General features: G+C 39.1%; 6 protein-coding genes across 7 annotated transcripts in view; 2 read left to right on the plus strand and 4 right to left on the minus strand.

Annotated features, from left to right (window-relative positions):
- Nucleotides 1-839, plus strand: part of LOC121384304 — a 5,565-nt gene extending 4,726 nt beyond the window's left edge. The window contains exon 5 of the mRNA XM_041514626.1: nucleotides 1-839. This exon is cut by the window's left edge and continues 42 nt beyond it. Coding sequence (XP_041370560.1) covers nucleotides 1-174 — 174 coding nt within the window. The 3' untranslated portion in view covers nucleotides 175-839.
- Nucleotides 840-6,375: 5,536 nt separating this feature from the next.
- LOC121383340 lies at nucleotides 6,376-11,765 on the plus strand. The gene is made up of 2 exons (XM_041513305.1): nucleotides 6,376-6,467; nucleotides 9,443-11,765. The coding sequence occupies exon 2, from the start codon at nucleotides 9,458-9,460 to the stop codon at nucleotides 9,929-9,931; it is 474 nt and encodes a 157-aa protein (XP_041369239.1). The 5' UTR covers nucleotides 6,376-6,467; nucleotides 9,443-9,457; the 3' UTR covers nucleotides 9,932-11,765.
- Nucleotides 11,766-14,634: 2,869 nt separating this feature from the next.
- On the minus strand, nucleotides 14,635-29,287 carry LOC121383388 (serine/threonine-protein phosphatase PP1-beta catalytic subunit-like). Its single transcript, XM_041513389.1, has 8 exons — nucleotides 28,980-29,287; nucleotides 26,804-26,935; nucleotides 24,637-24,867; nucleotides 23,549-23,653; nucleotides 22,750-22,821; nucleotides 21,928-22,079; nucleotides 17,931-18,065; nucleotides 14,635-17,257 (listed from the first exon to the last, which is right to left on the minus strand). The coding sequence occupies exons 1-8, from the start codon at nucleotides 29,029-29,031 to the stop codon at nucleotides 17,171-17,173; spliced, it is 966 nt and encodes a 321-aa protein (XP_041369323.1). The 5' UTR covers nucleotides 29,032-29,287; the 3' UTR covers nucleotides 14,635-17,170.
- Nucleotides 29,288-30,529: 1,242 nt separating this feature from the next.
- On the minus strand, nucleotides 30,530-31,505 carry LOC121383806 (WAS/WASL-interacting protein family member 2-like). Its single transcript, XM_041513904.1, has 2 exons — nucleotides 31,494-31,505; nucleotides 30,530-31,342 (listed from the first exon to the last, which is right to left on the minus strand). Exons 1-2 carry the CDS (start codon nucleotides 31,503-31,505, stop codon nucleotides 30,530-30,532), a joined length of 825 nt encoding a protein of 274 aa, XP_041369838.1.
- An 8,402-nt stretch (nucleotides 31,506-39,907) lies between these two features.
- LOC121383399 lies at nucleotides 39,908-53,356 on the minus strand. 2 transcript variants are annotated; one of them, XM_041513403.1, is made up of 10 exons: nucleotides 53,156-53,356; nucleotides 51,441-51,512; nucleotides 49,303-49,420; nucleotides 48,028-48,128; nucleotides 47,515-47,656; nucleotides 46,990-47,084; nucleotides 45,526-45,631; nucleotides 43,339-43,423; nucleotides 41,426-41,639; nucleotides 39,908-40,557 (listed from the first exon to the last, which is right to left on the minus strand). In XM_041513403.1, exons 1-10 carry the CDS (start codon nucleotides 53,228-53,230, stop codon nucleotides 40,441-40,443), a joined length of 1,125 nt encoding a protein of 374 aa, XP_041369337.1. In that variant the 5' UTR covers nucleotides 53,231-53,356; the 3' UTR covers nucleotides 39,908-40,440. The 2 variants fall into 2 exon arrangements, with proteins under 2 accessions (XP_041369337.1, XP_041369338.1); XM_041513404.1 differs by having other exon boundaries at nucleotides 41,426-41,624; nucleotides 53,156-53,352.
- Nucleotides 53,357-71,508: 18,152 nt separating this feature from the next.
- The window catches only part of LOC121384363, a 12,820-nt gene continuing 12,239 nt past the window's right edge, over nucleotides 71,509-72,089 (minus strand). The window contains exon 7 of the mRNA XM_041514728.1: nucleotides 71,509-72,089. This exon is cut by the window's right edge and continues 56 nt beyond it. Within this exon, the coding sequence (XP_041370662.1) occupies nucleotides 72,021-72,089 (69 nt within the window). The 3' untranslated portion in view covers nucleotides 71,509-72,020.

A 72,089-nucleotide genomic window follows, 5' to 3' on the forward strand; every position in this document is an offset into this window, starting at 1 on the left:
GAGTTGTCTGAGCCATCGCAAAGCAATGCAACTGGTAACAAAGAAGAACACCCAAGGAAGATACTCCGCCCAAAAAGAAAGTCCACTTTAATTCAATTGTCGTATGCTGTAGTAACTAAATATTTCCAGGTTTACACCTTAAAAAAATATATATATGAAGTGTTATTTATCTAGGAAAATATTTAAATCTCGATTCACTCTTTTTCAAATGTTTGTATCCATACTGACAGATTAGGCCTTCGCTGTTTAACATTGTCCTTCACTGTTATGAGTATGTCAGTCAGTATTGTTGAAGCAACTCAATCAACTGTTCTATCTACATACCCTAAAATCCAAAATGTTTCTGCGATAACTTAATGGACTCTAAAATGTTTTAGGAGTAGGATCATCTGTTATAGGAGTAAGATCATCTGTTATAGGAGAAGGATCATCTATTATAGGAGTAAGATCATCTGTTATAGGAGAAGGATCATCTGTTATAGGAGTAAGATCATCTGTTATAGGAGAAGGATCATCTATTATAGGAGAAGGATAATCTTTATAGGAGAAGGATAGTCTACCGGTATTATGGTAATAGAGTCATGTTTTATAGGACTAGGGTTATATAATGTAGAAGTAGGATAATCTTTCATGGGAGTAGGGTAATCTCTTATAGGATTAGGATCATATATCACAGGAGTAGGATAGTGTATTACAGGATTAGGATCACACAGGGATATCAGGGCCGTAGCTAGCAGGGGGCAGGGGGCAAGTGGGGCAGTTGCCCCCTAGAAAAAATTCGGAAAGCACTATAGAAACTTAAAGAAAAGGAGTTTTAGACTATTAACTACTCACTTGCCCCCCCCCCCCCCCCCCACAAATAAAAAATCCTAGCTACGGCCCTGGATATGGTCATCGTTACATTTTTTTTCTTTCTTTAAAGAAATATGTTGGTTAACTATTTATGTAATAAATATTGATGTATTTAAAATAAGTAATGTTCAGTATCTTTTTTTCTTCTGTGTGTGTGTGTGTGTGTGTGGAGGGTGCACTTTTTAATGGATATTTAAAGTATCGTCCACCCATATAACAGTTTGTAAGAAAATGTTTAAGAAGAGTAATTTATTAACTATTAACTATTATCTTTTATGTCATTTCAAATATGAATAAATGTTGATTATATATTATAGATTCACTAAATCTGGTTCTTCTTGGAATATTGATAAAAATATTTGAAACACAGTTTTCACCTATTTATTAAAATGAAGAAAATGTTGAATTTTGAGTTTTAATGTCTTATTTATAAATGTATTTTAAATATGTTTTAATATCAAATCATTGATTTCTATGCATATCCTAAAATAAAATAAAATAAAAATCACGGATATGTATAGTAATAATCGACGTGAGTTTTAGAAAATAACAAATATGTTTGTTAAAAAAATATAAAGTGTTATATATATATGTATTAAGAAGTTAAAACTAAACGCTAAATCGGTTTATTAAAATATTTGTCAAATAAGGGTGAACAATATATTTTGCTAGTTTATACGTTTTTGAACTTCGTATCTAGGGAATTGTTGTGACATCTAAATAAATACCAAATGTGAGACCCTGCGAAAATATACTAGCATGGTATGTTATCAGTAAAGCAATGTCAGTAAATAATAGCTTTCTGGTTTATTGTTTTTATACCTTTTATTGATTTAAAGGCATATTGTCACAGACCACTGACCTATTTAATGGACTAACAAAGTATTACCTGAACAAATATAATTTGATTTGTCCCTAAATGTACTTTATTCAGCCATCTTCATAACCACAATACTCCATTTATTAATGTCATTTTGTAAAAATAATTGAATTATGGCAATGGTCCATAATTCAAAACCTAAAATTGCCGAGAGGGATGACATGGATTTCACTCGACCATGGTTCAGTTACGGTGATGCGATAGCTAGATTTGGTTTCCAACAATTAATGTAATTTTTATTTCTTATCCATTTTTAAAGAAATAAGGTCCTTAAATCTGTGACAGTATGTCTTTAAGATTCAAATGTGTTTGAGAGACATCGACAGATGCTTGAAGTGCTGAAGAAGGGGGAGTTATATATTGATTCGCCTCTACAACACTTTTGTTAGTTAATCTTATAATATTCTTGTGTTCATTGTAGCATTAATATGCATTACAATTCCAATGAATACAGTGTTAATTATTTTACTTTTTAATGAAGTGTTTTAATTTAGGTTCAGTGTGCATTATGATTTGAATGTGTGAATAGAATTTCACTGTTAATTTATATACATTATATTGTATTCCTTATTTTGGTTTGAATGTGCATTAAGATTTGAATGTATATTTTCAGTGTTAATTTTATTGTTATATTCCATACTTCAGTTTAAATTCAAATGATAAATGTGAATGTTTACACTTACTTTTACAGTGCTAATATTTTAGCATTATAATGTAGTTTGTTATGTTATATGTAACACTGCATTTAATAGTAGTGTACACGGTAGATTGAAATGTATGTTATCAGATGGTTTATTGCAATCCGCTGTGTTTTGTTCGTAATGGATGCTTACACAAAAACAAATTGTTTACGTTTACAATAAACCAACATGAAACATAAAATGGTCAGTGTATTGTACTTGGTACATATTCTTAAAAAACCCACACACGCGCTCAACGATAAATAAAAAAAATAACTCCTCATCAACCCCCTCCAAAAAACGCCCCCCTACACACACACACACACACACACACACACACACACACACACACACACACACACACACACACACACACAACACACACAGACACACACACACAAACAAGAAGAAAAGAAACGGAATAAAAACAACCCACAAAACAACAACAAAAATGTAAACTTCTTCTTTTAAAAACAACAAATCACTGTAACTCTGACACATATTGCGGACTTACTACATATTGGAATCTTGTTTTTAACTTACAGCTTATGTCCAGTTAAGGTTCAAGCACGATATCCTGGGCCCACTCGCCAATTTTTTGCGCTGTATGTACTGGAAAAGGCTTGATAATTAGTTGTTACCAGTTAGACTGGTGTCACTGAGCCGTTAAACTCACTTTCGTTGGGAGCCGTTACTGGAATTCAAACCCTAAAGCCATCAGCCTTAACCACTACCCCTACATCCCCAGTATATATAAACAGGGGTATGTATGTATGTATGTATGTATGTGTCACGGGGATCCTATAATACCCGTAACTGAATGAAACACACGATTATCGAAATATCTCTCCTAACTGTATATTTATTAGATCTCTCTGTAACGGGCAGTTATACCCGCGTGACTCGACTAGGTATGATCAGAGATAAGATCTTATATAAAGTATATATTATTATAGCACGTTTAGTTCACTAGAAAACACAACAAAAACACAATACACTTTGGAATCTGTATTAACCTACGCTGACAAATGTACTGCCGCAGTAGTTAATTAACAACAACAAATAATAACAACCCAGAACTGATCACTTAATTAGTTAATCTCTAGGTGTCTAGTTTACACAATATGCTAATCACTTCACCGTGACACAACACCCACACGTGTGATAATTGAGAAACGCTTCCAGGGGAACTTAATTAATAAAGGAATTACAACTCTATTCCTAACTGGTTAATTTTTAATTAACCCTTAACTACTCATTCAGTAACCTTGTAATACAGAATTAATACTGGTACCTATCACAATAAAGACAATAACCTACAGTTTACCTAGGTCCTCTAGGATGACTGGATAAGCCTTATATATATTAGAACAGTGAGCCTACAGTTTACTGCGTCAGATTACCGGCAGCACCGTCTAAATAATATTGGTATAATACAGTATTAAAATATTTAAAGTCACATCAATCACATCAAGGTTATACATAGAGCAGAAATAAAATATTTACCAGTGCGGACGGACAACGATCCCCTGGAGCCTTCCTTTTGTTCTCCCTGATATCTCTAAAATCCTAGCTATTTATAAAAAACCCGAATATCGCCTGGGGGCACAACGCGGTCCTCCCCCTATCAAGTGATATTTCCACAGCGACCAAACCGGCATATTTTTCTCAGAAGCCTAGACTGGTCGTCGCCTAGTTCGCCAGCAATACCCCGATCGTACGTAACAAAGTGCCCACCTGGGCTTAAGTGCATATTGGAACTGCACACGGCCCTCTAAAACAATTAATATCGCCACATGCAAAAACAAAATTAAGAGCATGTTCCGTCACAGTATGTATGTACACACACACACACACACACACACACACACACACACACACACACACACACACCCACACCCACACATCTGTATCATCCTGTAGATACATACATACCCTTATTTACTAATTAGTAACTTGGCAAGTTTTTCCACAAGATGATAATGTTTTGTATATGATACCCTATGGACATTATCTATTTACTTACAAGGTGATCAGTGTGTCCCCTGTCACCCTGTTAACACACTGACTTCAGTCTCTTGTTAATCCAGTGGCTTTAATCGTTTTAACAAGATTGTTTACAGAACTAATTTTGCAATGTTTTCTAAGATAATCCCTTCAATATTCGTTACGCTCCCCATCATTTTTCAATAAAACAAGCTTCAATAGTAATTTCGTCACTATCACTGAAATATCTTGGAGTAATCTGTACAATGAGAGACTTTCCGGTGAAAATAAAGTTAAAACACAGCCAGACAGACTACCTGCATAATAGATGGTAAGGGGCGGGACGTAGCCTAGTGGTAAAGCGCTCGCTTGACGCGCGGTCGGTTTAGGATCGATCCCTGTCGGTGGCTTCATTGGGCTATTGATCGTTCCAGCCAGTGATTCACAACTGGTGTAGTAAAGGCCGTGGTATGTACTATCCTGTCTGTGAGATGGTGCATACAAAAGATCCCTTGCTGCTAATCGGAAAAGAGTAGCTCATGAAGTGGCGACAGCGGGTTTCCTCTCTCTATATCTGTGTGGTACTTAACCATATGCCTGAAGCCATATAACCGTAAATAAAATGTGTTGAGTGCGTCGTTAAACAAAACATTTCTTTCTTTCTTTGACACACAGTGAGACCAGAGACGTATCGGAGTATGCTGCTTACACTATCCTCTCCCTACCATAAACGTAATACGTTATAGGCTGTAGCCAGTTAGGCACACTGCACAAAACATTACATTGTCCTTCTCAGATAAGGCCCTCCGAATAAGAATTCCACCTCTATGAAGACGTTTTTTGATGGTTCTAGAATTGATTTGTCATGTAAATAAACCTCTCAATAATAACTTCCCCCGAGTTATGACCTTAATATCGTTGAAGAATGGTAGGTCTTACTTGATGTGGACTACTGTACATAGACGAACATAATGACCGACTGAATCAACAACTTAACACTGACGTAGCCAGGATTTTATATTGAGGGGGGGGGGGGGGGTCCATATTGGGGGTGGGGGCATCCACACTATGTATGTATGTATGCATGCACGTACGTACGTACGTACGTACGTATGTATGTATGTATGCATGTATGTACGTACGTACGTATGTGTGTATATATGGTTTTATAACATTTAATAGTTTACAAAAAAGGTTTGATTGGGGGTGGGGGTGGGGGTGGGTGGGGTGAACGGCCACATGCCGCATCCACCTGGCCACGCAACTGCAACAAACTGACATAATGTGTGCTTATACCAACACAACTACTTCGTAGGAAAAGTGGAATTTCGTGCAGCATAAAGTTAATTTATTTTTATTATAGAAGATTTGTTTGTCCCAAACCAGCTCTGTGTGAGGCACAGTGGTACTCGCTATGAACCAGACAAGGACTATCTCTTTTATCAAGCATGCAATATTTTATTCTGTCACTATTCACTGGCGTAGGAAGTGTGTGTGTGGGGGGGTGGGGGTGGGGGTGGGTGGGTGCATGTGCATCCCCACTTTGTAGCAACAGCGATGGTTTAAATATATATTGTGTTGGTGTGTGTATGTGTGTGTGTTGGTGTGTGTGTGTGTGTATGTGTGTGTGTGTGTATGTGTGTGTGTGTGTGTGTGTGTCCCTCCCCCTTTTTGACATCTTCCTACGCCCGTGCTTTTATAAGGCATTTGGCCTGCGTATGCTACTTGACAATTTTTGTTTACCATACATAGGTAAAACCCCATACGATACCAGGTGTATCCCGGTTTAACTACTTTTCAAGTTATTAATCAACAAAGAGGACTACAGTTTATTGTGGCCACCCGATATACTAGTATGTACTTTACACACACACACACACACACACACACACACACGCGCGCACGCACGCACGCACGCGCGCGCACACACACAATAATAAGAACAAAAAAATTACGGTATAGGAAACAAGGCACCAGCATTATTATGACGTCATGTGTGAATGCTATGGACAAAGCAGTGACGTTACATGTGTATTAGCGCCACTGAAGACCCCAACATGTTTTAAAAGGTACGTTGATCTTTATAATTATAAATTGTAATGAGTGTTTCCCCTGCCATTATGACACAGTATGACCAATATTATTTAATTGTTTGTTTGTATTATTTATTATTTATGTTTGTTTGTTTGTTTGCTTTGGTAATAAATACTAAATAGTAAATAATGTGTTAAAGAACAAAATAACAAAAAGTGGTTGCATTTTACTTAATAAATAAATAAATATAAAACTATCGTACCCCCACTTGTCATGTCAGGTGACAGGGCTTAACGTGCACATTCAGAGCAAGCTGTTGTAGCTCACGCCTTTCATGGGCGTACTGGCCTCGGTGGCGTCGTGGTTAGGCCATCGGTCTACAGGCTGGTAGGTACTGGGTTCGGATCCCAGTCGAGGCATGGGATTTTTAATCCAGATACCGACTCCAAACCCTGAGTGAGTGCTCCGCAAGGCTCAATGGGTAGGTGTAAACCACTTGCACCGACCAGTGATCCATAACTGGTTCAACAAAGGCCATGGTTTGTGCTATCCTGCCTGTGGGAAGCGCAAATAAAATATCCCTTGCTGCTAATCGGAAAGAGTAGCCCATGTAGTGGCGACAGCGGGTTTCCTCTCAAAATCTGTGTGGTTCTTAACCATATATCTGACGCCATATATCCGTAAATAAAATGTGTTGAGTGCGTCGTTAAATAAAACATTTCTTTCATGGGCGTAGATGTCTACTTATGCCGGCTCCTCTGTCCATGACAGGAAAGGGTTTGGGGTGGGTGGGAGGAGGGAACTGTTCTATTAGCAATCTTTATTTATCATAAATTATAATAGTAGACAGCATTCGTGTAGTGACATCTAAACCAGAAAAAAGGTGAGTTTAATTCACTACCACCAAAAACCACAACCCCCAACAAATTCGCCACCTAGGGCCCATATTTATAAAGGTGTTTTAGATTTACCCCCCCCCCCCCCCAAAAAAAAAAAACCAAAAAAACAAAACACAACAAACATTTTACCTAAAACATGTTCCAACCTAAACTACATTTTAAATTCATATTATAACACTGTGTTAGGGCCCTCTTTAAACTTTTAACACGTTTGATATGACATATACACATGCGTTCAAGGCATGCAAGAAGGATATTTAATAAATTGGGTGGGTTGATATATCTAGGCGGAGTATGGCCATGCTAACCATAATGAGGTGGGTTTAAAAAAAAAAAAAAAAAAATCCTTTTACTGGTTAAAACGCAATTTCCGAGCATGAAAAACCAATAGTATTGTTTTAGACATTTTTTGGCTATTTCAAGCTTACTATTTTGTTTCTCACATTCCTCAACCATGACCTCCCACAACTCATTCAGATCACCCTGTGGTGGTATGAAACATCAACCACGTTCATTTCACTGCAGCTAGCTGAAGTGGAGGCTGGGGATCCCCAAAGTCATCATTAAAATAGGGTTATCTTTCGTCGACAGCAATGTTATGCAATACCGCTGTTGCTACAATCACTGCTGGAGATGTATGAATGTTCTTAGAGTGGAGAGTGTAAGTTAGAGAAGAAAATCTGCATTTCCAAAATCCCAAACATGCATTCTACTAAATGTTCTGTTGTACAGTGAGCTCAGTTGTACCTATTTTCGGTAGTATCTCTTGGCTTGTGCACAGGTGTTATGAGGTACGGCAAACACTGATATCCCAATCAAGAACCCATCAATGTCTCCCATTTTCAAATCTCTGCTTTAGTAAGCTATTGTAAAATATTCTACTATCATGTATTATGGTTAGTATTTATGGTTAGTGTCACTTCTGCTTGAACATTGATAAACCAACCTTTTCTGTTGATAAATATTTGTCCGTTTTTACCGTGTCCAATTATATGGATGTGACTGCAGTCAATAGCTCCTACACAGATGGAGAAGCCAGTAATGCTGAAGAAACTTGTCTTAACACCATCAACGTCCTCGTTATTAGCGAATGTTATATAGCGTGGCCTTAGCTTAGCAATGGATTTTTGTCACACGTTTGTGGACATTACATACTGTCGGCTGAGAAAGTCCATGGACGTCGGTCATGGTGAAATCGCAATGCACTTAGAACTTGAAGTTGAGACGGGACAACATGATTTCTGCGTGTCGGTTGTTCTATTTCTTGCCTTACCATGTCGGTTACAACGCGAATTGTATTCTTCTGAAGGCGAAACCGCATCCTAAAACCCTCCTCAGACAAACTATCAAAAGGATAATTTCGATCCCTAAGTGCACGCTTTGCACGGTCGTATTTGATATCTTGAAGACGTTGAAGATGTTATAGTTGTCGCATCTCCTCCATGATTGATGTGTAAATCTGTAGTAGCGACCGAATCCAGACACGTGCTTGAATTAGACATGTCCTTTCGTTGTTTTAAGTAAAACATGTGGGTTTTTTAGGATGTGTTATAATACGTTTTAGCATTAAAATGCTTTTATAAATATGGTTGTTAAAACGTGTTTTAGTATTAGCGTTTTAAACTTAAAGCCGGTTTATAAATATTAGATTTTGTTAAAACATTGTTTTATAATTTTAAAACATGTTTTAACGTTAAAACACCTTTATAAATATGGGCCAGAGTTTAAAATATCACGACTCGTAAAACCACTCGACAAATCTAAGATGGGAAGCAACTCGCATTAAACTTTTTAATAAGACGTTTGTTTTGTTTAATGACACCACTGGAGCACATTGATACTTTTTAATAAAGGCAACACAACTATATGATTTGGCATTCAATTTCAGATTCAGGAATTATCTCACTTTTTACAAAAAAATAAATAAAAAATAATAATATATATATTAATTAAGAAAATTGTATCCTCTCCCCTCTCCTTTAATATGCTATAACCTAACAATCAAAGATGTCAGAATTATTCAAGGTTAAAATGATCTTCATCCATTAATTAGAACATTGACCTTTTTGTAAAATTTCCCTAAATATCATCACTTTATTGTATAATCACAGCGCCCTACTGTTCCAATGGGGACTGAAGACGACAGATCGGAAGGAAAGCCACCCGAGACGATTACTGAAAATACCGTGAAGGATTTAGCTTCGCAGCTAGAGGGCGTGACAGTCGATCCGGAAACGCGTAACAGGATAACCCCGAAAAAGAAATATGGCGCCGGCGGAAATCGCCCAAAGACCAAAACAGACGCGATTCCTAAAAAACTGAAATCCATTCTGAGGACCAAGAAAGGGAAATCGATCCTCACGAAACAGCGCAAGTGCGTGAGGTTCTGTGAAGAGCTTTCCGAGGTCACGAGGTCATGTCATCAGATTTCACGCCAACTCGAGGCTGACAGGAAGCCAGTTTCCGAGTCGTCTTCTCAGCCAAACACTGTAGTTACCAATGATGAATCACTAGTGATTCGCGACCAATCACAAGTGATTCACAATGATTCAGTGGTGAAGCACGATGGCAGCTTCAAATTATTGACGAACATTTGTTAAAAAGAAGAGATCTTAAGATCTGCAAAAAACGCCTGCTAAAGTATTATTTATTATTAATATACATATATACAAGTATGTCACTTGCCCTGTAGATATATTTATTTTATCAAATTATGATATTACGTATTACATGCATAATTGTGATGTGTTACATAAATATGTATAAATATATTTGAGGTATGTTATATACTCAGCAAAATGAATTAAGGGGATTAATGTTTGGTATTTTTCTTTATATATGGCACATCAGGAAAAACACCGCGTGCACGATTTTTACATTTTATTGAGTATATGTAAATTGGTCTGCTTTGTGTTATTTATACCTGATCAGAATTGTCTCACTTTGTTTAACGAGACCACTGCAGCACTAATGAAAGCAATTACACTAATACCATTAATGTCAGTGTTAATCAGGTTATTACTTTATTACTACTGCTGATTATTTGCAATTATATAATATTTAAAGTATATTTTTGTTTAAAGACACCACTAGGGCACATTGATTTATTAATCATCGGCTACTGAATGTCAAACATTTGGTAATTCCCATTAGTAATAAGAGACCTTTTATACACACCATCCCACAAACAGGATAGCACATACTACGGCCTTTGATATGTCAGTCGTGGTGCACTGGTTAGAACGAGAAATAGCCCAATGGGCCCATCGACCCCGACCCTTATGTAATGAATGCACCTTTATTACACTAATATTTGTAATGTCAGTGTTCATCAGGTTAGTATTTTATTAATAACATTGATTATTTGCAACGTAGATATGTCAAAAATTACATTTAAAAAATTGACACCTAAATAAGTATTTATGCATAAATATTAGTGGTCAATATTAGTGATCAATATAATATGAATATATATGGTAGGCATTGCCTATGCTCTTTACTACACAATCCCCCATACACCCCCACACCCCACCAGCTTACTACTTTACCAGTGATATTTGGTATTTGTGACGAAATTGTCCGCAAAAATATTTGAATAAATATATTTTAACTGCTCACATAATATAATACTTGCACAAACTGACGAAGAAAAATCTTCTTGTCCTTAATTCATTTTGTTAAGTATATGTGTTTTATTTCTCAAACTGGAATTTTACATGTACCGCAGTAATAATGACTGTTGAAATTGTTTGTCAATAGGCATACTTGGAGGAGTAGCTGGTGATGCTATGCAAGTCACAATACCTGTTTACAAATTGTACTGTTATGTCTATATGAACAATCATGTGTGCTACGTAGACCAGTAGTACTGCATTACTTTAACCAGTATTACTCGAGTTGTAACTGTATCGGTGGTAAGCATTGCGAAAACGATTTATTATCCATAATATCTGGAGAAATAATTAAATCACTACCTGTATACACGATACGCTGTTAATTTTATGTTTATGTCCCTATGCTAATAAATGTACATATTTTAACACTGCAATTATTGGCATCTACTGCTGCTGCTTTTAGAGCCAAATTATGGAATATACCAGGTTCATACAAATCACACAAATCGTAAAAAGTCGTCAAGTGGGCAAATATAATTTCCAGGCTTAGAAATTTATGAAATTTTGAGCCAGGTCATGTAAAATAAAAATTGGTATATTATTATTTATTTTTGACATTTAAAATAACACAAAAAGAGATACGAAATTCGCGTCAAATTTTTGTAACATTATTAAATTATGCTTAAAAAGGTAAAGAAAATGTGTTTTTTTTAAAAGTCACAAGATTTGGTTGATAAAGTGTATGCACCCTGTATATTTTCAATACTCATTAGTCGTCGCACCTAAGAAATATTGCTATAATAAATTTAGTGATTTCCAACTCATGCTTCTGTTTTGTCTGTAGTGTAAATAAAATATTTATCTTACAGTTCGGCTTTTTCTCACGTCTGCTCTTAAAGATTATTTTGTTTAACGACACCACTAGAGCACATTTATTTATTAACCATCGGCTATTGGATGTCAAACATTTAATAATTTGACATATAGTTTTAGAGAGGCAACCCGCTACATTTTTCCATTAGTAGCAAGGGATATTTTATGTACGACATCCCACAGACATGATAGCACATACCACGGCCTTTGGTATACCAGTCTTGGTGCACTGACTAGAACGAGGTCTGCTAATGTTTCCTTGCCATCTTGGTTTCCCATTACTGGGTTACGACTTCGCAATCTCTTAACCGATGATTCAAGAACTTAAAAAATGAATATCTGACTATAACAACCCCCCAGAAATTCACTTATGTCGAAACTTGAGTTAGCATTATAGAAAAAACACTTGTTGTCAATTAATCTATCTCTCTGAGTAAAGTAATAACCCAACTCCGAGTCAGTAAATAAGTATGCTTCTACTTCTGCCGAGTAAAATAGTGGCCCAATTCTTGGAGTTGTGCTGGGTTTCCCGGTGGAGTAGGGACGTTGTCATAGTCAGGTATTCCACTGTCAACTTGATATTGTAGAAAAGGAAAGGAAATGTTTTAATTAACGACGCACTCAACACATTTTATTTACGGTTATATGGTGTCAGACATATGGTTAAGCACCACACATATATGGAAAGAGTAAACCCACTGTCGCCACTTCATGGGCTACTCTTTTCGATTAGCAGCAAGGGGTCTTTTATATGCACCATCCCACAGATAGGATAGTGCAGACCACGGCCAGTTACACCAGTTGTGGAACACTGGCTGGAACGAGACATAGCCCAATGGGGCCACCGATGGGGATCAACCCTAAACCGACCATATGATTTAGTAGTGATAATTGTTGTTTAGACACACGCACTGAAGCATACCCACTCTCAGACCAGCCTCCCCCAGAACTATCCTGGACGACAAAACCGTTATCCACGGTCTGGATCGTGTTTCTACACAACATCCTTTACTTGACAATACATCCCTTTTGTACCGCCACAAAGAGGACTGCCACTCTCAGACCAGTTTACTAAATTAACGCAGGACAGTCCTCATTGAAATAAATATAGCTGTATAGCAGCATATCAAGAAGAAAAACGTTGTAGTACTTGCTACTTTCAAAAAATTATTGGATAATTTGTGATATATTCTGTTCCTGTCACACATTTTGTTTTGCATTCTTCAGTCCCTCATAAACTGCTATCAAAGAAATCAAACGTTCCCCTGGCAGAGCATATGCGACTGACAAAATGATAAACCCAATGCTGGCCCATATTGCCTATAGGACGGAGAGTCGGACAACCATCTGAGGTCACCCTATTTGGGGTTGATGGTGGACGCCAGTATTTTGCTGTTTGATTGGATGATGGATCACAGAACACTGACCAATTAAATGGCCCAACAAATTATTACCTGAAAAATATGTATTTGATTTGTCCCTAAATATACTTTATTCAACAATCTATGTAACCATCATACCCCACCTATTAATGATGTTTTATAAAAAAATAATTGAATTATAGCAATGGTCCAAAATTTAAAAAAAAACTTTTTTTGAAGAGGATTGACATGGATTTCACTCCATCATAGTTCATTTAAGGTGATACAATAGCCAGATTTGGTTTTCATTTATTATCCACTTTTGGAGAAATAAGGTCCTTAAATTTGTGACAGTATGTCTCTAATAAAGAAATTTACCTACCACCTAAGATCCAGTAATCAAAGTGAAACCTCTAAGAGACCGGGGCCAGTGGTACTCGTATCCATGGCTCTACAAACCCTAAGGTTACTCGTCATTAACGTTGTGGTCTCTCTTCTCCATATTACAATATTCTTTACAGTTTTTATTTTTTTGTAAAGTTTTAACGACACCACTAAACACACATTGATCCATTAATTATCGGCTATTGGATGTCAAACATTTCGTAATTTTGACATTTAGTCTTAGAGAGGATACTGGCTACGTTTTTTTTTCAGTAGTAGCAATGGATCTTTAATCCCACAAACAGGATAGCGCATACCATGGCCTTTGATATACCAGTCGTGGTGCACTGACTGGAACGACAGCACAGCAAACAAAGGTAAGTATATAAATATGATATTTGGAAATAAGATGGAGAAAGCAATTTCAGAACTGTATATTTTTCAATCTTTCTTCGCACTACAAATACACGTGATCACAGAACCTAACGGTCACAATCAATATCTGTTTTTGAGTTTCAGTGCGTTTGAATGTGATCTCTGTTGTAAATAACAAAGTTAAAGTTTGTTTTGTTTAACGTCACCACTAGAGCACATTGATTAATTTGGTAATTCTAACTCGTAGTCATCAGAGGAAACCAAATACATTTTTCTTAATGCAGCAAAGTATCTTTTATATACACTTTCCCCACATACAGGAAAGCACATACCACGGCCTTTGATTATTTATGGTGCACTGGTTGGAACGAGAAAACCCCAATCAGTTCAATGGATCCACAGAGGTGGTTTCATCCTGCAACGCAAGCACCTCAAGTGAGCACTCAACCGACTGAGCTAAATCTTGCCCTGTAAATAACATGTTAAAGAAATCGAAGAAACTAGACATTGCATCTTTAAAACACCACAGCGAGAGAGAGAGAGAGAGAGAGAGAGAGAGAGAGAGAGAGAGAGAGAGAGAGAGAGAGAGAGAGAGAGAGAGAGAGAGAGAGAGAGAGAGAACAGCAACCCAACCCCCATGAAAACCCCCACCCCCAAAGAAAAACAAAAACAACAACAAAACAACCAACACTTCCATCACATTCCATAGACATTCTTCTATAGTCTTACTTTACCCTATTATTATCCTTGTGACATCAAACGTATCAATGAATAGTATTCTATTCTAATACTAATTTTATTCCAGTATTTCTACAGCAATACTAGAATAGTGAGACTACAGCATATTGCATTACTAGAACAACATAATACAGAGCAGACACACTGAATTAAACATATATCGATAGCTTAAGGCAGCTATAGTAAGACTAGTACTAATATAGTACAGTAATAAAACATTTAAAGACTCACAACATTGTGTGGTGCCCCTGGTTAAAACCTTACAGTTCCTTGCTTAGAATATTTATTTGTGTATATCCATTGTGTTCCTATTTGTCCTGATGTCTACAGACGAGTCTTAATATGATCGTGTGACAGGATTTTGATGATGCTACTGGGGTTTTAAATGCACCCTTTAGAAATACATTCTGGGGGAAGACAGTGTCTTAATATGACCGTGTGACAGAATTTTTATGATACTGGGGTTTTAAACGCACTCTTTAGAAATACATTCTGGGTAAGAGAGTTGATATAACAGCGTGGCAGGATGTAGATGATAATACTGGGGTTTTGTACGTACCCTTTAAAATTACATTCTGGGGGAAGACAATGACTTGATCGTATGACAGCATTTTGATTATGACATTGAGTTTGTTTATGTACCCTTTAGCATTACATTCTGTAGAAGTCAGTCTTGATATGACCGTGTAACAGAATTTTGATCATAATACCGGGGTTTTTGTATGTGCTTTAGAAGTATATTCTGCAGAAGACAGTAACTTAATATGACCGTGTGATAGAATTTAGATGATGATATTGGGGTTTTCTTCGCACCCTTTAGAAATACATTCGGGGGAAACGTCTAGATTATCTGACCATTGAGAACATTTCGACGGATCATGAACATACTTATCTTCAAGATTTGAAAATTGATTTATGGATGGTGGGACGAATTTGTAAGTGAGTATACAATGGGAAATGAGACTTACGTGACTAGATATGGAAAACAAAACATTTCAAGCAAGAAACTAAGTTTTAGATAGAAATACTTACTGCTGTAAAATCAGCATATATCCTTAAAGAGCCACTGGTATAAAATATTCAGTCTGACACGCTTCATTGTAACACACATTGTTTCATATACAAAGGCAAGTGGAAAGTCTCCATCTTGTTTTCATGTTATTGTTAAACAACGAACCAAAAATATGCTATTTACACAAATCAGTATCATAGACCTGACCAAAGCAGGACATCAGATATGAATACAAAAAAAATAAAAAAATATCTAAAATGTATACAGCTTTATATACAAAATGCAGAAACTAAATAAAACATTAAAAAATGATTTTCAGAAAAAAAACCCCAAGAAAACAAAACAACATACATGCTATCTACATAAATCTGCATATTCGACCTACCTAAAACAGGACATCAGATTTGAATACAAAAACATTCTCTAAAACATTCTGTAATCTTAAAAAATATCTAAAATATATACAGCTCTTAAAAACAAGATGAAAAAATTAAGTAAAACATTAAAAACTGATTTTCATAAATTAAAAAACAGCATAAAAATACTAATATCACAGGGTCTTTCTACCCATAGTTCACATTCTGTACGATTCAAAATGAGATCAAGTTGCGAAGGAATGAACAGTGGTCAACCAAGGACCTTGTTAGGAGAACAAAATATACTCTTTTTTTTGCCCTGATGAAGGAATCCTTTGTCTCTGGGTCTGCTCTCAGCCCTTTGTGTTTTGTTGATATACCCCTATTGAAGACTTAAGGCTGTGTGTATTTATCACCATGGTGTCTCACAACCAGATACAAATCAGAAAGATACATTTTTGAACCCATGTTTAAAATTGTTTTTAAGAGTGGCTTCAGCTCTTATGTCCTGAGAGTCTTAGACTAAGCTCTTTGACGTAGACAGAGTACAGACGAAGGTTAAGCCAGAATCGAGACCATGGCCAATCAATGAAGGGGAATTTAGCCTGGCCCCTCGCTCATAGGAAGGCTTGAATGCAGAATTATTATATATTTTTGGCTTTTAGTAATTTTCACCTGTTAATATGACCTAAAACTTATTTAAAAAGCTAGACATGATCTAGCCTCTTAAACCTGTTGAAGGATCTGGGTTCATGCTTATAAAACGTTTGAAATCTACACTTTAATAAATAAAAAAAAGTTAACTGTTAGGCTCAGTTTGTATGGCGCTGCCATAACATTAAAGTATCCAGACTTTATTAAAGCCGTGTCTTAAACGTTTCAGAATCACAGAAATCTGGCCAAGACTAAAGATTTTACAACTCCAGAAACTTGTCCTGAAATGGACCTCTTGTCAGGATAATTAATTACACAGACGCATGATACTACTCCTGAAATACTCTTAACTTGTGGAACATTGCACCATCCAATGTAAACAGCTGCTAAAACGGGCAGTAAACATTCGGACAATGCTTACAATAAAATACTGACAAACGTAGTTCAAATTATCAATATTTCCAATTTGCTGTCAGGTGATGAGCAATGGCGTAGGTGGTCGTCCTGAATTCACACTGCTATAGGCGTACGTGAACTTCTGGATTACCGGCCTGAGAATCTAACAAAAACACAAATATAGCAAGGATTACATTCGACAGATTCAGATGACATTTGACAGGCCATTGGCCCGTTTTATAAAGCAGTCTTTTTTCGACTTCTATAATTGTTCATATTAATGAACAGGACCCTGTTCCACGAAGTGATCTAAGCGTTAAGAGCATAAGTACATTATGCATTTAAATTGAGCTTAGCGCTAAGATTTCTTTTTAAACCGGGGCGCAGACGATGGTGACAATCAAATTGTTCGCAGCACTCGTTCTCTGAAACACCCATCTGAGATTTTGATTAAGTAGTTATGCACTTAAGGTGATCATAGACGAAGATCGCTCCATAAAACGGGGTCCTTTCGATTAGTGTGAACAACTATAGAAGTCAAGAAGACACTGTTCTGAGAGTGCTGCTATTGTATCAAGTGTCTGACCCACACAGCTTTTCTAAATAACTAAAACGACATATTCACTGAATTTTGTTTCATTTTTTTAAGAATATCAGCGTCTGCTAATACAATGCGTTTGGTGTTCTAATGCTAGAAGTAGGCCTAGACCAAACTGGGTTTTACCTCCCAATAGTTTCTTATGTTAAAATGTGTTTTAATGGAACAGATAAAACATTATTAACCAAGTTAAAAGATAACACAACCACAAGAAGACAGTTCGGACGAGGGTAATTACCTTGAAATGTATGAGGAGCGTTTCGTCCACTATCATCAGTGCCCCTGCATTATCAAATTCCCCGCAGTAGTTGGGAGCTGAGAAGAGAGTCACCAACTGTCTGTTGGCGAAGAATTCATAGCCATTCTCTACAACCTGAAAAAGACGACTTGTTAAACAGAAATAGTAAAATAAAAGTGTCTGTTGGCGAAGAATTCATAGCCATTCTACACAACCTGAAACAGACGACTTGTTAAACAGAAATAGTAAAATAAAACTCTCTGTTCGCGAAGAATTCATAGCCATTCTACACAACCTGAAACACACGACTTGTTAAACAGAAATATTGAAATAAAACTGTCCTGAATTAAGCTTGTGAGATTGCTTTTTGCAATCGTTCCTGGACGTTAAAGTCCATTATCTTCCCATCATAACATCGTCTTTCTTTCAAATTCTTTTTTTTGATCCACGTCAATAATTTTTCATCCATGTAAAAAAAATTCATTCCTTCTTTCTTTCCTTCCTTCCTTTCTTTCTTTCTTTCTTAATTTCTCTCTTTTAATATTTATTTCTGTTATATTTAAATTGCATAAATATATTTCTGTGGTGACATACTCTTAAAAAAACCACCCTTGACATTAGTAAAAATAACGCTATCAGATTATGTTTACAGAAGCAAAGACATCGTAAAGACAATCAAGTAAATGTGCGAATGGTGATGCAAAAACACTAAAACACGTTCGATTCACATAAACGTAGCCATAGTCAATGGGCGCAATTCTCAGAGAAACAGACCGCATAACGACACTGTAGGGAACGCAATAATGCCAAGATTGACGTCAGCTCAACGCAATAATGCCATTGTGAGATTGCAAGCAGGGGCAACTCAACAAGCTATGGCAAGGCACTTTGGCGTCTCTAGACAGGCCATCTCTGCTTTATGGGCATGGTACAACACCACTCAAAGTATTAATGACAGGCCAAGGTCAGGTCGTCCCAGAGTAACCACCATCGCTCAAGATCGATACATCCGGGTGTGTTATTTTCGAAATCGAACGACAACAGCAACAACCACAGCGACACAAATCCCTGAACTATGCAGAATTTCTGACCAGACAGTTCGTAATCGGCTGAGGGAGGCAGGAATTTTCCCTAGAAGACCAGTGCGACGTAACGTTTAGACCCCACATCACTTAGCGGAGCGTCTGCAGTGGTGCCAGAAGAGGGTGAGATGGACATGTGCCAGGTGGAGGACTGTTTTGTTCTCAGATGAGTCTCGTTTTCTCCTGTCACGTGCTGATGGACGCATACGTGTCTATAGACGTCTAGGGTAACGATATGCCCCAAACTGCATGCAACAAGTCGACCGTTTTGGTGGTGTCAGTGTCATGGTGTGGGCAGGAATCCATCATGGTGGTAGGACGGCTCTTGTGCATGTGGCAGGTGCACTGGCGGGCATCAGATATCGAGACGAGATCACGTCATTCTGCACATGAACATCAACGGTGGAATGTTTCAGCCTGACAATGCTAGACCACATGTTGCATGTCTGGAGCGTCACAACGTTCAGACATTACCTTGGCCTGCCCGTTCTCTGGATTTAAACCCAATAGAACATATATGGGATGCACTGGATCAGCAGCGTGAGTGGTATCATGAGTGGCAGAACATTCCACAACGTGTTGTGCAACATTTGATTGCTTCCATGCGTCGCCGTTGTCAAGCTGTCATCAGGGCTCGTGATGGTCATAACCGATACTGACATTTTCCCCACCCCTATGTTACACATATGCCTGTGTACATGTTTCAGGTGGATTCTCAGAGATACTGTTTCGTACAGTAATCCTCTTCACATGGCGTCTTGATCTTTGGTTGCTTGTATCATGTCTACCAGGTTTGTTTATTATTAAACTTTGACAATTAATGTCAAGTTTCTTTTTTTGAATAGTATATGCATTATAGAGAAGGCCTAGTAAGTTTTTCTTCACAAATGCTGTGACGGAACATGCTGTGGCGATATTAATTGTGTTAGAGGGCCATGTGCAGTTCCAAATTGCACTTAGCCCAGGTGGGCAACTTCTTACGTGATACCTCTGCGCGACGGTCCTCGAGCTGTACTTTCTAATACACACCCCGCCAGGTGCGGAGGCCATGTGGCCAGTAGTTACGTAATACCTCTGCGAGTGCGGTTTCGACGACCGTGATTTTGGCGACCAAGGCGTCAGTAAGTCTGGCGATCAAAGAGAAAAATGCGTCTCTGGGAGTTGGGGATATATCACTTGATAGGGGGAGGACCGCCTTGTACCCCCAGGCGATATTCTGATTTTATAATAAATAGCTAGTTTTTTTTAGATATCGAGGAGAACCAAAAAGGAAGGCTTCCCGGGAACGTTAGTCCGTTTAGACGTTGGTAAATATATTATTTCTGCTCTGTTGTATAACCTTGATGTGAATGATGTGAATTTAAATATTTTAATACTGTATTATACCAATATTCTTTAGACAGTGTCTTCGGTCATCTGACGAAGTAAATCGTAGACTTATTGTTCTAACATTATACGAGTATTTGGTAATATAAAGCTTAGCCAGTCATCCTAGAGGACCTAGGTAAACTGTAGGTTATTGTCTTTATTGTGATAGGTACCAGTATTAATTCTGTATTACAAGGTTATTGAATGAGTAGTTAGGAATAGTGTTGTAATTCCTTTATTAATTAAGTTCCCCTGGAAGCGTTTCTCCATTATCGCACGTGTGTGTGTTAGCGTTTCTCAATTATCACACGTGTGGGTGTTGTGACACGGTGAAGTGATTAGCATATTGTGTAAACTAGACACCTAGAGATTAACTAATTAAGTGATCAGTTCTGGGTTGTTATTATTGTTGTTATTAATTAACTACTGCGGCAGTACATTTGTCAGCGTAGGTTAATACAGATTCCAAAGTGTATTGTGTTTTTGTTGTGTTTTCTAGTGAACTAAACGTGCTATAATAATATATACTTTATATAAGATCGTATCTCTGATCATACCTAGACAAGCCACATTAGGGTATAACCGCCCGTTACAGAGAGATCTAATAGATATACAGTTAGGAGAGATATTTGGACAATCGTGTTTTATTCAGTTACGGGTATTGTAGGATCCCCGTGACAAATGCAATAAAATATGTTTCAAATCAAATCTCGTAATCCCTATTTTCTTCTGGAGGGGACCTTCCATACCTCCTGTTGAATGTAGCGCCATACCCAACAGTTTCTTTCTGGCAGAAACACTACTGGTGGTTAAGAATAAACAACCTTGACAGGTACCGAGAAGTTGAGTTATACTATAGCATAGACAATTCAGAAGGCAAGAAATCAGGATATTTACAGAAGTTTGGAAGGAGATATTGGAATTTGAAAAATTATTTTAATATTGGGATAGCGTCAATGATATGTAAACGACGATAGATAGAAAAGAGAAGTAAAACTAAATGTGCACATCATACGACATCCTGTAAGAGCTGGATCCCTGTCTAGTGTCCGCAACACAAGACCAAACAACTCTCTTTATGACGTCATCACAGTTGTATTACGTAACGTTTTGATACCATTATGTCAAAGAACACACACAACGCACTCACACACAGATACACACACACCACACGCACACAGAGATAAACACATACACACACAGTCACATACACACACACACTCTCTCTTTCTCTCTCTCTCTCTCTCTCTCTCTCTCTCTCTCTCTCTCTCTCTCTCTCTCTCTCACACACACACACACAGACACACACATACACTCACTCACACTCTCACAGAGATACATACACACACACACACACACACACATAGACACACACACACACACATAGACACACACACACACAGAGATACATACACACACAAACACAAACAAACACATGCACACACACACACACACACACACACATACACACACACAAACACGCTCGTTTTAACAGGTTACATTTCTATTAAACTAATAAACTGTAGATTAAACTCATTTCAACTGACCTGGTGGGCCCTACATATTAGGTCAAGGTCATGTTTTCTCAGGAAAGCTTTGACGACGTCTGCACCGAATGTGTAGGATACACCTCTGTCACTTTCACCCCAGCCCTGGACACCCTGATCAGGATCAGACCATAGCAGATCACACATCAAACCTATGGAAGAGAACATACATTCTTGTCGCACGTGTTAATTTTTTAAACATATTTACCAGAACGCGACTGTATTAGAAATAAATTAAAAGCTGTGGTGTGCACTGTCCTGTATGTAAGGAAATCCATATAAAAGATGCCTTGTTGCTACTGGCAAAAAATATTGCGGGTTTCCTTTAATGACCACGTATCACAATTATGGTATGTTTGACATCCAATAGACGATGATTAATAAATCAATGTGCTCTAGTGGTATCAATAAACAAAACAACTTTAAACTTTAACTTTCTTTCTCTCAGTCTCACTCACTCACTCTCTCTCGCTCTCTGCTCCCCCCCTCTGCTTCTGTCTGTCTCACTCACTCTCTCTCTCTCTCTCTCTCTCTCTCTCTCTCTCTCTCGCTCTCTCTCTGTACAACCAAAAAGCTATTCCTTTCTTTTCTTCATACGCTTAAAACTGGATAATACTTAAGCATCTGTCAACATATCCCATCAACTCCCCCACACAAATTCGGGTGGCCTATTTGAAGCTGGATCGGCCGTATCAAAATAATCACAGTCTTCAAAATTACTTTCATTGAACACACTTTAAGCTACTTTACAGGGGTTCCCAACCACCACTCCTACCCTCCACCTCCAAACACCCGAGTCAGAGCTGAGACCTAGAAACTAACCTGTGTCTGGAATATCAGTTGGTCTCGGAAGGCGACTGATCTGGTCCAAGGACTCCAGTTCTGGAGACAACCCTACAGACAAACGGAGATAGAGAAAAATCTAAGAGTTATTTCCCCACATACGCGGTCTTTGGTTCGGCGCAGTGCGGGCGCAACATGCGGAAGACGGACGCAATGAAAACTCGATTCTATGGTTATCATTAGCAGTCAGATACATGTAATAGAGCTGTTTTCATAAGAGTGGCACAGTTCGCAGTGTAGCCGCGCCCGCACAGCGCCAAACACTGCGCACATGGGAAAACGGTTCTTAAACCTTGCCATTCGTTTTTAACGTTTATGTGAATTGAAAAATGCGTTTTTCTTTAGCTAACGCTAGTTATCGTGAACCTTTTTGTAAGTGTTTTATACAGCTTTTATTGCACACCCGTTGATGAAAACTAGAGCTGTCACGAATACACCAAGTGGCGAATATGATACCTGTCACGAACATGAATAATTGGTTAGAAATATAAGTAAATAAACTGATTATTCTAATACTGCGCTATGACTGACGAAAATGGAGCAACTCACCAGTGAACACGAATCAGAAATGACATTTAGATAGTAGAATGTGTTTAACATTAAACTTTGGAATGTCAAAATTAAATAGTTAAAAAAATATATATATTAATTTCATTTGAGGTAAATTGCGTATGGTGATACTGAAAGCGAAAGCGAAAGACAGCATCAGTCTAACAACCATATAACACGTCTGACATGAGATTCATAAAGACAAACTATTGAGTAAAAAACTACTTACCACCATGGCAACAGAAAATCTTGCTGTCGATGATGGCAACAACTGGAAAGCAGTTGAAACAATCAACAAATGTCTTCCACAACTTAATAGTATATCTCCTTTTACCTGAAAATAAATCAGTCTCAAATTACGTTATCATCCTTTGAACAAAATAACACGCGGTTTAAACGTAGACCCGACCCCACCCACAACTTGCAAACAATTTTTACCGCCTGCGTACTTATTTGTCGTACGATATCATTTGTAAGTTGCAACTAAAGCTCTGGTGCGAGTACTACTGTTCTGATTTTCAAAAGTACTTCTCTAAAGACACACACAAATTTAAAACGGTTGTGAAATTAAATGTTGAAGTAACTAACATATCCTGTTGGAAAGAAATGACGGAGCACATAAATAGTGACTGAAGAAGACTGAAGAAATGTCGACTACAACCAAATACGTCATGCACAGTTAGGAAGGTAACCATAATATTGGCCGTCAGTCCCAGTGCTGACATTCAGTAAATGTGGCCTCAAATACTATATGTTCCCTGTTTTCTTTCCAATTATAGTAACCTGGAAATTGTATACACGATTTAAGGTTATTGGGTGCTTTATAGCAAAGTCACACATGCGATATCAATGATAATATTAAAACTGAACGTTGCGTTTTCGGTGGAGTTCAGTATATAACCAATAAAAAGCTAGATAATCCTTGTAACATGACGAGTATCATTTTAATCATAGAAGCACGACGGATATAATGTTAATCCTTGCAATACGACGGATATCATTTTAATCCTAGAAACACAACGGACATAATTTTCTTTCTAGAAACATGACGGATATCATTTTAATTCTAGCAACACGACGGATATCATTTGAATTCTAAAAACACGACAGATGATTTTAATCCTAGCAACATGACAGGTATCATTTTAATCCTAGAAACACGACAGATATCATTTTAATCCTTGCCACACGATGGATATCATTTTAATCCTTGCACACAATGGATATAATATAATTTTAATCCTAGAAAACCAACGGATATAGTTTTTCGTATTAAAGTGACCTCGTAATCTCAAATATGCACCAAAAGGAACTCACATTCATCATAGAAGCCATATGTACGGTTCATGGTGGCACATTCGTGGTTTCCCCTCAACAGAAAGAAGTTTTCCGGGTATTTCACTTTATAGGCCAGCAGCAGGCAGATTGTTTCCAGCGACTGGTGGCCCCTATCCACGTAATCGCCCAGGAACACATAGTTGGCTGAAGGAGGGAAGCCTCCAACATCAAACAGTCTTAGCAGATCTCTGAACTGTCCGTGGATATCACCTGCGATATAAAAGCAAAGACAGGACTGTAACTAGCACCCTTTTCTGTTCTGGAGAGGAGCCGGCCGAGGCCGGCACCTGTGTCCATGACAGGCGTGCGCTACAACAGCTTGTTCTGAATGTGCACATTAAACACTCTGACCTAACCTGACCTGTATTCCTGTCCTGGACAGGCGTGCGCTACAACAGCTTGTTCTGAATGTGCACGTAAAGCCCTATGACCTGACCTGACCTGTAACTAGCTACAGGCCTCGATGGTGTCGTGGTTAAGCCATCGGACATAAGGCTGGTAGGTACTGGGTACCGGCTCCAACCCAGAGCGAGTTTTAACGACCCGATGAGAAGGTGTAAGGCCATTACACCGACTTCTCTCTCACTAACCACTAACACCTAACTCACTGTCCTGGATGGACAGTCCAGATGGCCGAGGCGTGTGCCCAGAACAGCGTGCTAAAACCTTGATTGGATATAACCTCGAAAATAAATTAAATATAAAGAAAAGTAACTAGCTGCTGCTTCTACTCCCACCCTCTTTCAGGGAAAAACATAAAAAAACACTTTTATTGCTTACAAATGTTCTTTGCTTTTGCTATTCCTCATACGGTCATAATGCTGCAAAATTCTCCTAAATGTCTCTGATGGTTAGTTTGTTTTGTGTAACAACACCACTAAAGCACATTGGTTAATTAATCATCAGCTATTGTATGACAAACATTTCATAATTCTTAACACGTAGTTTTTTTCAACGAAAACCCGCTATATTTTCCCATTACTACAGTAGTAGCAAGGATCTTTTATTACATGCATTGTCCCACAGACAGGATAGCGCAGGTTGGGACAGGGTCCGCCGAGAAGATTCCCCGAACGTGACAAATACAGCCAGCAATATCTTCACTCTTAAAATATTTAAATACGTTCTATAAGCATCGGTGATAATGTATTCAACTACATGCATTAGTATTAAGTTTTGCATTTTGTATGGATAGTTCAGTGCAATATTGGTTTGTTTAACCACAGCTCTAAGCACTGTTTTCTAAGTCTGACAGTCACCATAGAATTGTTTTCATCTTTTTGAAGTAGGCATCGATAGGCATCAATAGAATGTAGTAGGTGTTGTTAATTTTTTTTTTTTTAATCATTGTAATATTAATTTGGTTGTATCTCGCCACAGCTTTGTTCACTATTTCCATGGTTTGGTGAACGTATATTATATACAACAATAACAGCAACAACAACAACAGCAACACCAATGATGATGATGATGATGATGATGATGAAAGAAAGAAAGAAAAGAAAGAATGTTTTATTTAACAACACATTTTATTTACGGTTATATGGCATTGTGCATATGGTCAAGGACCACACAGATATTGAGAGAGGAAACCCGCTGTCACCACTTCATGGGCTACTCTTTTCGATTAGCAGCATGGGATCTTTTATATGCACCATCCCACAGACAGGATAGTACATACCGCGGCCTTTGATATACCAGTCGTGGTGCACTGGCTGGAACGAGAAATAGCCCAATGGGCCCACCGACGGGGATCGATCCCAGACCGACCACACGTCGAGCGAGCGCTTTACCACTGGGCTACGACCCACTCCGTGATGATGATGATGATGATGATGATGGTGATGATGATGATGATGATAATGATGCAAATAATACCAACGATGATGGTAATAATAATGATCACGATGATAATGGTGATGATGATAATGAAAATAAGTATTTATAACCATGATGATAATGATGTCAATAATGATAATGAAAAAGAAGCAGAAGAACATGATAGTTGACAACAATATCAACAACAATACAATTACAACCCCCCCCCCCCCCCCCCACACACACACACACTAATATAGGAATGAAAACAAATTCTACGAAAACACGACACGGTCAGTATCAGATAATAACGGAAGTAGCACCATACCGCAGATGTTCACTGGCGCCTCAAGTTCCAACAGAATGGGCTGAGCTACAAATATTTCACGAGACTTGCGGCACAGCACTTTAATTTCAACTTCTGATAAATTAACTAACTTATCCTGCCGACATCCATGCACTGAAAAGAGAACAAAGGATACATGATTATCGCGATACTGCTTCTCGATCAATCGACAAATCAAATCGTGGACTTGTATCAGAACACCGCACTCTATCGTCACAACTCTGAGACAGGCCCCGGGACGGACATGCTCGAAACTCTAGTGGTATATGAGCATGTAAACATTATTCGCACTTGCACTCGCACAACTCTGATAGGAATATGCCTACTGACACCAAACGGGGTTACGGTAACATGGCAACTTTATCTACCAGATGTTTATTAATTTTCAAATTATTTGACATTTTAGAAACATTTTATTTTTAAATTGTCCTACTTTGACAAAACGTTAGTATTTAAATTTGCATTTATTATTCAAACGTGTTTAAATATATATATATATATATATATATATATATATATATATATATATATATATATATATATATATATATATATATATACTCCTCCAACTCCCTATGACAATACAATTCAATTCATTGCAACAAGAAACCTATACTCTGAACCAGCCTATAACTATAAGTTAGGATAAAATGAAAAGTGTTTTGTAAATTGAACAAATATATATGACAGATTATTTACACCCCCCCCACCCACCACCCCTCCAATTCCCGATTATTGGCAATACAATTCACGTCATTGCAACAAGAAACCTATACCCGGAACCAGCCTCCAACTATGAGTTTGAATAAAATGAAAAGTGTTTTGTATATATATTTTATGTGCAGTTTGTAATAACAGTGGTCCAGATAGTAATAATACAGCAATAGTGCCAATACTTACTTATAACAGGGTTCGAAATAGGAATTAAAATATATATGTTGTTATTTTCTTTAAGGACACCACATCCCAGCTAAATGTTCCCGTGATAATAACGAGATACATCTAGTCGATAATATTAATGACATTCAGGGGCGGATTATGGGGGGTGGGGGTGGAGGTGTTCCCGGGTGCACTGACCCTACCCCCCCCCCCCCCACCCGGATCAAAATAAATGCAAGTAACTGTATTAAGTAGCGCTGATGTACATATCAGTTTGGAACATTCACAATAAACAGTCTCTCTCTCTCTCTCTCTCTCTCTCTCTCTCTCTCTCTCTCTCTCTCTCTCTCTCTCTCTCTCTCTCTCTCTCTCTCTCTCTCTCTCTCTCTCTGTCTGTCACATTGACGATTGGTTATAGCCTCACTGAAAATAATTGAAAACATTTTCGATTATTTGAGTTTAACTCTATTATAGGCTGCCTGGCAGTAAGAACCGGGAAAGGGGTGAGGTGGGGAGGTGGTACAGCCTCCAGGTATATGAGAACCGGGAGGGGGTCATGGCACAGCCCTTAAACATGAAGACGGAAATGTATGTGGGTTTTTTTTTCCTAAATAAAGATAAAATCTGGCTTGTGTCCCTCATTTAAAATATCGTTCCTACATGATAACCAAACTGTACAGGTTTTATTTTGTCTTACTCTATATAAATAAAGTAAACAAATCTGACTTGTACTTACTCTCTCTCCCCCCCCCCCCCCCACACATACACATGAGATTGTGCCCCCTATAGCCCTCCCTAGCTTAATGGTCACTAGAAATAATTTCAGCTTGATTTGATGTAAGAAAAAAGAAAGAAAAGTAAAATAGTTTTGGAAATAAATTGAAAACACCATGTCAGTGCATAGTACATACCATTGTAAGCACACAACGTTGATTGCTGTGAAGGACTATAGATATGGTTCCTAAGGGCCTGCATGGGGGGGGGGGGGGGGGGGGTAATTTAGGGCCAAACAAATTGAAGGGTGGGGGCACCCACACGGTCTTCGAGTCTGTTTTACACGTGTTATCGGGCGAAAGGCAAATATAATAGGTGGAATAGGACACAATGAAAGTGTGATGAGGTATGGTTATATAGGCCTGTCTCCCCTTGGCTACGCCAGTGAAAATAGCAATCAATCATCAATACAATTTCATGTAACTATTTAATAGTCTAGATACCGAACCTGCAACACGTTATGCATATATAATAGAAATAGAAATATAAACTTTAAATCGAATACCATCAAGCAATCGTTCAATTATGCTGTCAACATTCCAGTCCTTTTCCGCCATTTAGTTCCCAAATGATGACGTCATCATTCGGAGCACAAACATTGCTGACGTTATTAGCTGTCGGAAGCGTATAATACAATAGTTTATTAATTTATAGCTGGCATTGTTTTGTTTTGGATCTTTTTTCTTTACTCACAACTATATACCATTTCACTACCACGAAAAGGTATATCTGAATCCGTGTGTATTAGGCCTATTAGCACAGCCTACAGCACGCCTGTTCAATCACAATGGCTGTCGACATTTTTCACGTAGCTATGACGACTCGTCTATTGTTTACTCATTATTAAAGGTCCATTATCTAAAGTGAACGTTTCTTTAACGACACCATTATAGCACATTAAGTTATCAATTATCGGATACTGGATGTCAAATATATGATAATTCTGACACATTGCCTAGAGGAAACCCGCTATATACTTTTTATGCCCCGTTTCGATGAAGGACCTGTTTCGGTTGCGTCGACTGCACGCAACAGTTTGAAGATTTCTGACGTGTTTCACTTTTACGTAGGGAAAGTAAAAAACAGTAAACAGACGAGCAAAGAAAGCAAGATTCTTAACTCACTGATAAACATGGCACATTTCTTAAAGGGACTATGTCAAAGTTGAAACTACAATATTTCATAATTTTCACATTTATTTGTAATAAACAACTACACATTAATCGATCCCACGCATGATCTTTCCATAATGAACTCTAGAATGATAATTTTAAAAAGTCTTGCACTGGACGACAAGAGGGGTTTCCCTTATATTGTGTAGCTAAATATAGCATGGCCACCATCTTTGTTTCTGTTGTTAATAATCTTAGGTAGCAGTATACAGTTAGCTCCCTTGTGTACCGCGCAAAGAGTTCGCTTGTTGGTTTTGCACATATCCATGTTTGAATGCAATCTGATTAAAATTAGCTCTACTGGTATATACCGGTAGATCTAACAGCATTGCGTGGACTCCCATGTCCAGGTGACATTTCATCTATAAATAACAATTTACTGTACTGGAAACTCTATTAACGTGCCCCTATCCACGAAGGTTCAGGCACGCCCACTACGGATTTAGCCTCTGACTTCGCCAGTGACTAACTCCGGAGCAGGGGGGGGGGGGGGGGGTAAGTTTGAGGTGGGCGGAATTTGGAAAAAAGCCATTTAGTAAGGTCAACGCGAGCGCGGACCAAATAGCAGACACTTCGCAAACTTGAAGTACACCGAGTGGGAGCCGTGTTCTGATTGGCTGAATTTCGATTCCTCGGTGAAGCCTGTATTTTACCTAAGTCTACAAAGAGTAACTGCCTCCAAATACATGCCCGGACTCTAAAATTTAACCCAAAATAGTTAAGACTGCTCAGCCAAAAGGTTTTTAAGGTGATTTTGAGCAATTGAACGGGCGCCAAAGTAAAATGCGTTAGACTACTTATAAAAAAATAAACATAAGAATTTTGAACTGCTTCCAAAACGTTTAAAGTCTAAGTAGCCCAAAAAAAGAGGTTGATACCTGTCCTAGGAAAGGTTGTTAGCGGAGATGTCGTCAAGGAGAGGCGATGAACAGGGACGAATCCAGATGGTGGAGGGCGTACCGGTTTGTGGACTTGGCGATGTTCTCGGTGATTGGACGGCAACGGTCTTAATGACGCGGTGGATGGTCGGGTTGTCCATTTCATCGAGAAGCATCCCTTGGTGGAAGAGTCCCTTCCGGCGGACGGTGAGGCAGATCCCTCGCCCATCGTTCATCGTGATCCTGCGCACCGAGAACTCTCCTTCGGTTCGTGGCAGAGGTTCGTATGACTCCAGGCTCGGTTCACAGAGGAGCCGGCGGACATCCCCAATGTTGGTCTTCACCAGCCTCGCGTAGCGTGTTGGTAACTTGCCGGCCTGCAGTGACCAAGGTTGTCCAGAGGGCTGGTCTTCTGCTGGAGATGGAGTAGGTGGGGGCGGTTGTGTCGGCGGACTTGGCTTGGCTGGTTGGTCGCCTGGAGACACAATCGCCTTCCGTTTCTCAACGACCATAAGACGGGCCTGGGACTCTACGGCGGCTTTCTTCCTAGGTGTAGGTGGCAACGCTGGAGTCCCGGGAGCTGAAGTCTGAGGAGTTGTGGGGGGCGATTCCATCACGGCCTGGTTCAGGTCGGGGTCCGCCTCTGGCAAGTCGTCAGGTAGATCCGGCTGGGCTGGATCATCTGGCCTCGCTGGTGTAGACCGGTGCTGGGGTTGAGCTACGGGAAAGGTCGCCGCCGGCAGTTGAGCTGCTGGTTTTGTCCTCCCCCGGTCCGCCCCTGGCGCGTCCGTCTTCCTCCTTCTTCTCTTCCTGGTTGGCTTAGTAACCGGGTCACCGTACACCAAGGTCACGGTTGCCCGTGACCCGGTGTGCGTGACGCGGTATTCGATGATCTTCCCATAACTAGCAATGAGTCCCCCCAGGTGGGGGGGGGGGGGGGGGGGTTAACTCAAAAGAGCAGGCACACACGTCTAGCTTCATCGCTTGCTGTTTTGGAATGCAAAAATCGACTGAATAACAATTTAAATATCGACCAATTACACTTCGCCTTTTATAGCGTTATTCGGGAAGATACAAATTCTAAAAATATCGGGCGACACTATTTATGCAACAGGCGAACTTATTGGTCTATTTCAACATAGAAAAAAAAAAAAAAAACAGGGGGAAAAGTGAAGTAATAAAGTCTGGATTGTATACTGGTATAAACAGATTTTATGGCTATACCATAAAATATTATATTGAAATTAGTTTCCGGCACACTTCGTAATTCACCCGAATCATTTTTTATACCCTCGGCATAATCCCGAATGTTTTCCAATTATTTTCAAATCACTGGGACTTCCGAACTGATTCACAATGAGAACAGACGTGTCGCCTTGTACTCTCGAGTTGCCCCCCCCCCCCCCCCCCCCCCCACATGGGGGGACTCTTATGCAGTTATGGAAAACTTTTGGAGTATCGCGTCTCGTACACTGGGTCACGGGCTTCCGTGACTGGTGTACGGTGACGCGATCGTACCGACGAAGAAGAGGAGATGGAGGAAGAGGAAAAGCGCGCCAGGAACGGCACGGGGGGGGGGGGGGGGGGGAGGAACCAAAGCTGGCGGCTCAACCGCCAGCGGCGGTCCCTTCTGCGACGCCGCCCCCAACCCAGCCTGAGTTGACGAGACCAGCCCTGCGGGAACCGTCGACCACCGAGAGGGACCGACTCAACACCGCGGTGTGTGAGACACCCCACGACGACCCTCCATCGCCGACCGTCACGTGGCCCAGGCAGAACTGGCCGGTATCGCCGGTACAGCCAGTCGCCACGCCACAGGCCCGATCAGCCGCCGTTGGCAAGAGGAAGGCAACATCACCGACCAACCAGCCAGCCAAGACCGAGAAACTAGCGCCGGTAGTCGCCCCCCCCCCCTCCCCCGAAGAGTCCAAGTGGACCGTCGCAGTGAGCGGACTGAAGAAACACCTTCATCAGTACATGCAGGGGGACACGACAGACCCGACCAAGCTCCGTGGCAGTTACCTCAACGCGGACTGGAGACCCCTGGAGGACGGCAGCGAGTACGAACTTCACAGCAAGATGTTCGGTACTCACCACACCGTAGTCGTGACGCACCGGAGGGAGCAGACCTATAGACAGGCCATACTTTCGAACAAGTTGGACAACCGGAATCTACATAAGATGATCCGAGCGGTCTGCGGCCACGACTACGGTACGGTAGTCAGTACCCTGTTACGACGCCAACATCTGCTGCCGAACCTCCGGGACACTCCAGCCTCGCCGACGTAACAACCTAACGGCCTTAACGAGGCCACTCACGTGGACGTATAGATCGGACTTTAAAAACTTTTAGACCTTCGTTCAAAAATTCATGTCGAAATTACTTCTTTTAAAAAAATTTTTTATTAAATAGTCCGATCCCCTCTTCTTTCTCTTATTTATTTTTGGACTGTCCTTCCAAAATGCTCCAAATTATATAAATATTCGACCGAGCAGTCAATTCTTTTTATTTTTGGCTTGTAACTTTTTTCTTTCTAATTTTAATCCTACTAATTTCTTTTACTAATTGTTATTTTCAAAATTCTGTCCATTTCCCCCCCCCCCCCCCCCCCACCATCCCAAATCAGGCGTGTTATCTATCTAATTTCATTTTGACTGCCCAATCTAATCTAGCGACCAAATTTAATGAGTAGAATTTTCTTTATTAATTAAATTAATTAGAGATGCGCATCAAAATTTTAAAGTCCCACTATTTAATTTGTGGATGTAAATTTCAAAATTGTCCCCTTAATTTTGTTCTGTCCCGGAGCAAGTCACTGGCTATCCAGAGACAGGCCCCGGGACGGACATGCTCGAAACTCTAGTGGTATATGAGCATGTTAAAATTATTCGCACTCGCGCACTCAAATCACTGGCATGATTTTGCAAGTAAGGTTTTGATTGGTCGAAAGAAAGGTCAACTGGACATGAGCTCCAACGGGCTGCTGTTAGATCCACATGTAATAGTGGAGCTAATTTTAATTAGATTGGTTTGAATGCTAATTATTTGGAATAGGAAGTAAATTATTCAGCTTAGTGATAGCCAAGGATTTTTTTTTTTTTTTTTTAATGACAATTGGTTTGTCACCAGCAGTACAAACGGTTTAGCTGTAATGAGGCTTGGTATTCATACACCGAGTTTTCCTTGTGACAAAAGTGTGGCGTGATAATTTTGGGAAATTTTAAAACAGGCTGATTTTGTGAAAAATTTAATAGCTAAACCTTCATTCAAATGAGGGTTTTTGTAAGATTTGATGAACAAAGTTACCATAAATATATGTGTGATATCCACAAACTCCCGCTTATGGTTTTTATGGGTGTGAACATGGTCAAAAATGCACCCCAAATCATGCAGTTTGGACACATTATGATGAAAGTAACACAGATATTTAACTAAAAATATTAAAAATAAGTCCTCTTTACAATTATGACCCTTTTTGTAATTTCCTTGAGACTGAAAATACCTGTATCTTTCTTTATTTTTAAACTATAGGTGGATATTTAGGATGCTATGGGCTGGCATGCATAAATGTCAGCTATTCACAAATAACTGATTTGAATTCTAGATGCCATTTCCTGCATTCTGCTGCATTTAAGATACAACTTTAGTAGGTATCTCATACATATTTTTGTAGCAAAAGTACTGGTAAAAAAGCATATTTCACCGATAATTTTATGACAATGAAAAAGTTTGATTTGTATGAGGTCTCACCATCTGTACCCTTTTCTTTGACATATTTGGAAGTGTGCAAAATGCAAATACCATTTTACATGTGAGTAAACTGTTTTAGAATGTATTACAAAATAATAAACAAACAACATAGTACAGTCAGTTGTTGCTATTATATGAAGCCAGGTATAACTGTCCTCCTACACATCAATACAAGTTACTAAATGATAGCCTATATCATTTAGTAGCTTGGCCTGGGCTTTAACTCAAATTACATCATCTAATTAAAATGTTATTAACAAGATAATCACTACATTGCACAGGGTGCTTGTAATGTTTACCCAAATCATGTCCCGATCCCGACCTTACATCCAAAAATTAAAGTTTTTTTTTTTTTTTTGGTCCCTGCCGCCCCTCTTCCGACGCCACTGCTTCTACCCTAGGTAAACTTAGTGTGTTGAATGAGTACGCATAAGATATTGTAAACTGATAGCGAGTGTGTTCTGTATTGTGATTGGTTAATTATATTCGTTTTCCGGGATCAAATGAAAATAACACCCGGAAGGCTAATGACGTCATTAGAAAATGACGTCATTAGTAATTGGAACAGGCGAAGTTGACGATTCAAGGGTCTATAGTTACATTGTAGCCAGGTATTTTTTTTCAAGATATACCAAATATACAGTTAGTTCCATAGAAAAACGATTCAGTTTACAATGGATATAACCATATTGAGTTTTTAGATCTGTGGGTGTTATTGTCTATTTGATTCCGCAAATGTTTAATTTTTAACCTAAACACTCTCAAGATTCCCCCCTAAAATGAAATAAAAATCTACTATTATCCTGTTCAATTATTTAGACCCAAAGTTTTTTGCAAATGTTACGTTTATGTCCTATTCGATATTTGTTTTCTTTGCATTTACATGAAAACAAACCCAAACCCCGACAGATTTTATATACAAATCATCATATAAAATGCACGAAGTTGACTTAATTCCACTTTTTAAAAATCTCTGTGTCTTTTGAATGCACGTTATTTCGCCTATAAATAACTACGGTTATTTGCATAACAAAACATTGGGATCTGAGGCTACGTGAAGGCCATTATAGCTTGTTTCACTAAATCAAGGTTATTATTGTTTTGCAGTGTGTAACAGCATTGTCTAATCTTTCCGTTAAACATAGATGTAAACAAACAGAACATGTAACCCTTTCTTGTAGGTGCATTATATTTAATAAATTTAGCTAATGTATTATGTATTTTTATTTTATTATATCAATTATATATTAGCATACCATACCTAACCTAACACAACTGAGGTGTAGCACAGTAATAAACACAAATCACCTCACACTCCGCAGGAATGTGCTTTCCAAATTTATAAATAAATTTAATGCAGGGCCGGACCCAGAAGACCGGGGGGGGGGGGGGGGGAATAAAATGTCAAAGGCCACCAACATCAAATAATAATAAAAATGTTATTTAATTTGCCTCTAAATTGGGAACTCATACGTATATATATATATATATATATATATATATATATATATATATATATATATATATATAGTATTTAGGGTGGTGCTAGGGGCTGGGGTTTGGGGGTGGGGTGTTACATTTGTAATGCGAAAAACCAAAGGGCTATTGTTCGGACTCGTATGGGTTCAACCACTTTTTCATCCCGCAGACACAGCCCTGAATGTTCAAAATACGATAGCATTGCTTGGTCAATAACATCATTATTTCGATCTATGACTGCACGTGCTATTGTAGCAATGTGTAAACCACGTAAAATACAAGTTAGGTAGGGTATATAAATTCATTGAAAATGTATTAGTCGACATTCTTGTTATTGTTATTTGAGGAAAAATATGGGTAAATCGAAAAAACACTTCAGTTGATGTAAAATCGTGTATTAAGAACGTTTTCGATTATTTTGAAGATGAATATCAGCGCGGTAGACCTAGGTATGCTTCTTATCGAATTGTCGATCGAGTTTCCGCTGCACTTAAAGTTTCGGTTTCAACAGTAAAAAGAACTGTGAAAAATCTAAGCTCTACGAATCCAAGCACAGAAATCACTGTTAAAAAACGCGACCGAAAACTCATCGATTTATTTGATAAAGATGTTATTAGACGACGAGTATACAGATTTTATAGAGAGGGCGAATTACCTACATTACATAAGATTAACGTGGCTTTAAGGGAGGAATGTGGAATCAACATATCCATATCAACTTTACAAAGAACACTCCATGACCTCGATTTTAAATACCAACATATGTCTACAACCGGAAAAGTGATTTTTGAGGACGCCAATATATCAGACAGGAGACTGTCCTATCTCCATGAAATATCCAGTTTACGAGAACAGGGGTATTTAATAGTGTATCAAGATGAGACCTGGGTGAATGTCAACCACACAACATCCCACTACTGGACAGATATCCACCCGGGCACAAGTACCGCCAATCACCTGCCGAAATCAGACGCTGCTGATCGAGTTCCTAAACTCTGTTCGGTGACTGGGAAGGGAAAAAGACTTATTATTTGTCATGCTGGCTGTGATAAATATGGATTGATAGATGGCTGTGAATTGATCTTTGAGGCTAAAAAAACAGACGGAGACTATCATGGTGAGATGAATCATGACAATTTCATCAAATGGTTTGAAGAACAACTTATGCCTTCTCTACCAGAACCTTCTGTTATCGTCATGGATAACGCAAGCTACCACAACAAATTAACTGAGATTACACGATGTCCTGCACTAAACGCTAAAAAGGAAGAAATTCAGTCGTGGCTACGAAACAAAAATATACCTTTTGAGAGTAACATGACAAAGCCAGTTCTTTATGAACTTGTGAAAAGTAACAAATGTGCAAAGCAATTTGTTACTGATGATATTGCTGAACGCCATGGGCACTTGTGTCTAAGACTGCCGCCAAGACATTCTGAACTCAATCCGATAGAACTGATCTGGAGTCAAGTCAAAGGGCACATAGCTCGTCATAATGATGGTAAAATTACCACGGTGCGGAGAGAACTTGCACATGCATTGAACTCTGTCACACCTACACACTTCTCTGACGTAGTTAAACATGTAATAAAGATCGAAGAAGATTTTAGAAAAGAAAATAGTTTTATAAGAAATAAAATACCCCCTGTGATAGTCCCCCTTAACGAAGATAGTGATGAAGAAATGAGTTCGTCGACTGATTAAGTTATTTCTCCATACCCATCAGGAGTATTACTTTAATGTATGCATGAACTCTTTTAACACCAAAAACTATTTATTTCCATATCATTCACTATCAAACAACCTAACAACCTATAAACTAATCGACTAGAAATGCATATAGACTACACATACATACGAGAGAAATGTTTATTTAACGACACACTCAACGCATTTGATATACGTTTATGTGGCGTCAGACAAAACGGTTAAGGAGCATTATGACAGTGAGAAAGAAACTCGCTACCGCCACATGGGCCACTGTTTCCGATAAGCAATTTTGATAAGCAATAAGGGACGTTTTATATGCACCATCCCATAGACAGATAGCACATACCACAGCCTTTATACATCAGTTGTGGTGCACAGGCTGGAACTAGACACAACCCAATGGGTCCACCATGTGGGATCGATCAGTCGACCTACCATGAGCGAACGCTTTACCTCTGAGCTACGTCCCGCTCCATATACAAAAGAAGCCTTAAGTGGGGTTGGGGTTGTGCAGAGGGTCACACCTCCACCAATCGCATGCATACCATATTCTTCTCTCTCTCTCCCTATAACCATATAACCATAGATTAAAATATGTTGAGTGCGTCGTTACATAAATGACGTCTCTCTCTCTCTCTCTCTCTCTCTCTCTCTCTCTCTCTCTCTCTCTCTCTCTCTCTCTCTCTCTCTCTCTCTCTCTCTGTCTGTCTGTCTCTCCCTTCAGCGCGCGCGCTTGTGTATTCCACAATATAATTATAATATTTGATACATATTTTTTTTTTCAAACTGAGGTTTTGTCACTTGAACTGCCCACCTGAATCCGCGCCTGCTTCATGTTTACAGATATTTTCTTAAATATAGGTCATACTACGATTTGTGCGGATAGGACGATAGAACCGAACATTAGTTTGAAACGCACTATAGAATGATGCTTGATATGCAAATGACCTTAGTTATTTATAGGAGAAATAACGTGCATTCAAAAGACACAGAGATTTTTAAAAAGTGGAATTAAGTCAACTTCGTGCATTTTATATGATGATTTGTATATAAAACCTGTCGGGGTTTGGGTTTGTTTTCATGTAAATGCAAAGAAAACAAATATCGAATAGGACATAAACGTAACATTTGCAAAAAGCTTTGGGTCTAAATAATTGAACAGGATAGTAGTTATATAGCTGAATTACTGAAGTCACACGATTGTCACGGCGTCTGCTCGCAAAGTTCTCTTCACAGATACTTGCCAAAATATATGGTCCTTATATATTTTAAAATAAATATCTTTATGGATGTCTGTTTACATATTTATTAAAACTCAGAACGCATCTTATATTTTTTAACCAAACAATTTTTCTATTATAACCGTCCTTTTCCTCAACTTAATTATAATCTGATTGCAAGACATCAGAATTGTTATATTCGTTTTTTAAAAATATTGTCTGTTAATATTTGTTCTTGATGACTCCATTTTGTAATTTGCCTTAAAATATTAAAAAATTTTTTTTTTATATATATATATAAATTATTACAAGCAAGATTTTCTTGAACAACATACATGATTTGATAAAACATTGGAAAGTTTTGTTTTGGAATGTTCACTCACTGAAACCGGTGATGTAGTTAACATTAGTTACGTCTAATACATGCTAGCGGCGGGACGTAGCCGCGTCGTAAAGCGCTCGCTTGATGCGCGGTCGGTCTAGGATCGATCCCCATCGGTGGGCCCATTGGGCTATTTCTCGTTGCAGCCAGTGCTCCACAACTGGTGTAACAAAGGCCATGGTATGTACTATCCTGTATGTGGGATGCTGCATATAAAAGATCCCTTGCTGCTAATCGAAAATAGTAGTCCATGAAGTGGCGACAGCTGGTCCTTAACCATATGTCCGACGCCATATAACAGTAAATAAAATGTGTTGAGAGCGTCGTTAATTAAAACATTTCCTTCTGTTACATGCTAGTTTTTGACGCACGTGCGGGATAAGAACTATCTTCTTTTTTTAAATATAAATATTGATATGCTTTAGAACCGAATGATTATGCTCACATAAACTGGTCTCCCTATGGTACTAAGTGCACTTTCCCACATACATGGCAACTAAACATATACCAAGGCCTTTGATACATACATACCAGACGTAGGGCACTGGTTGGACATCCACAACATCCACAGTGGCGGATCTGGAAAATCCATTTGGGGTTGGGGTGTTAGTGTGCATGTGAGTGTGGGGGTTTGGTGAGTGAATGATATGTAAGGCGTAAGGCCAGACCTTTTTATTAGCTGTTCTTTGGATTCTCCAACGTAAAACATGAAAGACAACAACGCCCCAAAACACCCCCAAATATTTAGGGGGGGGGGGGGGTAGGCCCCCTGCGCCCCTTAGATCCGCCACTGATTCAGTCATACTAACGAACTAATCAATCAATAAAATTGTCTGAGATATCATTTTTTAAATGTTTTATTTTCAAATGAAAAAACAAATACAAAAACAGAGAAACAAAACCACCTCCAAGAAAACACTAGTTAAAATAAATCAGCATGTGGGGTCTTTGTAAGATTATAGACATACAAACATAAGGCCATAATAAAATAGATCTTAGATGAGCATCCACGTCCACTTGATATGTGTCATTTCCAATGTCTTGAAAACATAAAAGAAGAAATAAAAATTCACCCTCCGTTCGCAATTGGTTTGGTACGGGACTAACACGAGAGTGACTAGTGTAAGCCCATTACAATGTATTATATATTATTATTAAACTGGAGAAGAGAGAGAGAGAGAGAGAGAGAGAGAGAGAGACAGAGAGAGAGAGACAGACAGAGAGAGTGTGAGAGTAAAACCCTCAAAATATATAAAATTCTCGACACTCCAACAAACAGTTTGTGTCACACTGAACTGTCTTCAAGTCTTGTGTTTGGTTTGTAATCAAAACACCACACATCGCATATCCTTTCTTCGTAATCGGAGAAAATGGCTATTTGAGAAACTGCTTAAAGGCTTCAGTATGTTTGTTGTGGTTCACGATTTCCCACTTACCGATCCAAGGCCCGGTTATTACGGTACTGAATTCAGGCTCGCTCCCCGACGTAACCTGTGACAAAACAATCAAAATACAGTTTGAAAGAAGTTAATTTCGAAACGTGTGTTACAATTATTAAAAGCTGCAATCTCGAGGATATTTGTTTAAACCTAAACATTGAGAAGACATTTGATTATAATACACAACAGGCCTATGAAGAACTTGTACATGCGTTTATGTTTGGAATCCTGGTAATAAATACAGTGATCAACTCACACTGGACCCACCAAACAATACTGCCGCCTCCGTACGGGCTGTCCTTTCTGTATTTATAAAACACCCTTCCTGGTAATCAAAAAGAGCAGCCTATGTGTTGGTAGCAGGTTTTTTCTATAACACTTGAAAATGCTGCACAACCTACAGTCAGAATAAGCGCATCTTTCGGCAATACTTAGGAGCATCATTGTTTTGAAATACTAGTATTTAAAGTCGCAAGCCCTACTTTCAACTCGTGAAAATAGACACTAAATTTGGTTAATCTACAAACCCGTAACACACTTGAATAAAGTTTTAACATAGTGAAACAAGAGTCTGTGACGTTGAAACGTTGAAAATACCCTTAACATTAGACAAGAGCTGGTCATCATAACCGTTACTTCTTGGAGATAATTGTGCACGTTTTTAAAAATATGAAACATGCATTTCGTGCTATTAGAAACACCAGGACAACTAGAAACACTTCGGATGTACGGAAACAGATAATCTAAACAATAAAATCCAAGTGATATCTGATTTGAGTTATTTATAAATAAAAAAACTCCAACACCCCCCAAACAATCAAACAACAACAACCTGCTTCAATAGTAAAAAATTCGCCGCAATGTTTAAAATCTAGGGTCTGTCACTTTAATAAATATACGTACGTATTGAATTCCCCTACCTCTTTTTTGGAGTACTTGTTCTCCCAAGCCTCCTTCCGGTCGACCGACAGAAATTTATCCCAGTCTGGTTTGACATCCGGGTCAGTGGACGATCTGAAGACGACGCCATCTTGGATATCATAGAAACTCCAGTTGTGGGACGGAGATTGCCAGCGCAAATCAATACTCCATCGAGTATCGTTCGATGTATTTGCACCACTGAAGGAGAAAAAGCTGAAATGTTAAGATGTTTTCAAAGTCTTCTTTAAGATATTGTGACAGATATATATTTACAATTATTATTTATCCGTTTAAAGTAGACCTGCAACATTAATTTTGTTACTGCTCAGCGCAATTCTTGGATTATCATTTGGCTATATATGCTGTGTATTTCATTCCACCCCCCCCCCCCCCCCCCCCCCAATTAAAAAATAAAAATAATAAAAAATAAAAATAATAAAATAAAATAAAGTAAGATAAATAAAACAAGAAACACAAAAAAATCCTCCATTTAAAAACTGAAAACGGGCTGGTATTTCCCTGGTTCGTGTTACAGAGTATTTAAAAGCATGGCGACAGACGTATGTTACATGAAGAAGTAAGGAAATAGTTTATTAAATGACGCACTCAGCACATTTTATTTACGGTTATATGGCGTCAGATATATGGTTAAGGACCACACAGATATTGAGAGAGGAAACCCTCTGTCGCCACTTCATGGGCTACTCTTTGTCGATAAGCAGCAAGTGATCTTTTATATGCACCATTCCACAGACAGGATGGCATATACCACGGCCTTTGATATACCAGTCGTGGTGCACTGGCTGGAATGAGAAACAGATCAATGGGCCCACCGATGGGGATCAATTCTAGACCGACCGCGCATCAAGCGAGCGCTTTACCACTGGGCTACATCGCGTCCCGTTACATGAATAAAAAAAGAAAGAAGTGTTTTATTTAACGACGCACTCAACACATTTTATTTACGGTTATATGGCGTCAGACATATGGTTAAGAACCACACAGATTTTGAGAGGAAACCCGCTGTCGCCATTACATGGGCTACTCTTCCGATTAGCAGCAAGGGATCTTTTATTTGCGCTTCCCACAGGCAGGATAGCACAAACCATGGCCTTTGTTGAACCAGTTATGGATCACTGGTCGGTGCAAGTGGTTTACACCTACCCATTGAGCCTTGCGGAGCACTCACTCAGGGTTTGGAGTCGGTATCTGGATTTAAAAATCCCATGCCTCGACTGGGATCCGAACCCAGTACCTACCAGCCTGTAGACCGATAGCCTGCCACGACGCCACCGAGGCCGGTCCGTTACATGAATAATGCTGACAACAACTTTTGATAGTGATAACAAATGGGTTTATCAAAACTGTGTGTGTGACTGTATTTTGTATTATAGACATGGACGTGAAATCTTTTTTGAAGAGAGTGATTAATTGCTAATTTAAATTATGAGTTGCGATTTAAGATATTGCCATACAAATTACCAAGCAAAGGGGAGCTAAAATTAATTCCTTAAACTAGTCTCAGGGATATGATAGGCAGCGAGGGTAACTTATTTTGAAATTATTACGATATGTTAATTTTTTAATTCGAAATCTTAATACACTTACCCATGATATTTGTATTTCTGCACATCTCTTTACACTGTTTTAATTTTGCTTCTTTTTTGTATATTTGACACACAATAATCGATGTCTTTTTCGTGCTTGGGTGTCTTTAAACCTTAATTCATTCATTGTTTGCATAACTATTTTCATATACTTACCATTTGTGACACCCAATAGCCGATGTGTATTTTTGTGCTGGGGTGTCGTTAAACATTCATTCATTCATTCATTCATTCATGTTTGCTTATGACATATATGTCTAGATGTTTAAAATCGTGATACGTATGTACATGTGATATAGTTTTACCTTCGGTGAGGAGTTAGATTGTGAAACAAGATGAAACCACCATATGGGACTGGTTCAATACTGATATCGTTCTTCAGATCAACACCTGTTTAGAAAAAAACCCCATTAAGCCCTGAAACTAATTTACGAAATACATACATTTTATGAACAAGCTATATATGTATCCAGTTCATGTACGATGCAAGAATGTTTGGTTTACGTTTTATAAAAAGATTTAATCACACACAAAAAAATCAATTTTGGAAGATGAAAATCTCCATTTAAAGTGACAGACCCTAGTTTTTAAACACTACGACGTATTTTTCACTATTAGAGCCGTTTATTGATAACAAATTTTAATCACACAAAACATATCAATATTTGGAAGATGAAAATCTCCATTTAAAGTGACAGATCCTAGTTTTTAAACACTACGACGTATTTTTCGCCATTAGAGCCGTTTCTGATAATTAAAATTACAAGTATTACTTATATTGTATTGTTTAGATTATCAATTTTCGTACATCCGAAGTGTTTTCCGTCATCCTGGATTTTTTTTTGTAATACCTCCAAATACATTTTACATAATTTTCATAACGCACGTTCGTCTGAAAAAGTAACAGTTATCGAACCAAATTCTAATCTAGTTTTAGACGTTATTTCTCCGTTTAGAACCTCACAGACTTTTGTTTCACTCTTTTTATATCTTTACCCAGATGAGTTACAGGTTTGTAGATTAACCAAACTTAGTGTTTATTTAGACAGGCTAAAACTAGGGTCTGCGCCTTTAAAGTGATTCAAAATAACTGATTCAAAAGAACTTAAAATAACATAAGTTTACACATTTCCCACACAAAACTAAGTAATACATCTAACACTCATTAGTATTCATTTAAAGTAATTTCATTACTTTTACGTAAAACCGAAAAGGTTTACCGATCATATAATATAAGAGATAGATATCACCAGTCCTTTTCCCTTCCTCCTACCCCGCCCCCTTTCCTGTCCTGAACAGAGAAATCGACTGAGGTCGGTGCCTGTGCCCAAGACAGGCGTGCGCTACAACAGCTGAATGCGCATGCTAAACAATCCTTCCTTCCTTAATCAGTCCATTGGCGTGCAGTACATGGGTATGGAGTAGCTCAACGGTTCACGTAGAAATATCAGCGACATGGTTTAAATGATTATCATAAAATAGAAAATCTTCGTTATTCACTGTAGTCGTAAAATCAACAACTGTTACTTTCTTTTGTTGCAATTATTTGGAAACGAAATCCCAATGTACAGTGTAAGGTACCAGGGTATGCTATAAATGCGAACGTTTCCTATTTATTACATACCGTACATTGGGATTTCGTTTCAAACCAAACATACGTGTTTTTCTGGTTTCTGTATTCCACTTGTTTTGCCTACTGAAAACAGTTTTGCTTGAAAACAACCATCTTCTGAAACCTAAAGTCATATTCCGTACCAATACTTCATACGAATGAAAGATCTATAACATAATCCAGGGGCGTGCGCAGGAAATTTTGCAAGGGGGGGGGGGGGTCGAGGTGTTTGGCGAAGCTCGTGGCGGGGGGTCTGGGATGGATATGAATTTTTTTTTCGCCTTGAGCAGGGGGGGGGAGAGTTTCGATCCCCAACCCCCCCCCCCCCCCCCCGCGCACGCGCCTGTAATCATTTTCTGAAGCCAAAGGTCCTATTCCGTATCAATACTCCTCACGTATGAAATATCTGTACGATAGCTGGAATGTGAGGCCTTTGTCATATTGTGTAAGCAGCATAGTGACAGAGAACAGTTAAAAGTTTGTTTTGTTTAACGACACCACTAGACCACATTGATTTATTAATCATCGGCTACTGAATGTCAATGCCAGAGAATAGGGGCAGATCTAACGGTATGATATGGGGCGTCTGCCACCCTCGAGATGATAGATCCCTTGTTTCTAGTTTCGTTAAAGCACTGTCATTATGGGCGTTTCAATTCAACATAACAGTTTTTGTATATCACGTAAACAATGTTTAAGGTTATCTCAAGATGAAACAGTCTTTCACCGACCCGACGGATTCGCTGGTTCAAGATGTCCATTTTTAGAATTATCATCGCACCTCTATGAAATTCTAGATCTACCCTTGGGAAGGACACTCGACCTTTGGAACGCAGAAACCAGAAAACCACATAATAATATAGAGTTGTCTATATTGTACCAAGAGTTTTGGCCATTTCTTCTTCCTCTAACGTGACGAACCATGTGTTGGCATGACAACAGGTGTGTCTGGCGACGATTCCAGACTTATGTCCGTTTTTCACCATCTGTACAACGATAAAACAGTTATAAAACAAACACCAATATTACCATTGTTACAAACAGGCAGGCAGGTAGGAAAACAGATTTACAGACAGACTGACATTAATAGTTTTATGATCCAGATACATGATAGTTTATTGAATTAAAGGAATAATCCTAGTTTGCATAATCCAAGATAATCCTAATATGTTTTCGACTAACAAACCCCTTTTTGACGACTAGAATTATATATTAAATATATGTTCTTGTTTAGGATACCGGTGTCTGGATATATAATGTGTTTCCGGTAGTGTGATGATGTTTGTAGCTGTCGTTGATTTTCGGCCCGATTGATATATTGAAACATATTGTATTGCTTTTTTAAAAACAAATGGATTAGACATAAGTTATACAACATGCTAGGCCTTCTCCATAATACATTCATGTCACGATAGTAATATATTTTTGCAAGTTAAGTATGAACATATATATATATATATATATATATATATATATATATATATATATATATATGTATATATATATATATATATATATATATAAAAGGATCGGTTAGTCGTAAACATGTCACAATGGCAGAAAACTAAGAATAGGTCCTTCAATTAATATAAAAATACTCCAAAATTGCTCACATTTGAAGCCATTAATATTATTAGTATAGCTTTATTCTTTAAGGCCATGCCTAGCCGAAATTGCAGAGGGAGCAGAAATGAAAACGGGGCACAATAATATCAGGTCCTTTCAGCCAGATAAAAAAACACTTGTAATGGAATTTTTTTTTTTTTGAATGGATGTGCAAGCCATACCCATCCCACGTTAATTCCGGTCTTGTTCTTAATGCAAACGAAGTCAGATTGCCTTTTTTCCCAGTAGGTTGTTGGTATTGGAATAAGCTGACTTCCACTCCTATAATCATATTTAGACTAAAGCTAGCCATCCGTTTATACGTGATCCGTGATCCGTGTCTGTGTCCGTGAGAAATCGATACATGGGAAAGACGCTGCGAAGCATCCATTGATCCACTCCGTGTCCGTGTTGGTGTCCATGTCCGTAAGAACTCGCTACATGTGGAAGATGCTGCGAAGCATCCATTAATTCGATCCGTGTCCGTGTAGGTGTCCATGTCTGCGAGGAATCACCCTGTGAGCGATGTTTCACTGACACAGATGCATTATTTTGAAGCTTGGCATTACCTCGATGACATTTTAAAATATTTAGAGTGTTTTCACGTATTTCAACACGTATTTATGGATGTTCAATTCACGCATACACGGACATGGATGCGGAAGCGGAAGCAGAAACGGATCACGGATCACATATGAATGGATGGCTAGCTTAACCGTTACGTTAGTTGTACGATTACCTGCATACATCCGTTCTGTTCCGTGGCGTCCAGAAGTGGTATCCACGCCGTCGGTATGAGATGGTCATACGATTCATTACTCATATACGCACTGTCTGCAATAACAGTAATTGTTGTGATGATGATGCAGTGGCGTAGCAAGCGGTGTGTGTGTGTGTGTGTTTGTGTGTGTGCACCCAATCAAACGTTTTTTAACTATTAAATTTTTATAAAATCATACATACATACAGTGTGTATTGTCCCCCCCCCCCCCCCAATATAGGTCCCCCCAGTGTAATGATGACATGGAAGGAAACAAAAGTGGATGTAGAGGACGAGGCATCTTTATTTAAAAATATTTCAGGGGGCATGCTCCCAAAAACCCTACAGGTCTCACTCCCTTTGGGAGGTCATCGCCCATTGTAGAATTTTGTGACCCCCTGGATCCGCCCCTGGATCCGCCCCTGGCAGTAGTAAGAAGAAGACAAAGAAGAAGAAAAGCAAGTATATATAACTAGTCTAACATGAAAAGGTAAAACTAATTACCTTGATGCCAAGGGATGACCCCGGCGTCACTGAAAGGAGTCTTAGTGCGCAGGTTCCAAGATGGCTGACCTCCGATGTCTGGACCAATCAGCTGCTCCACCAAGTTCAACATCAGCTCATTACACCACAAGTCGCGGAACGCCTTTAATATATAGATTTAGGTCATAATAGTGGTGGAAGTAGTAGCGGTAGCAGTAGTAGTAGTAGTAGTAGTAGCAGTAGCAGCAGCAGCAGGAGTAGTAGTGAAAGTGGTAGTACTGGTAATATTAATGATAGTGGTTGCGGCGGTGGCGGCAGTAACAGTATCAGGAGTTGTAAAAGAAGTACAAAGGAAATCATGATTTTGATGGATTTTTGTCGTTTTTATTAATTTATTCATTCTTCCTTTCTTTCTTTCTTTCTTTGCTTCCTTCACGTTTTTTTTTAAATGTCCAACATTATTTTTGTAATAATAATCCACATCCATTCAAGCCTAATAGTAACTGGAAATGACGTGTTGGTACGGTTTCTTACCTTTGGCATCTTTTGATGTTTGAAAAGAAGAATGTTGGAGCCAGGATACTCTTTCTCGAGCATAGTAAGACGTTGAAAAAGGCCATAGTCCTTGTACATATCTGAAACAAAAGCATCTGCTATTTGCAACACACACACACACACACACACACACACACACACACACACACACACACACATATATATATATATATATATATAAAACTATGCCATTAACAGGGTTATACTTTGCATACAGCAGCGGGGTGGGTGGGTGGAGTTTGTTTTGCTTAATAACACTAGAACACATCGACTAATCAACCATCAGATACTGGATGCCAAACGTTTCGTTATTCTGATATACAGTTTTGGAGGACACCAGCTACATTTTTCCTTCAGGGTGAACTGTACATTTAATTTTTGCACCGTTGAAAAGTTTCTAGACGAATACTCACGAGAAAAACAACACATTTTTGTTTAATTATTATTACACCACTCCCCCCAATAAACAAACAAAACAAAAACCCAACAACAAACAACAAAAAACAAACAAACCCAAACAACCCACAACAAAAACAACAATTAAATTAAAAACAAGAGAACAAAATAGATATTCACGTCACTAATCTGAACTGAAACCCCCGGAGTTATAATACTAACTAAATAATAATAATAATGAAAAGTTGAAGTTCGTTTTGTTTAACAACACCACTACAGCACATTGATTAATTAATCACCGGCTATTGGATGTCAAACATTTGGTACTTCTGACGCGTAGTCATCAGAGGAAAGCCACTACATTTTTCCATTAGCAGCAATGGATCTTTTTTATGTACTTTCCCACAGACAGGAAAGCACATACCAAGTCATTTGACCAGTTGTGGTGCACTGGTTGGAACAACAAAATAAAAACCTAAAACAAATCAACCGACTGGGGGGAGGGGGGGGGACGTAACTCAGTGGTACAGCGCTCGCCTGATACGCGATCGATCTGGGATTCCTCCTATTTCTCGTTCCAGCCAGTGCCCAACAACTGGTATAACAAAGGCCGTGGTGTTTACTATCCTGTCTGTGGGATGGCGCATATAAAAGATGCCTTGCTGCTAATCGAAACGAGTAGCCCATGAAGTGGCGACAGCAGGTATCCTCTCTCAATATCTATGTGGTCTTTAACCATATATCCAACGCCATATAACCGTAAATAAAATGTGTTGAGTGCGTCGTTAAATAAAACAGTTCCTTCCTTCAACAGACTGAGCTAAAATAAAACAGTTGTGAAGCTAGTGTGAACTGTACCTTTAATTTTCCCAGCGTTGAAAAGCTTCTGGGCGAGCTGGTCGACCATCAGAGAGACGGCGTCTCGACACGGGTCCAGTTCCTCGGCCGTGAAGAACTCATTGACGATGACGTAACCCTGCATCAGTTAAAGTTAAACTTTGTTTTGTTTAACGAAACAACTAGAGCACATTGACTTATTAGTCATCGGCTATTGGATGACAAACATTTGTATTGGTAATCTTGACATATAGTGTTTGAGAGGAAACCCGCTACATTTCTCTATTAGTAGCAAGGGATCTTTCATATGCACTTTATGCGCTTAATAAAATGTTCTATGCCAGTACTGAGATTTGAACTCCACTAAGCCACCGAGACGTTTAAGAAATGTTTGTCATGAATAAAAAACGGTTATTTGGTATCTTAACATGATTAAATTGCGACACTAGATAATGAGAAGAAAAACAAACCCCTGCTGTTACCACAGAGACTGCATCTACCGAATGACAGCCAGAGATAATTTATATGCGCTTTGTCACACAGGACAGCACGCACCACATCATTTCATATACAAATAGGATGACACTGTTTGGAATGGCAAATGTGAGTGCGATCAATCCTATTACCCTTCACACTTCTAACGTTGATATAAATAATTTTAATTCATGCTTACTGTGACATGTATGTTTATTGCATTTGGATATTTCCCGTCCCAGCCAGTAAGCCGTTAACTGGTATATCAAACAGTGAAGACGTATGCGACCACTACACTTCTCTCTTATTAACAGCTCTTATTAACAGCTAACAGTTTGTACTCGCTGTCATGGACAGACAGCCAAGACAACCAAATGTGTGCCCAGTACAGCGTACTTGGTCTTTAAGTGGATATAAGAATGAAACTTTAGTTTGATGATTATGATGATGAGCTTTTTTGTATGATGGTAATGATTACGATTATGATGATGGTGGTGGTGGTGATGATGATGAAAGTAATGATTACGATGATGATCGTGACGATGGTGATGATGATGGTGATGATTATGATGGTAATGGTGATGATGATAGCAATGTTTATCATGATGATGGTGGTGATTTTGACCATGATGATGATGGTGGTGGTGATTTTGGTGATGGTTATAATGAAAGTAATGATTACGATGATGATCGTGATGATGGTGATGGTGATGGTGATGATAATGATTATGATGGTAATGGTGATACTGATTATGATAGTAATGTTTATCATAATGATGGTGGTGGTGGTGGTGGTGATGTTGATCATGTTGATAATGATGATGATCTTGGTGGTGATATTGACAATGATAATGATGATGATGGTGGTGATGGTGGTGGTGATTTTGACAACCATGATGATGATGATGATTGTGGTGGTGGTTATAATGAAAGTAATGATTACGATGATGATCGTGATGATCGTGATGATGATGGTAATGATTATGATGGTAAGGTTTGTGGTGATGATGATGATAATGGTGGTGGTGGTGGTGGTTATGATGATGATGATATTTACATTTTCTTAAACTAAAACATCTTATCTTAATTTAGCAATTACTTGATAGCAGAGATGCATTCTATACCAATATTTATAGACAAAGAACAAACAAACAAAAAACAACAACAACAAAAAAACCCCACCTAAAACAAACCGGTCTCTGTGGTGTAGTGGTTAAGCCATCAAACTTAAGGCTAGTACTAGGTACTGGGTTCAAATCCCGGCACCATTTCCTACTAGTTTTAATGACTCGGTTGGAAATATAAGACCACAACACCGGCTTCTCTTACCAGCCACTAACCATTAACAACGTTCTGTACAGACAGCCCAGATAGCTAGGGTGTGTCCGTGTGTCCAGATCAGCGTACTTGAACTTTAATTGGATATAAGCACGAAATAAGTTTTAAAAATGAAAATTAAACAGCAACCAAATTAAAATTCCTTTGCGCCAATTTTTAAAAATGCAGCGTAATAAAATATTTATATATTTATATAACTCCGTTAAACAGTAATCTAACAAACATACTTTCGCCTAGCAGCCTGTTAAAAGAAATGTCTGTACGCATGTACGACAACAAGTAATATAATAAAACAAAACCATCTGTTTGCAAAATAGCAGCCATTAAAAAAAAATATAAAAAGTTACCTGTTTGAAAAATAGTTCAATCTGATCACGCGCCAGCTGTCCAGGTTTCTTTGTGGCGACAGGTGGCGGCACCTAAAAAACACCATGCATACTTATCAACAATAACGACTTTGAAAATAAAAATAAGATATTATATTAACCCGAGTACTCTGACTGTAAGAGACCGGCCTCGGTGGCGTTGTGGTAGGCCATCGGTCTACAGGCTGGTAGGTACTGGTTTCGGATCCCAGTCGAGGCATGGGATTTTTAATCCAGATATCGACTCCAAATCGTGAGTGAGTGCTCCGCAAGGCTCAATGGGTAGGTGTAAACCACTTGCACCGATCAGTGATCCATAACTTGTTCAACAAAGGCCATGGTTTGTGCTATCCTGCCTGTGGGAAGCGCAAATAAAAGATCCCTTGCTGCTAATCGGAAAGAGTAGCCCATGTAGTGGCGACAGCGGGTTTCCTCTCAAAATCTGTGTGGTCCTTAACCGTATGTCTGACGCCATATAACCGTAAATAAAATGTGTTGAGTGCGTCGTTAAATAAAACATTTCTTTCTTTTCTTTCTGACTGTAAGACAGCTAGACGGACATTTGGACATAAATACGCTCTCATTACAGTCAGAGACCATTTTTTGGGCAATTCCCGACAACCAAAAAGTTGGCAAAGATTTCCGCTCTAATACCACAACAATCCTATGTTTGACGTCAAATACCTTTACATCGATCATTTCGAGTTAACTGATTAAAAAAAATCCACATATTAATCACTAATACACATAGTACAAAAAGAAATCCAACAGCACCCGCATTCAGCTCTTACAGTCAGAAAGAAAGAAGTGTTTTATTTAACGACGCACTCAACACATTTTATTTACGGTTATATGGCGTCAGAAATATGGTTTAGGACCACACAGGTTTTGAGAGGAAACCCGCTGTCGCCACTACATGGGCTGCTCTTCCGATAGGCAGCAAGGGATCTTTTATTTGCGCTTCCCACAGGCAGAATAGCACAAACCATGGCCTTTGTTGAACCAGTTATGGATCACTGGTCGGTGCAAGTGGTTTACGCCTACCCATTGAGCCTTGCGGAGCACTCACTCAGGGTTTGGAGTCGGTATCTGGATTAAAAATCCCATGCCTCGACTGGGATCCGAACCCAGTACCTACCAGCCTGTAGACCGATGGCCTGCCACGACGCCACCGAGGCCGGTCTTACAGTCAGAGTACTCGGGCTAATATTATATCTGAATTATCTTTCCAGGACCGCGGTCAATGGTTACATGTCATTGGTTTCAGAGAAAGACGTCGATGTAGTGGCCGTACACGTCCCCAATGAGCCGTTAAAACTCACTCTGGGTAGGATCTGATACTGGGATGCGAACCCGATACCTACTAGCCTAAGGGCAAAAACTTTGCACATTAACGTTTCGCATCATCATTTTTCAAACTGCAATAATATTTCACAATCCTCTTTTCAGCTTCCTATATACGCCCCCTGTAATTGCAATCACAAAAAGAAAAGATATACGGATGAATCCATGCGCAACGTATAGGAAATTGTGATGGGAATGAGAGGGTCTAGACAGTGGTGAAAGACGTTTTTAGGGGTGGGGGTGGGGTGGGGGTGGGGGTGGATCACTGAAATGAGAAACAATTCGCTTGGAGTAAGGTGGGAGGTTTCGACCCCACGCTCCTCTGTACACGCACGTGGACTATTCTAGCTTACCTTGTTAAAGGGTTCCGGATAGGCGGTGTCCACCATTCCTGGCCACTTCTTGGTCTCCATCCTTTCTGTCGACATGTCTGTTGGTTTGTAAATTACAATCGTGTACACTTAACAGCGTCGTACGAGTGAAACCCAAGGCGACTGATTTCCTACAGCGTGTCCCCGCATAGACGGGTAAACAATTTATCAGGTCACGACTGACGATAATAACATACATGTAGTTTGCGACAGCTGTCGTAAGATGGCATGTGATTAGGTGAGCTGTTTTAAAGGTACCGTCAAACCTACACATGTGATTAGATAAGCTGTTTTAAAGGTACAGTCAAACCTACACATGTGATTAGGTAAGCTGTTTTAAAGGTACTGTCAAACCTACACATGTGATTAGGTAAGCTGTTTTAAAGGTACTGTCAAACCTACACATGTGATTAGGTAAGCCGTTTTAAAGGTACAGTCAAACCTACTCTACAATGCAGTTGATATCATATATCGTCTCCGTAGTTCTTCCCTCCCCCACCCTGGGTGACAATAAGCCGCGTGGATCGGCAAGTAGGAGGAGAAGGCGACCAAAAGGCGGCACGGGGGGGGGGGGGGGTAGAGCAAATCCGGCAGCTCAACCGTCAGGGGCGGTCTCACCTGCTTCTAAGAAGAAGGCGAGACCGGCAGGGGCGACTTAGGGGATAGGCCAAAACCAACAGCTGAACTCACGAGGGCGGTCCCTTCTGCTTCGACCCCCTCCCCTCCCACACACACACACCTCCAAACGATATCAGGGGTTAAAGTTGGCTAGCCTGTTTTATACCCCTAATCCTAACCCTCATTTTTTTATTACTAACCTGTATACAAAATAAATAAATCAATCAATCAATCAATAATAATAATAATAATAATAATAATAATAAACGCTTCAAACGAAAGCAACTATTGTTTTCATAGAAATAAAACTATCACAGATTAGTCATTTTAGAAGATATTTCGATATTCTCTAGTCCAAAATATATAAATTATGATGGAAAAAACCCCTCTGGACACTGAAATACAGACTAAAGAGGTATATTCTGGGCTAGCCTGTTTTATACCCCGGGGTATATTTTGGGCTAGTCCAGTTTATAACCCGGGTATAGTTTGGCGGGGGTTATATTTTGGGCTATTACACCTGAACCAAGTGGATTTCATGGGTCACACACAGATGGCCATCCCCATCAAGGAGACTTCCTGGCGTCCTCTACCATCTGGCATAGGGAAGTACCAGACAATGGGGAGCAACGTCAGCTCTAACTTCTTTGTGACGTATACGCGGGGAGGGCTGTACCGGCAAGCTGTACTCAAGCCAGAGACGGAGAATGCAACTCTACACCACATCCTCAAGCTGGCCCTTCAACAGGACTACAAGGGAGTTATCGCAGCTTGTTACTTGAACTTGCCTGATGTTCACCCCAACTACAGAGCCCAGCAGTCCATCAACACGCCATGAGTCCCGCGGACAGCCTCTCCAAGAACCTTCGCCTCCAGGTAAGGGCTTAGTCGACTTTTAAATGTTTTGACCGGTTTTCAAAATTTTATGTTTATAAATTTTTTTGTAAATAGTCTGACGCATTTTATTTTGGTAGCCCGTCTAAATTGCTCAAATCAACTTAAAACCTTTTCGGCCGAACACTCTAATTTTATTTTTGGACTTTAACGTTTTTGCCAGACATGTTAGGATGGATCAGCTATCTCAGTTTGGCCTTAGGTCTTTGACCTAACTACTAAATTCTTATTCCAAATTCCGTCCACCTCAAACTTACCCTGCACAGAATGCACGAGCTGGACTGTGTGGACACGAGTAGTGTTGGAAGCTTTGGAAAGGTTTGCCGTGAACAACTGGTGTAACTGTGTTTTGGGTTATTTGAAAACGTTCACTGTTACATTATACATACACTGAGTTACATTATGATGTAAGTATATTTTATTTAATTTTTATATTACGAACACTGTTGTAAATTAGAGAAGTGTACTTTTAAAAAAGTGTTATGGGTAAACTATACTATCGATGTTAATTGTTGAGACATTCTATTATAGATAGTGTGTGTGTGTGTGTGTGTGTGGAATATAGAGGCTGTAACATTGATTATTTGGCACCAGTTCGACCCGTAACCCACCCCCCACCCCCTTCAATGGTTAGGGTAGTTTTAGGTATAGGGTTAGGGTTAATCTTTAGAGACTTTGATATAGAGGGGTACGGGTCGAACTCTTTCTCCTTTCTGATGGGTCAAGGGCTGAGTGACCTTGACGATGGTTCCAATAGCTGAACGACCTTGCTGAGGGCGTTAAGGGCTGAGCGACCTTTGTGAAGACCTCGACCTCTACTTGGATGTGTCAAGTGTTTGTTAAGGAATTCTGTGGTGAAGTAATGTTCAAGACTGGTGTGATTAAAATTGAACTGTATGTAGTATTTGCCAGTGCCTGACATATTCCATTTCCAGAGAACACTATTACAATTTACTTAGCTTGGCCTAGTGATCACTTATTTGTAATTTTTGAGAATACATATATATTTAGTTATTTTGTTATTTCTGTTGGGGAGTAACGGGATTAGGTGCCCTCGGTCACTTATGGCATGACAAGGTGGTATTCTGACCTCTGTTGTTTTTATGAATGTCCTAGCACATCCATAACGATAAATTCAGCTTAAAGAATAGACATTCTCTTTAAAGAATACAAACTAATTATTTAAACTTTGGTTTGGGTTTGGACACTCTTCCGCTTCTTGTAACAACAATAGATTTCTCACCAACTGCCTGTTTAGGTTTTCTTACCATCTTAGTGTGAAATGGTATCTCTGACACAGATTGATGTGTTGTTATGGTACTCTGTGGTTCTTTGTTTTCTGATCGTCTGGATAGGTTGAATAGGTTGGATAAGTTGAATGTGGACTGAAATAATGAGTTGTTCTGGTACGTATGGTTCTGATACATACTCATTTCCAGTTTTCATTAAGTGTTTTCTGTTCCTTCTGTAGGTTCTGCCATTTTCTGTTCGCACTTGGTATGACCTCACATCCATTTGACCTTCAACTTTCGGCAAAATGCATTTTCCTTTTTCTACTGGTTGTATCCTGACAATAACACCAGATTTTAAACTTTCAAGTTCTTGAGTTGTAGTACTTGGCCTGTTTTTCTTTACGGCAATAGTCTTTCTTTCACATCCTTGACTACTTCCGGGGTTAGCACACGGCGAGCATCAGGCAGTAATGTTCTAGTTCTGCGAGAAAATATACGTTGTGCTGAGGATGTGGTTACTAACTCTGTCGGAGTGTTGTAATAGTCGTATAGGGCAATGTGAGCTTTCTTGATGATAGACTGAGTTATCTTGACAGCATTCTCTCCCTTTCCATTTGATTATGGATATCTTTGTGAACTTGTGACATGCATATATCCATACTCTTTTGGGAAATCACTGAACTCTTTAGAGTTGAATGGAGGTCCATTGTCTGTGAGCATTTCTTGGGGAATACCATGCCTTGAAAACTGAGCCTTGATCTTTGCAATAACGTGTGATGATTTTTTGTTTGTCAACTTCGAAAACATCTGAATAGTGATCAACAATGACTAAATAATCACATCCATCAGTTTCGAAAAGGTCCATGCTATCTTTTTGCCATGGTCTAGGATCTGGTATATCTTGACTGATGTCTCGTCACAGCCAGTGCACCACGACTGGTATATCAATGGCCGTGGTATGTGCTATCCTGTCTGTGGGATCGTGCATATAAAAGATCCCTTGCTGCTAATCGGAAAGAGTAGCCCATGAAGTGGCGACAGCGGGTTTCCTCTCTTAATATCTGTGTGGTCCTTAACCATATGTCGGATGCCATATAACCGTAATTAAAATGTTTTGAGTGCGTCTTTAAATAAAACATTTCCACACTCTTGACTGATGAGTGGTTCTTTTTGTTGTTTCACCGATAATTTTCTGCAGATAGAGCATTTTGAAATAAATTCTTCCAATTTCTTTGTTCATCCTCGGCCAATAAACCACTTCTCTTGCCCTAGATGACTTCTACGAATTCTTTCTTTGATTTTCCCTCTCATTGCTGTATATATTACAATACGCTCTCCTTTGTAGACAAGAACATCTTGTACAGTTAATTCATCCCGAATGTTGAAATAGTCTTTAACTGATATTGGTATTTCTGCTTTTGTCGCTGGCCATCCCTTTACACCGATTTTCTTTAGCTGATTCGTCACTATATCCATTTCAGATGTTTGCTGTCTTTCCTCCAATATTTCTAGAGTCGTCCACACCATCTGACATATTTAACACTTCAACTTCTTTTTCTGTTAGTGCGAACATCTACATGAAATACTTCACCATTATGTACCTCTTTCTTTTAGATAAATTGTAAGTATGCTCTGCTCAAAGCATCTGCCATGAACATCGACGATCCCTTCTTATATACCAAGACACATTCAAACGTCTGTAGTCTCAACAGCATCCTTTGTAGTCTCTTTGGTGCAGTCAGTAGGATCTTTTTGAAAATGCTTTCTGGAGGTTTTTGGTCCGATTCCACTATAAAGAACCTGCCAAACAAGTATGTTGGAATTTTTCAACACCAAACAGGATCGCTAGAAATTCTTTTTCTATTTGTGCATAATTACATTCTATTGTGTTCAGGGAACGTGAAGCATATACAACAGGTTTTTCATCTTGCATAAGGCGATCTCTAAGCCCATTCTGTCTTGCATCACATTGCAAAACTACTGGTTTATTATTGTCAAAGTACCAAGACAGGAGCCTTTGAAAGACGTTTGTCACTTCACTGAAAGCTTTCCATTGAATAGCTTCATCCCAGTAAAAAGCTACTTCTGCTTTCAGTAACTCATGAATTGGAGCGGCAAACTTGGCAACGTATATAGTTCACCATGCCAATCAAGCGTTGCACTTCTGTTAATCAGAAAGGGTGGCATCTTTATGATTTCTTCAACTTTGGCTGAATCGGGTTTCAGACCCGATGCAGTTCGGTTATGTCCAACATATTTAACTTCAGTCTGAAATTATTTTGTATTTACTGAGCCGAATACCTTTTACTTGGCATCTCCTCAACAACATAATTAGCTTACGATCACGATCAGCTTCATCCAGTGCAGTATGTGACAGAACATGCTCTTATCTTTTCGCCTGTGGCGATGTTAATTGTTTTAGAGGGCCGTGTGCAGCTTGGTTACGTAATACCCCCACGCGACGGTGGTAGAGCTGCGCCCTAATACACACCCAGAACAGGTGTGGAGGCCATGTGGCCAGTAGTTACGTAATAACTCCGGTAGTGCGGTTTATGACCGGGGTATTGCTGGCGAACTGGCGACAGTAAGTCTGGCCATCTAAGAAAATATACCGTCTCTGGGAGTTGTGGAAATATCACATGATAGGTGAGGTACCGCGTTGTGCCCCCAGGCGATATTCGCTGTCTCTGAGATTTTTGAATAAATAGATAGGATTTTAGATATATCGGCATTAGCAGATATATCGACAGTCTTAGTGACAGTAAGGAGCAGTACTTGTACTAAAGAATAAGGTAGGAAAGTAGATATTAGATATTAGATAGTTAGATAGTCAAGTTAGTTATTTCAGTTAAATTATATTGATATCTCGTTGATATTTTGCTGAAAAATTATATTAGCATCTTTTGTATTTTTGTAGCTCTGCCTTAGAATTAGCCTATAACTATTTATACCACATACTCTAGTCACTTACCGATTACTCGCAAGTACCAATACCTTAGTTAAACAAAAGAGAACTAAAATAGAAATGGATACCAATAACGCCACCCCCACAAATGAGAAAAAAGGGCCTAACCCGCAAACTGTGGAAAACATAATCAAAGTTGACATAATAGTAGAAGACCCTGATAAGAACGAAACCCAATCCCCCCGGTCCCCCACCCACCCCCCGACCACTCGACTCATCGCCACCCCGCGCACCAACCGAAAACCACCAGCGCCCAAAACCAGAATGGATAGCGATGTGGAATTTGTCTCAGCAAACCCCAAAAGAACGGATATTGATCAAGCCATTAAGCTAGCCCACAACTCAACAACAGTGGATAACGCCCCTAATACCCCTCGCACTGCCTCCAAAAGGAAGTGTGAACTAAACCTAAGTAGGGAGGACTCCGACGCAGAGGACATGGAGGAAAAAACCAGCGAGTTAGACTCAATCCACCCCGAGGTGCCAATAGCCAATAGATTTCAAATCCTAACAAACACACGGGTACACAAAAAAAAAAAAAAAATTACGCTCACAAGCAAACACCACATACAAGACAAGTGTTAATCAAGGGTCAGAACCCAACATTTTATAAGTTTATATACTGGCAAAAAACCATCACTAACATAACAAACACAAAAGCCATCTACTACCACACTCAAACGAGCACAGGTGAAACATTTATTAAAGGAGATGAGACCGCTCTTAAAGCTCTCGGCATCGTTTTTCACATCTACACGAGCCCGAGCTCAGACACAATATCAGTAGTTCAGCTTATATCAGTGACCACTGCACCAGGCACACAAACGATGTCTGCAAGCACGAGAGCGGAACCACTGACCAAACCAGGCAAGCCAGATTATAAACAGTGCTTCACAACATTAAAAACGCCTTAACAAACATGCAAACAAAAGCACAGAAAAAACTGGTTTTTTTCCTCCTGTCCAAAAAACGTCGCCACAAACAATTCAGAAAAAGTAGCTGACCTAAAAGAAGGGGTCAAATCCACGACGTCCGCCGTAGAAAAAAACACTCCGGAGTCAGACGCCATCTTCTCCTTCGGAAGCCACACGGATACACCGGACATCGGAGAAGATACCCAAATGGAAGTACGTCAAGCATCGCCCACCAACAGCGCCAAGCAGCTTGGTACATCAGGTAACCTCGAGGTCAAAAACAACTCAACAACAACGAATGCTACCAAACCCATTAAAACTAGGCAATCTCCCCAAAACCTCAACGATTAGCAAAGTAGGAAAAGAAACCCTCCAATCATTCAAAAACCTAAGCAAACATCAAGGTAGGAGCCCAGCAAAAACACTTACCCGCCATCTCTTCTTAAAGACCAAAATGATAGTAGCACCAAAACTAGACAACAAAAGCCAACCAAAACGCCAGCCACAGCGCCCAAAGATAGTGTAGGCCCATCCACCCGTCCCACCACCACCCCCACCCCCACCCCTACCCCCACTACTAACACCGTCCCAAGCCCCTTCTACAAGGAAGTGCCAACAAAAACCGCCGGCAATATGAGAAACCAACCCAACGTCCAGAGCCAAACCCCCACCCCCACCCCCACCCCCACCGCCAAAACCACCACCCCCACCACCACCCCCGCCACCACTAACAAATGGTTGGCCAAACTCTACCCACTACCAGCCCACGCCACCTCACTCCTAACTCTGAGAGAGGATAATCCCAACCTGTCTATCAGCGAGATAACAACCTGGACAAACGGTTACCTCCTTATTACAACCACCCAACCAGGCAACCACTCTATCATAGTACAAGGGCGCAGACACTCGCTCCTCCCATACGAGAAGAAACCAAGTAAGTGCCACCACTGTCAGCAGTGGGGACACGGCGCCGCTAAATGCCGCCACTCCAACAGTCTACCCACCTGCCACCGCTGTGTCCAAAAACATACCAAAGCCTCCATTAACTCACCCTGCACCAACCCCATCCAATGTCCCAATTGCCTGACAGACACATGGCCCACGACCCCCGATGCTACCACTATCAAAGGGCGCTGCGGCAAATGAACCTTATGGATAAAAAAGAAAAAGTCACAATCAAACCAAAACCAACCAGCAGAGACAACTGCCTAGTAACGAAAACAATCTCCTACGCAGAAAAAGTCAAAACAACAGACCAAACGCAAGTCAACGAACTTAAACCAATAATTGAAAAATTAGCCCTAGAGATCTCCTCCATCAAAGACGACATAAGACAAAAAAAAAAAAAAAAAAAAAAAAAAAAAAAAAAAAAAAAAATAATAATAATAATAAAAATAAATAAAAGTAAATAGAAATAAACAGACAAATATAACAAATAAAATAACTTCAGGATAGAATATGGGAGATACATCTCCACACACCCAAAATAAACAAAATATTCCTAAAAATAAGGGCCTCCACTCAATGGGACATGGTGCCGAACTCATACAACTCATTAGCACCAATAACAACAAGCCAGATATCATATGCCTACAAGAAACTTGGCTAGGAAACGGCATCAGTAAAAATAAAAATAAAAAATCTAAAACTTTCAAAATCCGAGGCTACACAACCTATTATAAACATAGAGAAAATAGCACCAGAGGTGGACTAGCCACACTTATTAAAAGCACTATACCACATAGCGAAATCAAATACAAGTCCATAAATGCCAATCTAGAAGTCCTAGGACTTACTATACTAAACGATAAAATGCCTATAGACGTGATTAACGTATATAGCCCACCAGGAACAGCCCATAAGCAACTAACTATAAATGATTACAATAAACTTATAAAACCAAACCATAACTTAATACTAGTAGGAGACTTCAACAGCCACAACCCACTGTGGGGAGGTCAGCACTCCGACGCACAGTGAGACATACTGGAAGAATTCATCAACATACATAATCTAGTATGTCTCAACAATGGCAGTAATACCTTCTACCACGATCAATCGCCAAGCTCTTCTGCCATCGACCTCACTATAACATCTAATAACTTAGGCGCTAACGCCCAATGGGAAGTACTCAATGCCCAAATTTAGTAAAGCCAATTGGGCAGGCTTTACAAGCGAATGTAGCAAAATTAAACTAGAAGACAACATAAATATCGACGATGCTACTAACAAACTCACCAACGAAATAATTAAAATAGCAGAGAAAAATATACCTAAAACTAAACAACCTAGTAAAAATAAACCTGTTAGTTGGTAGACGGACGAAATTAAAACAAAATGCGGCTTCAGAAACAGGATGCGGAAACTCTTTAAAAAAAACAGGTAAACAGGAATACCACTCTAAATATAAAATAGCAAAAAATGAAATAGGTAAATTAATTATTGAAGCCAAACAGGCCAGCTGGCAAACATTCTGCGGTGAAATAAATAATAGAACATCTATTAGAGAAATGTGGAAGAAAGTTCAAGCTATACAAGGACAACGCGCGACCACCACAGTCCTTCAAAAACATAAAACAGCAACCACTAATAAACAAAAAGCTGACCTTCTAAGTAAAACCTTTAGCAAAAACAGTAGTAACGAAAATTTCCCTAAACAATTCTTTAATAAACTCAAGAAAGATAAGTCCTTACCAAACCAGCCAAACAACGATAACCTAGAATTTAATAAACCACTAACATTGATAGAACTAAAAACTGCTCTTAAAGCTAAAAAAAAGTACCGCCACTGGGCCCGACCAAATTAGTTACACCCTGATCAAGCACATGCCGGACGTAGCCCTAGAGGTAGTGTTATCGCTCTTTAACCGAATCTGGAGGGAGGGCCAAATGTCCACTGCATCGAAACACGCAGAATGCTTTAGTCTCCCTAAGGCGGGAAAAGACCACTCCCTCCCGGGAAGTTACAGACGTGTGTAAAACGCTAGAAACCATCATTAATAAAAGATTAAATAACTACTTACTAGAAAATAACCTAATTACAAATGTACAAAGTGGATTTAGATCCAAACATTCAACAACAATAGACCAAATAGTCAGACTTCAAAACAGTATAAACGATGCCTTCCGCAAATCTAATAAAGTATTAGCAATATTCATAGACATTGAAAAAGCATTTGATATGGTATGGAGACAAGGCCTACTCAATAAACTACAAACTAATGGGATTAAAGGAAACATGTTTAACTTTATCAATAATTTTATCCATAATAGATCAATCTTAGTCAGAGTAAACGACCACTACTCAGATAAAACAGAAATAATTAACGGAATACCACAAGGCTCGGTCCTATCACCAACCTTATTTAACATATTTATTAATGACATAACTAAAGCACTTAATGCTAAAGGTAAAATTAAATCAACCACTCCATTAAACACAGCACTGTTTGCCGATGACTGCGCCATCTGGCGCACAGGCAGAGTAACCAAGAATCTATTTAATTTAATGCAAGACGTTATGAACAAATTAAATAAGTGGGCCCTGGACTGGGGCATTAAATTATCTGAAACTAAAACAGTTTGTTTGCTATTTAATAAAGTCAACTCGCCAGATAACCTTCAAATAACCTCAAACAATAAGCCAATCCCAAGAGTTAGCAAATTCAAATTCCTAGGAGTCACCTTCGACTCAAAACTAACCTTTAGTGATCATATTAATGATATCGTCAGACAAGCTAAAAATACTCTAAACTTACTAACAGCAATCTCAGGCACCAGCTGGGGAGCGCAAACAGAGGCAATACTTATGGTTTACAAAGCATGTATACTCTCCAGGATAGACTATGGAGCCCAAGCCTACAGTTGCGCCTCCGCAAAGCTACTTCAAAAACTAGATATCATCCAAAACCAAGCTCTTAGAACAATAGCTAAAGTTCCAGCTAATACTAGTGGCCAAAGCCTAGAAGTTGAATTTAACATTATGCCACTTAAATACCGTCGTAATCTTCAACACCTCAATTACCATCTTAAAATCCATTCGCTTAAATTAGATCACCCAGTTCAGGAACTTACCCCCATAATAACAAAAACAGGGCTAGAATTTAAAACTAATAAAAAACTTAATGATTCATTTGCTACTAAGGCTAGTAAACTTGAAATAGAGGTAGGAATTGATAACACACCCGTGGCTCTATACCAACTCAACCAGCCAATTGAATGCCACACTCCATACCTAATCAAAAAAGCTACTGATCAAACCCCCTTTCCACCATTTAAGAAAGTCCTGTTTGAAGCCGCAGCTAATGAAAACTACCCTGAGCATATCTATATCTATACGGATGGCTAAAAATATCTAGATAACGGTAGGGTTGGCTTCGCAATAGTTGAAGAAAAAATATCCAAACACTCTAAACTAGTTAAATATGCCAGGCTGTCAGATAATCTATCAGTCTATACAGCAGAACTGACAGCCATCTATGAAGCGCTAATCTGGATTAAAAATAAACAATACCCTAAAATCGTTATCTTTTCAGATAGTCTTAGCTCCATCCAATCACTTCAAACTAATAAATCTACCAGGCCAGATATCCTCGCAGCTATCCATAATAAACTTCAAGAAATAAACCAGCTTAATCTAACAATAGTATTCGAATGGGTCCCAGCCCATGTAGGTATAATTGGCAATGAAATAGCTGACTATGGAGCCAAAACTGCACTTTCAATCACTAGTACAATTACAGCACTACCTTTAGGAATATCAGAACTAATGTCAAAAGCAAGAAAACACTACATTAATCAATGGCAGGCAAACTGGGACCTATCAACCAATACATGGCACTATAACATCAAGCCACTGGTCAACTCTATCCGACCTAAACACCCAAACACTTATGTGGATAAACTAATCACTAAACTACGCATAGGTAAATCTTCACAGCTTAACAGCGCTCTTTCACCAAACTAAATCCTGACTGCGAATGTGGCACCCGGGAGGATATGAAACACTACCTCCTGGATTGCACGCTACACAACAGCCAGAGAAAACTAATGATAGAATCAATAACCGAAGCCAACCAAAATAAAACAATTACTCCTAATTTGTTACTTAACCCTGATAAATTCCTCAAACTCAAAACCTTCAAAGCAGTATACCAATTCGTCCTGTCCACCAAACCAAAATTATAAAAGCCACGTGCCACTCACCGTGCCAGCGTTCGATCGGCGCGAACCACCAACTCGACCGATCGCAGGCAGGATGGGAAGCCGTAGCGCACCCACTGGGCTCCTGGCAAGTCATTTAGTCAAAAGCTAAAAAATTAGAAAAAGATCGCAACCACCCGCCTGTACGTCTCCTGGAGGGAAGAGCGACCTTCTACACTCAACCGACACGCACTCCAATCTGGGAGACCAACGGATGGAAGGTGGCGATCTATAACTAAGATAAGTAATTAGTATACTACTTAACTCGTGACACCTGTGACTCCCTTGAAGGAACATCCACCCTACGCACTCGAACAGACTAGGTATTCCAACCCGGGGAGAGAACGGTGAAACGACAAAAGTACAACCATATGCCTAAACTAGTTAGCTGATATAAATGCAGCTATAAATTAACAATTGCTCAAAACCTCCCACCTGTACACCTCTTGGATGGAAGAGCGACCTTAAGCACTCGACCAACAAGCACTCCAACCAGAGAGATCAACGGCGGGTCGGTAGCGAGTGATTAATAACTACTAGATATAACAATACTTAAATCGTGACACCTGTGACCACTTGGCGGAACATCCACCCTTCGCACTCGACCAGACTATGTATTCCAATCCGAGGGGAGAACGGTGAAACGACACAAGTAAAAGCATATACTTAAACTAGATAGCTGGCATAAAATAAAATTATTAATCAACAATTATTCAAAACCACCCGCCTGTACAACTCCGCACTCCAACCCCGGGGTTCAACGGCGGGACGGTAGCGAACAATTAATAACCATTGTTAACCTTACTGTAAATATTGATTTAGGTTCTGAAACTCGTATGTTGCAATTGGTGTATACCACTCCCAAATGTTTTTGTGGCCCTTAAAACAAACAAGATAGGATATCACTAATTACCACTTTCTCTTGCAGCATTCTCACTGGTCCAATTCAGCCAAGCGCGAACAATGAACCTCACATGTAAATAAACTGCACAATTGTGTTTTGCACTCGCAGCATGTCTTTATTACTGATGCATGAAACCATGATTGACTAAGGTAAGTCAACTAGGGCAACTGAGGAAATAGCAAGCAGGAAAAACAAGATTGACTTAAAAGACTAACCAAGTTACCAACATATAGATACCGTTCATTTCGCCTCAATCATTTCATTTCTTTATAAAATAATTATTCAGGGGGCGGGAAGCAAAAAATTCTTAATTACTTAGCTGTCAACTATACAACTACTACTAGATACTTTAACTCTATTTTTCTTTCTTTTTCTTTCTTTCTTTCATTGATTGGTAATAAAGTTAAGTATGTCAAGCATTAGGATTTTTAAACCAATACCTACACTATAAGGGTTCCACCCTTCAAATTAGATAGCCAGATTAGTCTAACTCCCCCTCCGTCATTGTGTTCAATGCTATACAAAGACGGAGGGGGATGGGTGGTCATGATGACCGTTGATTTCACTAGAGTAGGGACGTAAGACAATAAGTACAACCTTAACACCAAACTAGGATTTACATACAGACTACACGTTCACTGCAACAGTACACAGGATGCATTGACTAATGATAACAATGCATCCGCCCCCCCATTTAATGGCCCAGCACGTGCTCTAAAAAGGAACCAGACAAAAGAATACCGTTCCGAGTACACAATTGCAATGCACCCGGGGGAACCTGAACAAAAGAATATCGGCCTCCCCCACCCAAACCCCCAATACTTGCTGCTGGTAATAACTTGGTACTTGGTGATGCCTCGACCAGAAGCGGTCAGGCCCTTTATAAGGGCCCGATGGGCAACCTAGGGAGACACCACAGCATAGTAAAGGTCTAAAATTAACGAGCTACTCTCGATTCTCTAATATCAAAACCTATATTAGCTCGACCATTTACCTTTCGACCGACCGTTCAAAATTGCGCCAAAACTTCCTCAACAAAATTACGCACCACTTTCTCTTTGGCATTAACGGCTCCATTCAAATTCCATAGCACCACCACCACCCCCCCCCCCCCCCCCCCCCCCCCCCGCCTGCTACCGATTCAGTCTGGCTGCTGATGCTCCCTTGCACCTGCCAGTGCAGGCGGTCCCTCCTTCCCCTCCCCCACCTTTCCTGTCATAGACGGAAGAGCCGGCCAAGGCCGGCTCTTGCGCCCACGACAGGCGTACGCTACAACAGCTTGCTCTGAATGTGCACGTAAAACCCTATGACATGACATGACATGATATATCGGGGAGAAACATTGGAAGGCTCCCGGGGAACGTAGTCCGACTGGACTGGTAAACATATTTTTCTGCTCTGTTGTATAACCTTGATGTGATTGATGTGACTTTAAATATTTTAATACTGTATTATACCAATATTATTTAGACAGTGTCTCCGGTAATCTGACGAAGTAAATTGTAGGCTTCACTGTCTAAAATATTAAGCTTAGCCAGTCATCCTAGAGGACCTAGGTAAACTGTAGGTTATTGTCTTTATTGGGATATGTACCAGTATTAATTCTGTATTACAAGGTTACTGAATGAGTAGTTAAGGAGGGTTAATTAAAAATTAACCAGTTAGGAATACCAGTTGTAATTCCTTTATTAATTAAGTTCCCCTGGCAGTGTTTCTCAATTATCACACGTGTGCGTGTTGTATCACGGTGAAGTGATTAGAATATTGTGAAACTAGACACCTAGTGATTAACTAATTAAGTGATTAGTTCTGGGTTGTTATTATTTGTTGTTGTTAATTGGCTACTGCGGCAAGTACATTTGTCAGCGTAGTGTTAATACAGATTCCAAAGTGTATTGTGTTTTGTTGTGTTTTCTAGTAAACTAAACGTGCTACATATATATATTTATAAAAGATCTTATCTCTGATTATACCTAGAGCCGAGCCACTCGGGTATTAGACTGCTCGATACAGAGAGATCTAATAAATATACAGTTAGGAGAGATATTTGGATAATCGTGTTTTATTCAGTTACGGGTATTATAGGATCCCCGTGACAGCAGTATGTGATCCATTACTACGGCAACTCCTTCTAATCCTCTAGAGCTTCTTGTAGTCTCCATCGAAATTCTTCGGGTGCTGGGGAAATTCTGAATGGCATCAGTTTCCACCTGTAGCGACCAAATGGAGCTCAGAATGAAGTTAATTAGCTAGACTCTTCATCTAAGACATGCCAAAATCTATATTTTGCATAAAGTACAGTGAACAACTTAGCAGTTGACAGTTCAGAAAGGATACAAGTTCAGAAAGGATATCATTAACCGTGGGTAATGGATAGTGGTTTCTCTTCAAAGCTTTGTTCAGAGGTTTCGGGACAGTACAGAGACATATCCACTTTGTTTATTGGAAAGTTCTATGGAAGATACCCAATCCGTAGCTAGGTACCGAGACAGAAGCCAAAACATCCTTCTTGACAAGTTTATCAATGTTTCTTGACCTTCGCTTTTTTTGCCAAAGGCAGTTTTCTTTGTGATATCTGTACTGGTGATACTGCTGGATCCACTTCCAAATCTAAATCTCCTTCTAGTTTACTATCTTTCGAGAACACATCGACGACCTGTGTTTCAACAGGTAGCGTTGTCTCCACACTATGTACCGACTCACAATTGTTTCCATTCACTGTTATTGGCTTCATTTATTGCACTGTTCTAGACACCAATACAAATCTACATTTCTCTTTCAACAACTTGGAACTCTGCGCTGTATTTCTTCTTAGTTTTAGGATTGACAATCATTAATCTGCATTTTCCTAGTGGTTTTACCTGAGATTTGTTAAATATAATAAGTGTAGTGTCACTAGGTTCCAGCTTCTCTTGCGACAAACCTCTATAAACGGCGTCAGATAGAACGTTCACACTTGCTCCACTATCTAATTGAAAATTCACTTTCCGTCCATTTACTACTATGTCCGCAAAGATTCTAGTAGGATAGATTCCACCACCAACATTAACAGAACAACCTCATCGGTAGCATCCACGGACATAAGACTTCCATCACTACTGGCATCAGTTGTCGTCTACTGAATATAGTTTCTCTTTAGATTTTTGTTTCCGATCACTTCTTGGTTTAAATCTTCTAGAAGGACATTTTAAAGCAAGGTGATTTTCTTTCTTGCAGATATTACATGTTTTTCACCAAGGAAGACAATCTTCCCTTCTCTTGGGATTTATCAGCACAGTGGTAAAGCACTCGCTTGATGCGCTGTCGGTTTAGGATAGATCTCCGTCGGTGAACCCATTGGGCTATTTCTCGTTCTAGCCAATGCATCATGACTGGTATATCAAAGGCCGTGGTATGTCCTGTCCTGGTGCATATAAAAGATCCTGTGGTACTAATGAAAAAATGTAGCGGCTTTTCTCGAAGACTATGCGTCGAAATTACTAAATGTTTGACATCCAATAGCCGATGATTAAGAAATCGATGTGCTCTAGTGGTGTCGTTAAACAAAAAAACCTTTAACTTTTTAACTATAATATGTCGCCTCAAAGGCTCAACGTGCCATACACGTGTTACAACTTACAATGGCAGCTTAGTAACGTGTGCCATAGTAGGTTACAGCTCAGTCGGGTGTGGATCCAGAGAGGGTGTTGGGAGTACACACCCCTCCCCGAAATTCAGTGTCTCAAAAATGGATAGAAATAAGCGGTGAGTTTTATTTTATGGAGGGTTTTTTTTTTTTTTTATGCGAAAAATACACTATGTTGATTGGCTTAGTGTTCCTGGAGGCATATAAAAATGCCTAATGCAAGTTAAAATGTAGATTAAAATGTGCTCGGATGTCGTTAAACAAGTTTAATATTCCTCTCCACTAATCGTGGGTTTGACCAAAGTCCATAAACATTAAAAATGTTTTTATCTGTCGGTTATTTTCCTTCCCAGCGGATGTGACAAGTACAAAACACAAATATTCAGTCTTAATAAGGCGTAATTTATTACTTAAAAAGATGGAGTATGTATAAGATACAGACATGTTAGTAAAACACGAACAGGCATCTAATATTAAGATTACTTAATAAATTATATAGGTAGCACTATTACGTATTACTATTATATACGAAATAACACATCAGGGATCACGTTTTAAGTGTCCCGAACATTTAATAGCATTGTTAATACTGCCAGTCCTGTCATTGATAATAAATTAAGTTCGTGTCCCCACCCAAGTTTTATTTGGGCAATAAATACATGCTATTTTTACTTGACTCCGTACCTTGTTCTAAAGCATGTATATGACACCTGCACAACTACGTATTGCAACTATGTGCCAAATTTAGGGTGTTTTAACGGATGTATCGAAGGGCGGGACGTAGCCCAGTGGTAAAGCGCTCGCTTGATGCGCGGTCGGTCTAGGATCATCCCTGCCAGTGGGCACATTGGGCTATTTCTCGTTTCAGCCAGTGCACTACGACTGGTATATCGAAGGCCGTGGTATAAACGTGCTATCCTGTCTGTGGAGTGGTGCATATAAAAGATCCCTTGCTACTAATTGAAAAATATAGCTGGTTTCAAAATTACCAAATGTTTGACATCCAATAGTCGATTATAAATAAATCAATGTGCTCTAGTGGTGTCGTTAAAGAAAACAAAATTATTAACTGTTGTATCGAAAATGAGCCATACAATATTCCACTGGCTTCAATTAATACACTGGTCGATGTATTATGGTACGCCGAGTCAATTTAATGGTAACATCTTCTGTTTGGTTGGTTTAGTTAGTATATCACAGTATGTCATAGTATGTCTAGCTACATATGTTAACATTGTCGCACATGAGATTCTATTTGGTATAGTAAAAATTGAATACGTTCTAAAATTTGAAACACACACAACACATATATACCTGAACATCACTTCTGTCTTTACTGTCTGTACGTGAATTTCGTTGGGCAAATAATAATGTAAATTACATGTATATGTACACTTTAGTGTTTAACCTATATACATGCGTATGTACATGAGATATTTACAATAGTTAGATACTTTTATTTACATGGCTAATATACACATACAATACACTCTAGGGGAGGGGGAGGGAGGTGTCATGAGGGTCAAATTAACTGGGCTTGCACCTCAGTCTAGAAAAGGAGCCTAAATTATAAACCCTTGTTAAACGATGCAGGTTTAAAGACGTAAATAGTGTTCCACTTACTCGTTTAATGCCATGATTGATTTGACTTATTTATGACGTATTCATTTGTGTTCATGTATCTGTATTTAAAAACAAGAATGTTAACAACACATTAATGGGACATTCCCGAGTTTGTTGCACTGTAAGATGTTTTAGACTAATAAAATACTTCTACGATTAAACTTACATATTAAAAATATTGTCTTGTTTAGAATATCAGTGTCTGTATATTCAATGTGTTTCTGCTCGTCTTAATATTTGTAAGAAGTCCAAACTGGATTTTGTCTTCGAAAATTTTTATTTTAGGAAATAAAATAAAATTTAACCTTGTACAAATATTAGAACGATCAGTAACACGTTTAATGTACAGCCACTAATATTTTATGCAAATTTTTTTTTTTTTATATATAATTACAATAGTTGAAAAGTCTCTTTTAGTCGATAACATCTTACAAAGTGCAGCAAACTCAGGAAAAAAGAATACATGAAAACAAATGTTATATCCAGGAATGGGTACGGAAAAGCACAAAGATCCGCCCCGCTGTCAAACTTTAGTTACCAAAACCAGGCAATTAAATCAGGGTTAGGTCCTCTGTGTTTTCATTAAAAACATATATTCTTTACCATTTACAATGGTATACAGCTATTTATTCAACAATCAACGTTTTCAGTAACGTTTGCTTGCATTCCGTATTTAGAAGAAAACGTATGTACGATTTTGATTTCAATTTGTTCCTTTAAAAACATAGGACCTACTTCTCATCTTTATTATTATTATTTTTTTTTAAATAAAGCATTTCCAAAGAAGTAAGTAGGCTTATTGGTAAAATTAATGACAATTATCAGCAGCTCAGTCTTATCAAACTTTTGGTAACTGTAAACATGAATCTTTCAAAACGTGGAGAAGGGTCCTAGTTTTTGCGATTTTTCTCTGCGTGTTCCTTGTATGGTGAAAGCTGT

This window comes from Gigantopelta aegis, chromosome 10, assembly GCF_016097555.1.
Source record: "Gigantopelta aegis isolate Gae_Host chromosome 10, Gae_host_genome, whole genome shotgun sequence".
Lineage (NCBI taxonomy): Eukaryota > Metazoa > Mollusca > Gastropoda > Neomphalida > Peltospiridae > Gigantopelta > Gigantopelta aegis.

Coding starts and splice junctions, on each gene's coding strand:
- LOC121383340 (XM_041513305.1), top strand. CDS start 9,458: ATGGGGACTGAAGACGACAGATCGGAAGGAAAGCCACCCGAGACGATT.
- LOC121383388 (XM_041513389.1), bottom strand. CDS start 29,031: ATGGCGGAAAAGGACTGGAATGTTGACAGCATAATTGAACGATTGCTT. Junction 22,080..22,749: donor AACTGATATTCCAGACACAG/GTTAGTTTCTAG, acceptor TCTCTTCCATAG/GTTTGATGTGTGATCTGCTA. Junction 17,258..17,930: donor CGCTCCTCATACATTTCAAG/GTAATTACCCTC, acceptor TGTTTTTGTTAG/ATTCTCAGGCCGGTAATCCA.
- LOC121383399 (XM_041513403.1), bottom strand. CDS start 53,230: ATGTCGACAGAAAGGATGGAGACCAAGAAGTGGCCAGGAATGGTGGAC. Junction 49,421..51,440: donor TTGAACTATTTTTCAAACAG/GTAACTTTTTAT, acceptor TAACTGATGCAG/GGTTACGTCATCGTCAATGA. Junction 43,424..45,525: donor AGAAATGGCCAAAACTCTTG/GTACAATATAGA, acceptor TTTTCTAAACAG/GTGTTGATCTGAAGAACGAT.